Consider the following 72,089-nt stretch of genomic DNA (forward strand, 5'->3'; position numbering starts at 1 on the left):
CTAAGCAAATATTTTGTATCAATATTTACAGTAGACAGGAGCATAGAAGCTAAGGAACTTGGGAAATAAATAATGTGATCTTAAAATGAGTTCATCTTACAGAAGAGGAGGTGTTGGAGGTCTTACAGAAGAAAAATGGAAATAAATCCTGGAGACCTGGTTAGGTTTTCTCAGAACTTTGTGGGAAGCTAGGGAAGAGATTCGTGGACCCCTTGCTGAGATATTTGTATCATCGATAATCATAGATGAGATGCCAGACGACTGAAGAGTGACTAATGTGGCAGCATTATTGAAGAAAGTTGTATGGAAAAGCCAGGGAACCATAAACTGGTGAGCCTTTCACACCAGAGATGCTGCCAGACCTTCTGAACATTTCCAGCAGTTTCCGTTTTTGTTTCTGATACACAGCATCCACTGCTCTTTCAGTTTTTACTTAGTAGTCAGAGAGCATTACGTTTTGGATGGGAGGCCTGTTAGAACATAACAACATCCAAACATTAGAAATACGATCAGGAGTAGGCCATCTGACCCCATGAGTCTGCTCTGCCTTTCAATAACATCATGGATCATCTTTCAATGGACTAAGATTCCGCTTACCCACCCACTCACTATAACCCTCCATTCCTTTACTGTTAAAAAATCTATTTTCACCTTTAAAACATTCAACAGGTTGGCCTCAGCTGCTTCACTAGGCAGGGGATTCCACAGCTTCACAACTCTTTGGGTGAAGATGTTGATCCTCAACTCAGTCCTAAATCTGTTGCCCTTATTTTAATGTTATGCCCCGTCATTCTAATTTCACCCACCAGTGGAAATAGCATCCCTGCTTCTGTCTTATCTATCCCATTTATAATTTTACAACCCCCCTCCCACATTCTTCTGAATTCCAATGAGTATACTCCCAGTCTGCTCAATCTCTCCTCACAAGCCAACCCCCTCATTTCCAGAATCAACGTAATCAACCTCCTCAGCAAACCCCACCCCAGTGCCATCTCATGTAAGGCGATGAAAAGTGTACAGAATACTTCAGGCATGGTCACACCAACGCCCTATACAGCTGCAACAGAAAGTCCTAATTTTAAACTCTATCCACAGCCAATGAAGGACATTATTCCATTTGTCTTCCTAATTAGCTACTGTACCTGCAAACCATACTTTTTTGTTTCATGCACAAGAACAGCCAAGTCCCCCTGCACAACAGCGTTCTGTTTGTTATTATTCCTACCAAAATGGATGACCTCACGTTTACTAACATTGTACTCCATCTGCCAGACTCTTGCCCACTCACTTAACCTGTCTATATCCTCCTGCACACTTTCCTCTATCACTCATTTAAGTGCCTTCTGCGAACTACAACACACTACACTTGGATCTCTAAATCGAAGCAATCTACCTGAATTGTAAACAATTGCAGTGCCAACACTCATCCCTGAGACACACCACTCGCCACTGATTGCCAACCAGAAAAACGCCCATTTATCCCCACGTTTTGCATTCTGTTAGTTAACCAGTTTTCTGTCCATGCTAATGCATTGCCCGTAACATTGTGCATCTTTATCTTATGCAGCAGCCTTTTGTGTAGCACCTTGCTGAATGCCTTTTGGAAATCCAGATACACCACGTTCACCAGTTCCCCATTGTCTACCACGCTCATTATGACCTCAAAGAATTCCAGTTAATCAGTTAAACATGACCTGCCTTTCATGAACCCAAGCTTTATTAAATAAATGTGAGGTGCTGCATTTTTGTAAGGCAAACCAGGGCAAGACTTATGCAATTAATGGCTGGGCCTTGGGGAGTGTTGCTGAGCAAAGAAACCAAAGGGAGCAGATGCATCATTCCTTGAAAGTGGAGTTGCAGGTAGACAGGGTGGGGAAGAAGGTGTTTGGCATGCTTTCCTTCATTGGTCATAACATTAAGTGTAGGAGTCGAGATGTCATCTCTCAGCTGCACAGAACATTTGTGAGGCCACGTTTAGAATTATTACAGACAAATCTGGCTGACCATTTCTGTGAAGGATTTTGTGAAACTTGAGGGGATGTAGAAAAGATTTCCAAGAATGATGCTGGAACTGGAGTGTTTAAGGTATAAGGTGAAGCTGAATAGACTGGGGCTTTTCTTTTCCCTACAGTGAGAGGAAAGGAGGCTGAGGAGTGGCCTGAACAAGACCTATAAAACCATGCAGGGCATTGATATGGTGAATAGCCAAGGCCTTTTTCCTCAAGTGGGAGAGTCCAAAACTAGAGGACAGCAGATTATGGTGAGAGGAGAAACGTTTGAAAAGAACTTGAGGGGTAACCTTTTCACGTGTATGTATGGAAACAGCTGCCAGTGGTAGTGGGGGAGGTGGGTTCAATTACTGCATTTAAAAGGCACCTGGATGGGTGTATGAACAGGGAACATTTAGAGAAAGATAGGCCAAATGTCTGACAAATGGTACTCAGTCAGGTTGGGATATCTGGGCAGTGCAGTTGGACCGAAGGGTCTGTTTCTGTGCCTGATATCTGTATGACTATAATGTTTGGTAAAACTGAAAAGAAGCTGTATTTTTACCACAGCTGGAATACTGTGGACTGTTCTTGGGACTCATATCACAAAGAAAAGGTACACTGGACTGTGAGACAATCCACACGAGGTTGAGCCGACTGATCCTGAGGATGGAGGGACTGTCTTGAGAGTAGAGACTGAGTCGTTTGGGCCTATACTCATTAGAACATAGAAGATTCAGTGGTGACATTCTGAAACATCTATTATTTTCAGGAAACTTGATGGTGTAAATGCAGAAATGTTGTTTCCCCTTGTGGGAGAGTTTCGGGCCAGTGAGCAAACTCTCTGAATTAGAGGTCACAAATGTCAGGCAGAACAGAATTTTGTCTCCCAGAATGTAGTGAATCTGTGGAATTTGTTTCCATAGAACACTGTCGAGGCTGGGTCATTCAGTATTTTGAAGGCTGAAATGGGCAGGTTTTGATTTGGGAATTGAATCAATGCTTACAGTTAAACGCTGAAAAGTGGAGGTGAGGATTATCAGCTCAGCTATGATGTCATTGTTTGGAAGCTCAAACTCCATTGGCTGAACAGACTGCTTCTGGTTCCCTCTCATTGACTTTTGCTCGAAGTTAGTCTTTTCAGAATTATATAGGTCTCATCGAAATTACCCTCCATTTCATGTTTGAAGCCCAGCTGCTTCAATCCCTCCTCATCATGAAAAAAGACAGGGATCATCTTTCTCACTGTTTGATGGCATTGCATTCTGCCTCTAATGCAGTGACTACATTTATAGTCCTCCAGTTCTGTTGAATATTTGTCAAACACAACCACGGCTGTCACAGAAAAGGTTAAAGACAGATCAAAACTACATTTAAACTACCATATCAAGCACACTGTCGGCATGTGTTGCATGGAATACACACACATTGCATATTAAAGCTCTCTCAGTACTCATCCATTAAACACTGCAAGGGTTGTTCAGAGATGATTTGCTTATGTGTGTGCGTATGTCTGTGCCTGTAAATGATAGTCTACTTGTATAACAAAGTTTCGATGCATAGTGTTGTTCCCTTTTTATTCTGGTGTCAAGCATTTCAAAATCAGAAAGACAGTGGGTAGGAGTTCAAACCCCTTTACACGGCTACATCAAATGTTTTCCGTGATTGTACAGCTCATGTAATGTGCTGGGTAAATCTCCCTCTATATTGTGTTGTCCAATGCAATCATGTCAAATATATTTTGGTTTAGACACAGAGTAGAGCTGCATCCAGGATTCCCTAAAAACAAATCCTCCCAGAGTCGATACAGAATAAATTGACCTCTACAATATTAAACCTTCCATGAGATGTGCAGTGTAAGGTTAATTATAGACGAAATATGCATTACACTGAACCATTAAACATTCCTCAGACAAGAATAATAGTGCAGAGATACAATGAAAACACTAACACAGCAAAGTCTTGCAGCCTCAATACTCAGACAGATTTTTGAGAAAATCTTGCTGTCCTGACTCAAATCTCTCGAAAGAAATGGATGAATTTGGCTGAGAGGCAATGTTGGTGAGGTGTTGGCTTCATGTTATTGAGGAAAACATTGTCCGATTGTGGAGAGGCAAAACAAGGCATCAGAGATAAAGAAAAAAGGGGGAAGGCAGGAGGGGAAGAGAGAAAAAGAGACACAGAAATATTAGCTGTGCCAATGTATCTCTTAATTATAGTTTTTTGACTAAACATGACAATTGATACCTCTGTCATTCAACAATCATACAACTTATGTATTAAAAAGTCCGAACATCAATTAGTGTTGGAATCCATTGAGTTATTTGCATTTTTTTTCCACAATTTGTGTGATGTGCTTGTGGGGAAATATAAATGAGGGTTTTGTGGTTCTGTAATCTATTCTGAGAATTCTATTTCTGTGTTTATTTACATAAATGCTTAATTGGCTTCAAGGAAGTGATGTTGGCAGCAAAGCCAGGTGAATGAAGTGATTTGGTGGTAAGTTTCAAATCGAAACAAGTTTATTTTAAGAATGTTGACCATTTGCAGAAGTGAATAAAAATTTATGAAGCTGAATTGCAATAGATTTTATTTATTTCTGAAGGATAAATAATTTAAAACTTTTATTTAGGTTAACAATTCAGTGCTGAAAATTCTGCAAATTTAGAATATTCACCTGAAATACAGGAACTGCCGCAACAATTACATTTAATTGACATAGTTGTTACGAGGTTTCATTACACGTATTACTTAATGGTAAGGGTCAGCAATGAGTCCCTATCCCCAACTGCCCATTGAATAGCTTGCTAAAGCCACTTTGGAACACAGTCAAATACTTCCCAGTGGGTCTGGAATCTCATGTCGGCCAGACCATGTAAAGGTGACAGATACCTTGTCATTCGTGAACCAGCTGTTTTTGTATTTTTCCATTGACTTGGGTTACATGGTCATCATTTGCCTTCCTTTCTGATTCCAGGATTTCTTTAAATTCACATTTCACTCTGGGCAAACGATGATATTCCAAACCCTGGCCATCCAACATCAAACTGGAGTTCGAGAATACTGGTCCCATGATATCATCACTGTGATCCGAATGTTGGCAATGTACAGAAAGCACAGAAATGTAATAAATCTGACACTTTACATCATGAACAAATATTGGAGTGGAATACTGGCAAGAACTCTCTTGCTGTTCACAGCAACATCACAGGAGACTTTGCATCCACTCACCAATCTAAAATCTGTATCGGACTCTGTATGAAGAGCCTGACTGACCGCAGTTAGCATTTGTTGAATTCTTCACTGAATTATGAAAACGTTAGTCACATATCCCAAGAAGGTGGTCATCAGCTCCCTTTTTGAGGCCTGCCATCTTGTTCGGCTAATTATGGTTGATCTTTCTTAAGAAACTTAATTACAACCAAATGGCTTCTCAGTCGAGACTGTAGTGCTGGAAAAGTACAGCAGGTCAGGCAGTGTCCGAGGAGCAGGAGAATCGATGTTTTGGGCATAAGGCCTTCATTAAGATACCTGATGTAGTTGTTATGGCTGGAACATTGATTCTCCTGCTCCTTGGATGCTGCCTGACCTGCTGTGCTTTTCCAGCACTACACTCTCAACTCAGATCTCCAGCACCTGCAGTCCTCACTTTCTCCTGATGGGTTTCTTAGTCAGGTTCGGCACAGGAAAGGAACCATCGCCTTTTTGTTGAACAGGTAGGGAAGGCCAGGTAGGAAGGTCACACATCCTCCTCTGAAGGACAATACTGAACCATGTAACATGTTTCAAAACTTTGGTAGGTCTGTGATTCTCATTCGTTACTTCAGCAGTTTCGTTTCATACTCTTTCATTAATTGAAGCTACTATGGTAGAGATTGATTCTGGAACTTTACTCCAAACCTTTTGATTGCTTATTACATACTCATAATGCCTCCTTAACCACTTTCTCAAACTGTCATATTAGCTTCAATGATTGTTTTATTGACTCATGGAACACGGTGGTTGCTTTTAGTTGTCGGTAGGTGTCCTTCAGAAGATGGCAGAAAGCTGCCTTTCTGAAATAACATCTTCCAAAATGACCTGAGGAAGGGAATTCCAGATTTTGACCCAGTTACAGTGAAAGATCGATGATATATTTCCATGTCAGGATGCCGAGTAGTTTAGAGAGGAGCTTACAGTGGTGCTGTTCCCATGTATCTGCTGTTCTTATCCATCGAGATGCAAGTGGTAGTGGGAAGGTACTGTGTAAGGAAGTGGCTAAGTTACTGCAGTGCAGTATTTTAGACAGTGCATATGGCAGGTATGCCTGAAGAAGGGCTTATGCCCGAAACATCGATTCTCCTGCTCCTTGGATGCTGCCTGACCTCCTGTGCTTTTCTAGCAACACATTTTTCAGCATATGGCAGGTACTAAGCATCAGATTTGGAGGCAATGGACGCTTGTGGATGTGCTGCTGATCAAGTGGAATGCTTTGTCCTGGACAATGCCTGGCTTCTTGAGTGCAGTTGAAGGTGCTCCTGTCCAGTCAAAGGGCGAGCTGTGCTATTACCCTCCTGACTTCTGTCTCTTAGGCAGTTAATTGGCTTTGCAAGTCAGGAGGGTGAGTTACTCGCTGCAGTATCCCTAGCCTCTGGCCTGCTCTTACAACCATTGTATTTATATGGAGTGTCCAGCTCAATTTCTAATGAACAATAAAACCCAGGATGTCGATGGTGAGGGATTCCATGATGGTAACACTATTGAATGTCAAGGGGTTTTGGTTAGATTGTCTCTTATTGTCAATGGTCATTGTCTCGCAGGTTTGTGGTGTGAATGCTATTTGCCACTTGTCAGCTCAAGTCTGGAAATTGTCCAGATTTTGTTGCATTTGAATGTGGACTGAGCAGTCACAAAAAAAGTGCTAGATCAATGCAGATTTCACTTCTGACCTTCTGAGGGAGGGAAAGGCATTGCTGAAGCAGCTGAACATGATTGGGCCAAGGACACTTTCTTTAGGAACTCCAACAGAGATTTGCTTTGGCTGAGACGACTACCCTCTAACAAGCAGAGCCACCTTCCAATGTGTGAGGTCTGACTGCAGGCAGCAGGGAGGTTGTCACCTGATACCCATTGAATCCAGTTTTGCTAGGACTCCATAATATCACACTCTGTCAAATGTGACCTTAATGTGAAGGGCTGTCACTCTTCCCTCATTTCTGGAATTCAGTTCTTTGTCCATGTTTAAATCAACTAGGAGAAAGTGAGGACCGCAGATGCTGGAGATCAGAGCTTAAAAATGTGTTGCTGGAAAAGCGCAGCAGGTCAGGCAGCATCAAAGGAGCAGGAGAATCAACGTTTCGGGCATAAGCCCTTCTTCAGGAATCAGGCTTCAGAAGGGCTTATGCCCAAAACGTCAATTCAACTGCTCCTTTGATACTGCCTGACCTGCTGCACTTTTCCAGCAACACATTTTTAAGCCATGTTTAAATCAAGTCTGTAATTCAGTCATGAGCTGAGTAGGCCTTGCGTAAGCCACATTTAATGTCACCGAGCAGGTTATTACTGAGCTAGTGCTGCTTGATAGCACTGTTGAAAGCACCTTCCTACACCTAACTCATGTTTGAGCATGGACTGATGGAGCAGGAAGTGGTTTGACCTATTTTCTGTGCACAGGACATGCCTGGCCTATTTTCCACATTGTCCATGCCAGTGTGGTAGCTGTACTGGGAGTGCTTGGCTAGCACAAGTCGTCAGTATTATTGCCAGAATTTTGTCAGGCTCCATTGCATTTGCAGTAACCAGTGCCCCCCCGCCCAACAGTGTCTTGATTTCACATGGAGAGAAGCGAATTCCCTGCTGACAGGTATCTGTAAGATCTATGGAAGATGCCGAGATGGATCAGACAATTGGCACTTCTGGCTGACGATTGCTGTGAATGCTTCAGCCTTAACTTTTGCGCTGATGTGTTGTGCTCTCCAAAGCAGAACAAGGGGATATCTGTGGAGCTTATTCCTTCAATGAGTTGTTTAATTATCAACTTTAGTTCATGACTTGATGTGTCAGCACTGCAAGCTCAGACCCCAGTTTCCTGAATGAATGGTCTAGCCACAATATCTCCAGACTATAACTCCAACCCGCACTCCATGATGTGGATATGCACAACAGAAGATCACTTATCCTTTATATTTGTAGATTCCAACAATGCATCGTATATTCGCTTAATTTGTTAATCTTGAAAATGCTTTACTTCACAGACTTGAGGATATAATGTTCTGTTTTCAATTCTTCTCTCCAACAGGCAAGGTCATCGATGTCACACTAGCTTTCCTCCTCATTCATTGCAAAACCAAACGTTTTTCACCTCATCTTTGAACTTACTGATCAAAATTGCTACATTCTTGACTAGATCGTTGATATACGCTGCAAACAGCAAAGGATCCAGCACCAAGTCGTATAGTAAGCCACAAGATGTCTTCACAATGTCTACCTTTGACCTTTAGCTTCTGCCAACAAATAAACTTTCGATGCATTTGCCAAACTGCACCAGATCCCATGAACCCTTTGCATATTGAAGATGCAAGATCTGGTCAAAAACCTGATTGGAGTCAAGAAGCATCACATCCACTTTTTACACCCGATGGCACATCTCATTGCCTCTCCAGAAAACAGAATCAACCACTTCCCAGATGGTCTCACTTCCACCAAAGCCCTGCTGAATTTTATTGGCTAAACCTTACAATTCCAACTTTTAATGAATGCTGTCTCTTAGCTTTATTTATTAACTTCCCGCAAGCTTTCTACTTTTAAACATAGGTTTATGAGCGAAACTACATATTGTCATTTCGCTCCTTTCACCCGGTGATAACTCTTCTTATCTCTCTGACAGATAATTTACTCTAGCTGAAATAATCTTGTGTCTCTTCTGTTTCATTCTGGAAAATGGGAATGGAATTGAATACAATGTTGAGACCAACAGCAAACTGTCTGTTTGTTCTTGACACTGTCAGTGTGTTCACCCTCAGAGGTAGGAAGACTGTTTGTGCTGATAATACGGAAAGTAGCGCCTGATGTATCATTCTCAGCTGGCGCGCAACTTCCTGTTTCTATGTGCCAGCAGCAAGCCACACATCTCACTTCTGATCAGAAAATAAACCCAGGGGATACAATCTGGCAGAAACACCTGCCAATGTGGCCTATATCAGGACACAGAGTGTGAAGTGATCACATTGAAGTGACATTTGCAAATCGACCTTTCGATCTCTATTTCACGGTCTGATTCCAGGATGTCGTTGGACGAGTCTCTCGACTATCGAACAAGCTCATTCGATTCACTAATGTCTGGAACACATTGACATGCATCTTTTCATGTCTTTGATCGTGTACTACTTGTTACTCTCTCTTCAGATTTAATGTTCCCAGCTTTTGATTCTGTCTTCTGTATCCATCACCTTCCCAGCCGAATACATTCTGTTTGATCTATTTCCTAAATTTTGATCAACTAAACAAATAATACAGTTTAGTACAGACAGGTATGTTGGTGTGTCCGATTAACAGAATCAATATATGGAGAGATCACCTTGGCTGTATCTAAATCTGACCAACATTGAATTCAAATAAACCACAGCACTGTGTGGTTTCAAACTTTGCAAATCCTCTCTCTTTGATAGAGCTTGTTCTAATGGTTAATTCTTTTCTTGATTATTTCAGAAACTATAATTAAAAATCCCTATTTTTAACCAAGTTTCAAATATTATTAAAAGATGCAGCACTGGCATTTCCTACAGTGAGCTTTGTGGTGTTTAAATGTTCTGGTCAACATTTGCTTCAAGCAGAAGACTGAACCATTGGTTTCTCTGAGTTCCCAGCCATTGCCCTTGCAGTTCCATAATAACTGCAAGCTATTGATCAGCCCCAGAATGAACAGAATGTCCAGGCCCTGTACACATCCAAACGCCATGATGGAGGCCTCGAAGCCCTCCGTTTCTTCCTGTCACGCCAACCCAAGCAGTACATACTCAACCTCAACTACATCTCCTTTCAATCCTCCCACTTCCTCCAAACCAAAGGGGTAGCCATGGACCCCAGCTATGCCTGCCTCTTTGTCAGATATGTGGAACAGTCAATCTTCCACAGCTACATCGGTATCATTGCCCATCTTTACCACCGCTACATTGATGACTGTATCAACGCCACCTCATGCAACCACTAGGAGGTTGAACAGTTCATCTGCTTTACTAAAACCTTCCACCCTGACCTAAACTTTACAGGGACCATCTCGGAGACCTCCCTTCCTTTCCTAGATCTTTCCATCTCTATCTCCAGTGACCAACTAAACATTTACTACAAGCCCACTGACTCCCACAGCTACCTGGACTACACCTCCTCCCACCCGACCTCAGGTAAAAATGCCATCCTTCATTCTCAATTCCTCTGCCTCCACCGCATCTGCTCCCAGGAGGACCAGTTCCACCATAAAACATCCCAGATCCTTTATCAAAGACTGCAATTTCCCCTCCCACGTGGTCGATGATGCCCTTGAACCCCATCCCTCCAATCGCAACAGGGAGCCCTCCTGGTCCTCATCTTCCACCACACCAGCCTTGCATACATCATATCATCCTCTGCTGCTTCCACCACTGTAAACCGACCCCATCACTCGGGGTATATTTCCCTCTCTACACCTATCGGCATTCCGGAGACACCATTCCCTCCACGACTCCCTCGTCAGGTCCATGCCCCCCACCAGCCCACTCCCCACTCCTGTCACCTTCCCCTGTCACCACAGGAAGTGCAAAACCTGCGCCCACACCTCCCCCCTCACCTCCGACAAGGCCCCAAATGATCCTTCCACATCCCATAGAAACCTATCTATACTTCCACAAATGTCATCCAGTGTGTCTGTTCCATCAGGGAGACAGGACACGAACTTGCGGATCATTTCAGAGAACATCTCTGGGACACACGTACCAACCAACCCCACGGCCCCGTGGCTGAACACTTTAACTCCCCCTCCCACTCCACCAAGAACAGCCGGTCATATTCCTGTTCAATTCCAATGAATAAATACAAAATAACCGAGTCTGAATTTGGGATGATATTAATAGGATTTATTTCGATCTAAGCATGAACAGATTATTTTGACTTAACAGGTGGAGAGATTCACTTCCTGAAAAAGCAGCTCAAGTGATATAAGCTGGCACCAAACTGAGTTTGGTCAATACTGAGGCAAAACTACAGCATCCAGTCTTGAGTGAAATAAATAAAGAAACTATCTTAACCCCAGAAAAAGACAGAGTGCATTAAATATGAACAAAGACACAAGTATTTTAGGATATAATAGAAAAGTAATTTATAATATATTGAAATGCAAACAGAGATGTGAAGTCTCTACATTCTTCCTAGCTAAATTAATCATTTCAGAAATGCCTTTGTTAATTTTCATGTATCACTCGTCGGTCCATTCCACGAACCTTGCTAGGTCCTTGTTAAATTCTGAACCATCAGGCGATGGTTCACAGTGGTTGCGAGTTTCATGTTACAGCAAATTGTGATGTTGTCCACTGTATGCCAATGTCTTAGTTAAAAATTTAAAGCAATCACAGCTCCAAACATTTACAAAATATCACTATGGATCTTCCTTGAGTCCAAAATAAAAAGTCCCTTTGATCAATGATTTCTAAAATTTGTTCCCATATCTGTTGTGAAGGACGTTTTCAAATAACTTGAAGTGCAAATGGTTCACATCAGTCGGAATACTGTAACATTTCATGTGTTACCCCACACAAAAAAAATCAAGCAATTTTGTTGTCACGAGTTGTTCTAAGCAAGTCTAGGATGGACTGTTTTATCAAACAAAATAATTTCCAATGTTGTGAGGACTCGTCTATCTTCTGTGCAATGTTCTGAATTTTGTATCTGAATGCAGATGTAACTGGCTGCTCTGGGTAAAAGTACAGTTTGTGCCTTTCACATTGTTAATGTATATTACTGACTTTAGTTGAATAAAGTGATGGTGTCCCAGGCATCGTCTGGCACTATTAATTAGACCATTAATTCCCACATCGCTAGCCGGAGAGTCAGGTGGAGCTGGGATTGTTTTCAATTTTTGACCCAGACATTGGCGTATTTTCCCTATGATGGGGGATTTCAACAATAGGGAACATGTTTTTACAATGAGAGGAGAAACATTTTTAAAAAGATATCAGAGACAACTTTTTACACAGAGAATGGTTTGTATGTGGGATGATCTGGTGGTGGATACTTACAACCTATAGAAGACATTTGGATAAGGAAATGAATATCAAATGTTTGGAAGGATATGGGCCAAGTACACACAGGCGGGATTAGTTTAGTTTGGGATTATGACTGGCATGGACTGGTTGGACTGAAGTGTCTGTTTCCATGCTGTCTCACTCCATGACTCTATGACTATTTATCGATTTTTCTCAATATTAAACAGTGCTGTAGTGACCCTCGAATGAACTGTTGATATTTAAGTTGTGTCTGAGACTCTGCGAATATTTCCTTCAATGAGAGGAGTGACTAGTTCTCCAAGTTTCACAACTGAAAAATAAACTTTTCTCCAGTATTGTTGCTGAGTAGATGTGTTCCTACAGAGGCAGCGGTTATGGTTTGCAGTTTGCTTTCCACCAACTGGTCAACAGTGAGACAAAATATCTTTGATCCCCTGCAGAAACTCCACCTCCTCCCAGTAAATGAAACTGAAACTCAAGGACCTTTTCTGCAGTCAGCTTAATTGCTGCCAACTATTGTATCTGGCCGATTAAAGGGAAAATGAATCAACTAAAGTAAAATCCTACCAAACTATATTTTCCCATTTACTCACAATGGATACATTTCACTTGGCATTTCTTCTTTAAAAAGGAAAGTCACTGAATACAGCATTCACTGTATGACTATCAGAAACAGGACAGTGAATGCAGTGACATTCTGGTTAGTTCAGTCTGTTTATTGAGTATCTTTAAAGCTCCTGAATATGAAGTTAATGGATCCAAAATCCCACATTGCAGTAACATTTGTTATCATCTCAAAGTAAATTAACAAACTTGAATTGGTTCAAACTCACATCACTTGTTGCATCAGTCTCTGATTCATGTATCTCATTAAAACTGAGTGGGCCCCTTATACATGGTGAACACTGGTGTCGTGTAACAGCGAATTTCTGCTTATTTTTATGAGTTAACTGCCCCTGTCAGAGCTATCAGTGAGCAGAGAAATGTACTGTTTATAACCTACATTTGTGGTAATGATTATTGTAACACTCTCTAATTTAACCAAACACTTCTGATATACCCAGACAGTTACCTGCAATGGTTTAGATGTTGAGGAGATTGAAAAAAACGTATGGACTGTCCTGTTCTAATTCATTAGATGCTCTTTCAAAAGTTTACCTAGGCGTTATGTATCACTGCCAACTCACTTTTTATTTCTCAGGCACACAGCTTTCCTTTACTATGCATTTTAGGGTCGGAGCAATTTGAAAAAAAAGATGCAAGGAGAGACATTCTGCAATGTAAGGAGGTGCTTCTAATCTCCGGGTCCAAACTGTTTAGTGATACCCATTCATATTCCGAACATAATCACTTTAGATCTGCTCCATATTAGGTTGCCTAAATGGAATTTAGAAACGCAGATTAGAAATGGGATGTTATTTTGTAAAGTGAGAGAGACTTTGAGTGACAGCAAAAATAAAGTCACTCATTTTGTTGGTTAATAATATGATTGAAGTTCTTTTTAGCTTTATCTGCTTGTGGTGGAATGTAGAATTAAAGGGAGTTAACTTCTAATTGAATAGTCTGAATATAATCACTTTGGACACGCTCTGTATTCAGTTGCCTAAATTGAATTTTGAAATGTTTAGTATGAATTACATGTTATTTTGTAGTGGGACAGAGACTGGCAGTGTCCTGGGGAAATAAAAGCTCAATTGTTTTACTAGCTAGTAATACGTTTGAACTTTGATTTTAGTTTTATCTGCTTGTGAATGAATGTAGAAATAAAGGGAGCTAACTTTCGAATGAATTTATTTTAAAACAAAATACTTGCAACTATCATGTGAAATAGACCTGAAGGTACTCAATTTTACTTCCACCATTTAAAAAAAAACACTCCCAAAGAAGCTATTCAGCAAAATAAATATCCCAAGATGTGTATATATCCATGTTTAAGTGTAACCTGGTAAATACATGCGCCCATTTGTTGGGGCTGTGCAAGCTGAGACCAGGATCCAGTCTCAGTCTCCAGCAGGAAACCAACAGGCGGAAGCTGTAAGCCTGCCCTTTCCGATGGCCATATAAATCCTAGGCACTGGACCGTAATTCAACACTCCGGGATCGGCTTTGTTTAGAAAGATCTTGACACAACCGCTTCCCAGAAGTTATCAGAATGATTGTGTCGACAATTTTTTTCAGTTTATTACTGACTTTCTTATCATGTGAGTGTTTTTTGTTCAAGTCTGTCTTTGTTACTGTCTCAATGTTCGTCTACCTCAGGAATGTAAAAGACTCAGGCATCATTTCATCTGCATTAATGCTCATGGTTTATTTCTTGTCTTTTTTAAAGGTGTCCACTCGGAGATTGTTTTGACCCAGCCAGAGGCAGAGACTGGCCGTCCCGCAGGCAGCCTGGAACTGACCTGTAAAACCAGCGGGTTCGAGCTCAGCAGCGACTGGATGAGCTGGGTCCGCCAGGTTCCCGGCCAGGGTCTGGAGTGGCTGCTTGAGTACAAGAATCCATCCAGCAATACCTATGCACCAGCGATTAAGGGTCGATTTACTGCGTCCAAAGACACTTCAAACATTTTCTCGATGAACATGGGGAACCTGAAGATCGAAGACACCGCCATCTATTACTGTGCAAGATACGTATACTACAGTGGGTCACAGTGTTGTGCACAGTGACATCCTCATACAATAACCACTGACAAGGATTTATCTCAAATTGGTGATTTCTACCGTGGCAGGAGCGAGAAATAATGTGAGATGCAATTTAAACACAATCCAGTCGTGCTAGTTTGTACAAATGTATAATTTTTTTCTACCTTCTTCGTGTTGATTGTCAAGTTAAATGCAGACCAAACCTGGAAAAGTATTCCAAGCTTTCAAAATACAATGAATAGTAAAAGCTGAAATAATGCAGAGTCATTTTTGGAGGAGTCTGAATCACTGCTTTCTAGGAAGTGAAGAAATTATTTGCATTTTACAGTTTACATTCTGTCATAGTATTTGGCACAATGTGTCTCACAGTGTAAAACTACTATCTTGGCTACTGGGGCCAAGGGACCATGGTGACTGTGACTTCAGGTAAGAACTTTGAACATTCTTAATGACATTTTGAAAACTTTCTATTCATGTGACTAATTTCTGAATTAAATGAAGCTCAGATTCTGTGCTGAGTTTGGTTTGGTTCGGATTGATTTTTGTTCAGACTGATTATAGACTTCAGTTAAGGCTCAGCAAATAGTTAAAATGGTGATGATGGAGTCAGTTGCTCGGTGTAGCTCTTTTTTTTGACCAGATGGACATTCTGTGTGGCTGGGTTACTTGAAACACCTAATGTCTTTTAATCAATCAGCTATAAATAATGTTTAATGCCAGTGACACCCTGACTGTGAGTTTTATTATCAACAACAAACACTAAGAATTCAAAGATGTTCAAGATATTACCAAACATGACTAAAATATGCTAAAATATCATTATTCATTTCTTGAATATATGTTCTTCCCATGATTATATTATCTCATTTATTTTGTAAATTTTGTTGATGACAAGCAGGTTAGAAACTGTCATAAAAGTTTCTTGAGGTGCTATATTGCATTCTGTTGATTAGATTCTGAGTTTGTTTTACTTGATTCTGTTGAATTGAGTTGATTGGATTTTGGCTTTGTTTTAGTTGATTGGGTTGAACTGTGTTGATTGGATTCTGACTTTGTTTTTACTTGATTTTGTTGAATTGTGTTGATTGGTTTTTGGAATTGTTTTATTTGATTCTGTTGAATTGAATTGGTTGGATTCTGATTATGTTTCATTCAAATCTGTTGTTTTGAGTTGATTGGATTCTGATTTTATTTTCCTTGATTCTGTTGAATTGAGTTGATTAGATTCTTATTCAGTTTGTGAAATTGATCTGCGTTTTCATGCTTTCTGAATTGGTGTTTTCTTTCTGGTGAGGAGATTGACTCTCTGGAATACTTTTCATTACCAATATTTGTGGAGTTCTTTTGTTTTTCATGAATCATTTCTGCATTTGTTAAACTTATATGACACATTTTTCTCTGCTTGATTGAAAACATTACAGCTATTTGTAACGGTCTGAAAAACAACTTAAGGCAGAAACCCGGAAGTGTGAGAAATGAAAAAAAACGAGTTTTTAATGGATTGACTTTTTAAAAAACTCAGTTCTAATTGTAAACGAACTGAATTTTGTTTTGAGTAGCCTCATTCAAAATAAAATTTGGGACTAAAATCTGAAACTGCAGAATTGATCAGATTACATAATTGAAACTAACTTAAAATTATAATGTGGTAATATTTGTCCATTCAGTAATTTTGTTTTGACCATGAAGTGATTAATCAATATATGCCTTCAACCCCACTCTACTGTGCGCTGCACAAGATTGTCATGATCAGGAAGGGTGTGCAGGTTGGAAATAAATTGAACTATTGCCAGAAACGTTACAGCTTTAAGTGTTAAGTCCCCTCACCAACAAGGTTGCTGTTATGACCTGTTATTTCTATTCAATTTAGTCACTAGTTTGCTTGATTCTGAGCAGCTTTGTTAGACTTCAATTTGTTTTTTTTGTGAGGTTACATCATGTTCTTGGTTCTGTTGAAAATGTTTGCAGAGCTAGTTCTGCTGCAAACACACCGTGTTGTGATCTGGTGATCGTTGATATGTTGAGGAGGGACTGTGCTTGGGTAACATTAAATGTGTTATATTTGGGAAACCGTTTCTGGTTTCTACATTGTTTTTGCAATGTTAACACGGTTGGTGACAGTGAACTGCTCTTTCCTCATTCAATGCAATCAGCATGCGAGTTAAAATTTCATAAAGTCTATTATAAAGTGAAAGGCAAATCGCAAAGGTTTTAGAAATGAAGGGAAAACAGATACCTTCAGGCGCCATTTTTACTTAAAATAAATAATTAAGGATTAATCTAATCCATGCTTTACAATCCAAATTCAAAACTCAACTATCTAGTGAAATCACATGTCTGTCTTTAAACAGTTTACAAGTCATAGAGAAATATAAATAGAATTTCAAAAGTCTAATGTTCTAATAGTTCTTGCTGTTGAGCAAAAATGCCATGACTGTGCTATAATTGATCAAGAAACACCTTTCAATTCCGCTGTACACTATATACATATTTTTCTGGCTGGAAAAGATCATTGGCAAAGACCATTTGGAAATTCTGCTCAATTCTATGAAGAACAGATCAGTTTCACTGCTTTGATCAGTTTCACACATAACTTGAGTTAATTAATTGTTATGTCCCTGATTAAACTGGATTTGCAGGATAAAAATAAAACATTAACTGAATTATTTAACCTGCACAGTGCTTTAGGTGTTCCCAATCTGTGCATTTTAAATAAATAATTACATTTTACAACAAAATATCAACTGAAGAGTCATTCTTCAGGAAACAACTGCTATAGTGAATTATGTGACCAAGGCCAAATTTTGAATTAATTAAAGTAATCCACTCATGAACTCGCAGGGCAGCATGGTGGCTCAGTGATTGGCATTGCTGCCTCACAGCGCCAGGGTCCCAAATTTGATTCCACCCTCGGGTGACTGCCTGTGTGGAGTTTGCACATTCTCCCTGTGTCTGCGTGGGTTTCCTTCGGGCGCTCTGGTTTCCTACCACAGTCTAAAAGAAGTGCAGGTTAGGTGATTGTGCAATTGAGCACAGCCATAGTGTTCAGGGATGTGTATGTTAGGGTGCATTAGTCAGGGGCAAATATAAATTAGGGGGAATGGGTCTGGGTGGGCTACTTACTGAACAGAGGGTCAGTGTGGAATTGTTGGGCCAAATGGCCTGTTTCCATACTGTAGGAACTCTCCTCTTAAACCATGGGAGTACTTGCTGCAAACGCAGAGAATTCATTTTACATCGATGTGTTCAGAGTTCACAAATTTGCAGAAGACATGAACTAGAGGATAACAGAGCACATTGTTTATTCAGACACTGAAAATAGAGTAATATTTATTTTAATTAATATACTTGACCAATTTATTGCAATGTAGCGATCAGAAGGAATCTATTCACATTAGTTCAGTGTGGCAATCATTTAGATTAGATTTCCTGCAGTATGTATCGGGCCATTTGGCCCAACAAGTCCACACCGACCCTCTGAAGAGTAACCCACCCAGACCCATTCCCCTACCCTATATTTACCCCCGACTAATGCACCTAACACTATAGACAATATAGCATGACCAGTTCACCTGACATGCGCATCTTTGGATTGTGGGAGGAAATTTGTGTAAACTCCACATAGGCAGTCACCCGAGGCTGGAACCGAGCCTGGGTACCTGGATCTGTGAGGCAGCAGTGCCACATTTACTTAGACATCCGTTAAAGTGGGCAACTCCAGACAGAAGCATGTTTTCAATTCATACCTTTTTAAACATTTTAGTTCATGAAAAGCAGCTAACAAGAAAATAACCTTGCCCTAATTCCTTCAACAGAAATGCTTTCCACACTGGAATGCAAGTATTGTTTATGCAGTGCATGCAAAATCTCCACAGTTCAAGGAACATTTTAAGAATATGTAAAAATAATTTAGAGTATAACCCATTTCCTCCAGATCTGTGCTTTAATTGGTGATATTTCCCACCTCAGTAATTTTGTTAAATGCAATGACTTATTAAGTTTATTAATTCAGTGGTTATTTATGTTCATTGTGAACACATTCTCATTCACATTAATCCACTGGTTAGTTCTTCTGATGAATATTCACTTACAGTGAATATATTTGACGTGAGGAGTTGAGCAATGTATCCTCTAGGATTAAGTCTGTTGTACAGTTTGTTTCAGTGCTATCTCTGACTAACTTGTCAACGGTCCTGACCATTTGTAAATTGTCCAGTTCGGATACCTGAATCTCAGACAGTTCAATTTCATCTCGCGCTTCAAAACCACTTTTATCTGCCAGAAATACAATAGGTGCCTCAGAATTGAGAGCCCTGACTAAGTTGTTCCAATCAGAACGAACGTTTCAGGAACAAAAGGCAGATAGCAAGAGTTCTGAAATTGGTTGTTGGCAACAAGGGATATTTGATTGAGCGAGGCAGAGGGAAATATGCTGCATATTTTCTTTGTGCCTCAGTTATACAGGAGATGTTTCGTGGCACAATGTAGAATCAGAATTTTTTTTGCATCTTATTATTTGAAAACCTATTATCAGCTTTTAATGTCACTGGCAACAGTAATATTACACTTCAAAACATTTTAAACTTTCTCAAACGAAGTAGACCGTCTGGTGCAGCAACATTCACAGCGGAAAGAGGAAGGGAGTTCGAGGTTGGAATCCAGTGACAGTGAATTGATGGCAATGCAATTCCTAGTTTTATTGCTCTGTAGTTCCCATAGAGTTTGAACAATTTGGAGCTGCTGTCAAAGTATTCTTGGATAAATGTTGAAACGTTACTTTCATTGTACAAACATTCTGGAACAATCCCTAGTTGCGGGAAGGTGTTAATAACTAACATGGTTTATGTACTGTCAAAACAGGTGGGCTATGTTCTCCGTGATAGTGCCGAGCTCATTGTGTTCAGGTCTGTTGTGAGGTTGTAGTCGGGTCCCTGATTCTGTGCCAGGTGGCCTGTGTTCACTTACAACCTGTTAGAGAGGTATGTAACACCATCTCTTATCAGGTTACTTCAATGCAAGAAAGCAGATTGTGATGTTTGGGTGTTTGTTGGAATTCCACTCACAGAGGCCAGTGAAATCTCTTCAATCGCTGTCCTGACTTGTGTCTCTTAGATATTAAACAGAATTTTGGTGGTTAGCAGCTTTTTCCAGATCAATATTTGTTCACAAGCTTTTGGGCATCGCTAGATGGGGTTAATGGAGTAAGTGCTCAAAGAAATCCCAGCTTTTGACTTGCTGTTCTAACAATATCATTTATAACTAATCCCGAATGAATCATTTTCGAAGCATATTTGATGAGATTTTGCTTAGGCTGTTTTACTTTATATTAAACCAGTGCTGTAGCTGAATTTGATTGTTCAGTACGGTGAGGGTTCTGCTGAATCCAACACTTGCAGCAGATGGTGATAGCTTTTCAGTTGGTCTTCAATTGCTATCTCAGACCATCCAGTATCTCTGCTAAGAATCCTTTTTCCAACAGGAGTCAAGCCAACGTAATCACTGTTTATCTCAACGGGTGTGAGCTCTTGTGCCAAAAACATGAAAACAATTTGGTGAAGAGGGGGTCTTTGGATGGGAAAGGTTAACCTTGCCGTCTCTCCACAGGAGCTGCTAGACCTGCTGAGTTTCTTCAGAAGTTTCTGTCTTTATTTTGGTTTTCTAGCATTTAAAGTTTGTTGTTTCATTGAAAAACGTTCTGTTCGATTAAACACGTTCTTCAGAGAAAAGATGCATTTGAACAAATTGCGAATGTTCAGAGATATTAAATATCAGAGATATTATTGAATTTGAGCGCCCTGATCTCGAGCTGTAGTTTCACAAGAAACTATTATGAAGTAACAATCCACTGCAGAGTGCAGTGGCTGCTGTAATTGGGTGGAAGTTATTTTGATCACTCAAATAGAGAATGTCAATGATCCCATTCCAAATAATCAACAGAAGTTTTTTTTTAAAACACGTTTAAGTTTGTTGAAATATTTTAATAACAAGTATTCACGGCCAGTGCTAGCTTAATGAATGACACAATGACAGGAAGGTAGGAACAAGAGGAGGGCACTCAGCCCCTCGAGATGTTCCACCACTTACTTAGATCATGGTGCATCTGTGAGCTCAATCCCCAGGTCTCCCTTTGGCTAAAACTCTTTAACACCTTTGTTTAACAAGCAAAAACTATCCCAGATTTACTGATTCGACTGCCCATAACAAAGGGAGGCACCATTTCTGAAAGAAATTCCTGTGAGTACAGTGACACAATGAGGTTGGAATTAATTGCTCATGAAAGTAAACTTTAAATCTCTGACAATTTCCAATTGAAACATCCCAATCATCATATTTCATTAATTTAACACTATACTTCCCTGGAATAAAGAAATATAATGTGTGATTGCCTTGCTAAAAATGAGGAGGAAGTGAGGACTGCAGATGCTGGAGATCAGAGCTGAAAATGTGTTGCTGGAAAAGTGCAGCAAGTCAGGCAGCATCCAAGGAGCAGGAGAATCGACGTTTCGGGCATAAGTCCTTCTTCAGGAAGGGCTCCTTGGATGCTGCCTGCTCCTTGGATGCTGCCTGACCTGCTGCGCTTTTCCAGCAACACATTTTCAGCTGTTGCTAAAAAATGAGGGAAGCTTCATTCCTATTATATGATTAAGAAATAGCTCTGTTCATTCAGTGAAAACACAGTCAAATCACACAAAAGGAAACCATGATTTGGAGATGCCGGTGTTGGACTGGGGTGTACAAAGTTAAAAATCACACAACACCAGGTTATTATCCAACAGGTTTAATTGGAAGCACACTAGCTTTTGGAGCGACGCTCCTTTATCAGCATCGCTCCGAAAGCTAGTTTGTTTCCAATTAAACCTGTTGGACTACAACCTAGTGTTGTGTGATTTTTAAAAAAGGAAATGATGTCATCTTGTGTAGACACACAAGTGCCTCAAATCATTTTCAATTCTTCCAGTGGTTGTTTCAATCTCTAGACAGGTGTGGAAGTGTCAGACTTTTTATATTGCCTTGAGAAACCAGTTGTCATCAGTCTATTTGAATTGCTGAAGTTTGTGTGGTATTAGCACATTCACAGCACTGTTAGGAAGTGAGTCCCATGGCTGTGATTGAGGAAGAGGAAACAGGCAGGGAAATAGTTGAGAGTCAAGTTGAAGTCTGATTTGGAGGAAAGCTTTACATGCATGTGTGCCCTTATCCTCAAGGATCACAATTTTGGAACATGCTGCCGAAGGGACATGTCAGCATGCAAAATGGAAGCTGAAGAAGGCATCTCGGCCTCTCTAGAAGGCTATTCCATTCATGGGATCATCATTAATCTTGCTGCTCACCAGTCTTCCCAACACTCGATAACATTGAACCTGATTGTTTACTGTTCAACAAAAGAATGGTGAATTCTTTTGGAATTCTCCACCACAGAAATTCATAGATTCAAGACTCATCGATTCTTGAAAGCGTTGTCTCAAGTACCTAGTGTGTTGAAGGTGTTTGGCGCATGTACCTTCATTGGTCAGAGCACTGAGTGCAGGAGTTAGGGCTTCATGTTGTAACTGTCCAAAACATTGGAATGAACTGCCAGAGGAAGCGGTAAGTGCAGAGATAGGTCCCACATTGAGAAGACATTTGAACAGCTACAGGAACTGGATAGGTCTGGATGGATATGGGCCAAAGGCAGGCAAGTGGAATGAGTTTAATTTGGGAACTCTGGTCAGCATGGATGGGCTGGACCAAGGGAACTGTTTCGGTGCTGTACGACTTTATGTCTCACTGACTTTATGGTGGATAGGCTCAAAGTTGGAAGGTGGTGAGCAAGTGAGGGGCTAGATTGGGCATGTGGGAGAGTTTGGGCTGGTAGGCTGGCTGCTGGGTAAGCTTGCGTGCACTCTGAGTGGCAAAAGGTGGCATCAAGGTAAATGGTAATGGTCACAGGATAATTTGGTCGAATTGTGCTTGGTAGGTGAGGGGTAGTTTGAGCTGAAATGCAGGAGGTCTGTCTTTGTCAGGTTGGTTTATGGAGAGGTGGGCAGGATGCCAGGCTGGTTAGTGTAGAGGTGGGCAGAGTGCCAGGATGTTTCGGGGATGGAAGGTCACTGGAATGAAGTGACAGGTGGACGTGTTGTCAAAATGCAAAGCTCGGAGTCTGGCAAAATGGTAGGTTGTAAAGCACAGATGCCAAAGGAGCTAGGATGCAATGTGCACAGGTTGTCTTGGGTAAGATGAGAGGTCAGTGATCAAGGGTTGAGGTCATGTTTTGGGTAGTGGGCTTTTGTCAGAGGTTGTGAAAATGATGGTGCCAGGTCCAGTCAGGGCCAGATTCGCCATGGACCAGGTACAGGGCGGCAGGAGTGTAAATGACTGAAAGGAATTGAGATCATATGTCCATCTGGAATATAGAATATAGAACATTACTGTGCAGTACAGGCCCTTCAGTCCTCAATGTTGCGCTGACCTGTGGAACCAATCTGAAGCCTATCTATCCTACACTATTCCATTTTCATCCATATGTTTATCCAATGATCTTTTAAATGCCCTTAAAGTTGGCGAGTGTACTATTGTTGCAGGCAGTGTGTTCCATGGCCCTACTACTCTCTGAGTAAAGAAACAACCTCTGACATCTGTCATCTATGTCCTCTCCTGCTAGCCATCACTATTCAAGGAAAAAAACTTTCACTGTCCACCCTCTGTTTATCTTTTATGTCTCAATTAAGTCACCTCTCAACCTTCTTCTCTCAAACAAAAACAGCCTCAAGATCCTCATCCTTTCCTCATTAAACCTTCCCGCCATACCAAACAACATCCTGGGAAACCTCCTCTGAACTCTTCCCAAGCTTCCACATTCTCTCTATGATGTGGTGACCAGAACAGTACACAATACTCCAAGTGCAGCCACACCAGAGTTTTGTACAGCTGCAACCTAACCTCATGGTTCTGAAACTCAGTCCCTCTATCGATGAAAGCCAGCACAAAGTATGCCTTCTTAACAACTCTATCAAACTGGCTGGCAACTTTTAGGGATCTGTGTACATGGGCACCGAGATCTCTCTGCTCAGCTACACTACCAATATGGATTGCCTTGGATGTGTTTTGTGTGATAGGGCTTGTGTGTTCTGGGCATGAATGGGTGTATAGCAGGGTGGGGTTTGTCAATGTGAGTGGAAATTTAGGTCTAGGTAGAGTAAGTGCAGTGGTTAGTCTGAGAGATGAGGTTTGGTGGTGAACTGCGTATCAGTTTGATAGTTATTAAAGTTAAAGATTACTTGTTCATTTCTCAAATCATATTTACGTAAATACTCAGCTGTAACACTCCAAAGTCTCTGAACCTTAATGGTCCTCCATTTTTCAGAGGCCTCCAGAATTCAGATCATTGTAAATGAGATGTTTCAACTTCCAGCCAATTGGCCTGAGTTCAGCCGTGACAGCCATCCTCCCCGTCCCAGTGCTCAGCTCCTGCCTGTGCTGCTGCTGCTGCTGCAGTGACCTTCCTCCCAGAGAGAACATTCTGTCTTGCATTGATAAGTGAGGAAGGCTCACTGGACCTGATTTCCAAGTATGGGGATGGCAAACACGAGGGGACACAACTTTAAAGTGAGGGGAGATAGGTATAAGACAGATGGCAGAGGTAGTTTCTTTACTGATTGTGTAGTAAGGGTGTGGAATGCTTTGCCTGCAACGGTCGTAGATTTGCCAAGTTTAAATACATTAAAGTTGTCATTGGACAGGCATATGGATGTGCATGGAATAGTATAGGTGGAATGGGCTTCATATTCGTATGTCTGAGCAGCACAACATCGAGGGCCGAAGGGCCTGCACTGCACTGTGATGTTCTATGTTCTATGATTCACTCTGATTTCTCTCCGGGGGTACTGCCAGCTGTTGGGTATTTCCAGCAGCAGGGTACCTAGTGGGGCGGCACGCTGGTTCCGTGGTTAGCGCTGCTGCCTCACAGTGCTAGGGACTCGGGTTCCATTCCAGCCTCGGGTGACTGTCTGTGTGGAGTTGACACTTTCTCCCCATATCTGTGTGCATTTTCGCCCACAGTCCAAAGATGTACAAGCTGGGCGAATTGCAAATGTTGTGTTCAGTGATTGGGAGGTTAGGTGCATTAGTCAGGGTTAACTATAGCATAATAGGGTAGAGGAATGGATCTGGATGCGTTTCTTTTCAGAGGGTGGGTGTGGACTTGTTGGGCCAAATGGCCTGTTTGCACACACTGTAGAATTTCGATGAATCTGCATTTCCTTGGTTTGTATTTTGTGAAATTTCTCTGCTCTTCACAGCAATCCAATGAAAGTGTCAGTTGGTGAGATCTTCAAACAGTTACTGGGGTGGGATCAGGATGTTCTTCTTCCTAAATGATATGGCAATGGTCAAGGTCGAGGGCATGTTTCTAAAGAGGGAACCAATGATCATGATCAGCAACTGGTAGGAAACAAAAATAAACTCCAGTTATGCTGTAGACTTCAGCGGGAGCATACTGGCAAACGGTTACAGCTGAGGATACATTTGAGTAACTGATAAGGTCAAATTAACAGAAACTAACATGCTCAATTGGTCATTCTATTGTAGAGACACCATCTTCTCCCACGCTTTATGGCCTGGTCTCCTCCTGTGAGGAGCACAGCACCAGTTCGACAATCTTTGGTTGTTTGGTGATGGACTATTCTCCTGACGTCACCAAGGTAACCTGGAAGAAAGGCGGGGAGCTAATCACGGATGGATTGAAGACTTACCCATCCGTGAGAAACAAGAAGGGAACCTACACCCTGAGCAGCCAGTTAACCCTGCCCGGGTCAGCGGTAGATTGCCCCAGCAAAATCTACTGTGAGGTTGAACACAGCGGGTCTCACAAGAGCACAGAAATGCCATGTCCAGGTACGTATTGTGGGAACTGAGATAAACAGAGCATCTGGGATTAATATGAATAAGGCATTATTTATAATCATTTTCACAGAATCACCTTATACAGCACAGGAAAAAGGCCCTTTGATCCATCCAGTTTACGCCTATCAATAACAGCCACCTAACTATTCCAGTCCCATGTGCCAGCACATGATCCATTGCCTTGTGTGACTTGCCCTTGCAAGGATGCATCTCAATACTTCATACTTATTATGAGGGGCTCAGTTTCGACATGACTTATAGGTGCTGAGCTCCAGGCTAACACCACCCTCTGTTTGATTTTGTTTTCCCCTAAGATCCACTTGGAACCTCCTGGCCTTACCTTCACCCTGTGCCCCTGAGGCATTGATCTCTCCATCAAGGGGAAAGGTTTCATCCAGTTTACCCAGTCTATGCCTAAAATAATTCTAGACATCATGATAATCTTCTCCCTAATACTCCTCTGCTCCAAGGAAAACTCCTGTCTATCTCATCTAGTTTCATAACTAAAACCCTCCAACCCAGGCAAGATCCTGGCAAATCTAATCAATACTGCCTTCAGTGTAATCACATTCCTTCGATAACATGCACACAACGCTTCAGTATGGCCTAACCAGTGTTCTATCAAGTTCCAGTATCATCTGCCGATTCTTCATTGTCAATGTCTAGGCTAATAAAAGCAAATATCCTCCCACCTTCTTCGTCTCTTTATCCAGACGACACAGTACTATAGGGGATTGGTGGGTACATGCACCAAAGATCCTCAGGCCTTTCCAGGGTTCCACCATTCAAAATGTCATACCTCACAGATTCTTCTGCCGAATTCCATCACCTTACATTTATCCAGAATAATTTCCATTTGCAACTTCTCTTCACATACAACCAACCCTTTTATATCCTCCTGCAATCTAAAGCCATAATGCTCATGACTTACCAACATGACAGTTTTCATTTCATCTGTGAATTCACTGGTTAATCCTCCTAAATTTGAGTCTCAATCATTGGTATGTAAGAGAAATAACATGGAAATCAACACCAATCCCTACAGAACACCAGGAGACATAGATTTCCAGTCACGCAGACACCCGATGACTATTATCCCCTGCTCCCATCACTCAGCCAGTTCTCGATCCAATCTGTCAAATTAACTCGGATCCCAGTGGCTCTGATTATTGCTATCATCTGGACATCGAGTTATCTCTCTGAAAACTACTATCAAATTGTTACACATGACTTTCTCTCAATAAAACCGCGCTGAAAGTTGTTGATTTATCTTCCAAATGAAGACTAATTTCACTTTTCAATAGTTTCCCTACCACTGTGACTAGCTTAACAGATCTGTGTTTTCATTATTTATCCCTTCCTTTGTCCTGCGTAACAGTGCAACGTTGGCTGATCTACACTCACTTGGCACAACTGCTGTGGCCAGACAGTAATTCTAAATTATTGTCAGCGACCCAACTATTTCATCCTTTTCTTCGCTCAACCGCTTGGTATACTTTTCATCTGCCCTGGAAATATAACAACTTTTCATTCAGCAAGACAACACAGAACATCACGTCATGTGTCCTAATTTCTGAAAGTACATCACAACCCCCCTCCATGATTTCTGTCCCCACATTGTCCGTCTTACTAGTGAACACTGACACAACACATTTGTTTTGACCACAACCTAATCCTCCGACTCCACTCCAATAACAACACTTAATGGGCATTACTGTTTCCCGAATAATTCTTTTATTATGAATGAGCCTGTAACTTTTAAAAATATTTTCCTTTATTTTGACTGCTATTATTTTCTCATGCTCCCCTTTGCTCTTCTAATTCCTTTGTCTTTCAAACTCCCCCTTGCATGTTCTGTGCTCCACACTAATTTCTATTGTTTTGAGATTTCAGTATAGACCGGAAGCCTCCCTTGTTTCTCTTTATCTCACCCTCCATGCCCTTTGGTATCCAGAGCCCGCTACATTCTTGGTCCCATTCAGTGGCTTCCTGGGAAATGTCCTCCCTGTGATTTTCCTATCTCTTTCTTAAATGTGTCACACTGCTCTGACTCAGATTTACCAATAAGTGTCAGCTTCCAGTCCACTCTGGTTAAGTCATTACCTGATCTTACTAAAATTGTCCTTCCCCTTTTCAGAACTTTGGGCCAATTTCTATTCCTTTGCAGTACAATCTGAAATCCAACTGATTTACGATCACTGTCTGCAAAGTGCACCACCATTGATGTTTTACCCACTGGGTCGACTTCATTTCCAAAAGTTAAGTTCAGGTTCACCCCTTTCTTGCAAGGTCTGGATTAAAATTCTCTGTATTAACACATACTTTGTTTAAATATTCTCCTGGGGGCATTTTCAGAATTGTGCTCCCTCTAAACTTTTGACACAATGAATATCCAAGCCTATGCTGAGGAAGTTAAAAACCTCTTTTCTCATTCCCCTATTTAATTAACATTTCTCTGAAATTTGCCCATGTATTTGCACTTGGTCTTTTGAACCTATAGTAAGGTCTATCGTGCTCTCCCAGTAGTTATGTTTGCTGTATTTTGGTTTTGAAGTACTGTCCATTTGCCTTTGTTCGAGGAGGTATCCATGATTTCATTTCTCTTTACAGCCTAAAATACTCTTGTCAGAATTGCGACAGAAGCAACATTCTGTGCCGCAAACCCCCGCCTCCATCCTTTTCCATCTTTCCCTGTCTCGCCTGAAGGCACTAAATCCTGGAATATTGAATAGCCACTCCTGCCCGGCTCTCAATATGTCTCCGTGATAGCAACCGCATCATTTCCTCATTTATGCCGGTAATTCATCTGCTTTGTTCATTAGACTCTGTCATGAAAATGAATACCATCCAAAGTTGCTATCTCCCTTCTGATGTTACCGGCCTATAGTTTCTATGCCTCCTTGACCCCCTTGCTGTGTCCTATAATTTTAGCCTTTCACATTGTCCTGCTGATCTTTCTGTGTGGATACCAGCTTCTCCAGCACTCTGCACAATTATGATTCTTGTATCCATTAACCACAAGAAACCTTGATATATGAGAACTGATTGTATTTGTTATGAAATTCATCAGATAATTTATGCGATGTGTTTCCTAAAGGTAGAGGTCCTCTCCCACCAACCCTTCTCCTAACTGTGAGCTCCAGTGAAGAAATCGCAAGCAGCAAGTTTGCAACTGTCGTTTGTTCAATCATCGATTTCCATCCAAAGTCAATCTCCGTGAGTTGGTTGAAAAATGGCCGACTCTTGGATTCTGGCTTCTTCACGTCTCCCGTGTGTGAGGCGAACGGGAACTTCTCGGTGACGAGTCGGCTGATGGTCCCTTATGGTGAATGGTACAACAGTGCAGTCTATATCTGCCAGGTCACTCATGAAGAGAACGTTCAAAGTAAAAACATCACCGCACTCCAGGGTAAGAGACACATACTGAGAGAGCTACAAATCACTCTGAACTCTGATGTGAATCAAACTAATTTATCAGGCGTAGTAAACAGCAAGGTACAGCTTCTCGTTTCCCAGCATGTCACGTATCTCATTTCAGTTTGAGTGTTACATTAGCATTGCTCATAATTCAACATTTTGGCAAGTCAGAAAAGCATGTTTCCTCTCTGTTGAAGATAGATATATAGACAGTGAGCTTTGTTAAATAGTTTGTTGCCTGACCATGCTGGGAGAGGCATTCAGAGTGCTGAATCCTTGCCTGGTAGTGGCTTCAAGGATAAGTTTGGGGGTGGAGGGGGGATATTGGAGAGATATCTAATTGAAACATAAAAAATACTGAGAGACTGAGGTCGAGTGAACGGGGAATAGATGTTTTGACTGGTAGGCGAGACTAGGACCCAAGGGCACAGTCTCAGGGTCAAAGGGGCACCGTTTAGAACTGAGATGGGGAGGAATTTCTTCAGCCAGAGGGTGATGAATCTGTGGAACTTGTTGCTGCAGAGGGCTGTGGAGACAGGCCATTGTGTATATTCAAGCCAGAGATAGTTCGGCTCTTGTTTAGTGTGGGGAGAAGACAGTAGAATGGCTTTAGCCCGAAACGTCGGTTTTCCTGCTCGTCAGATGCTGCCTGACCTGCTTTTCCAGCATCATTCTGATCTAAACTCTGGATTGGCCGAACAGCCTTATTCTGATCCTCTATCTTATGATGATGTGGTCTCAAAATGACGTGGTTAAAATATGCAGTGACCCTTACTTGAAAATAAATCAAAATGCGTTCAATGCTTCATTCCCTGCTCAGGAATGACCTGTTGGCCTTGGACATTGTACGACATTGATTTTTATCTGGTACTGAGCTCTTTAACTGCATTTATGGGATCAGACCACAGACCAAGTGGGTATCACATTTGATGAACTGGGATAAACGTGATCTCACTGAGCTTATTTAAGATGCTCTCTGTAAGTAGTGGATGAGGCAGGAGAATAAATTCTGGTAAGAATGCTACAATAGGGATGAATGAACGAGGAACTCGAGACAGGCTGATTTAGCCTGGTTTGGGGTGGCGATGTTTACACAGTGGGTAGTGGATGTCTATAAAATTAGTGTACATTTCCATCACGTTTGTAGATTAATTTAAGATGCTTTTGTTTGTTTTTTTTCTCCCCTGCTCTATGAAGAAATTTTAAAAATGCAGCTTGGTAAATAAAGTGAAAGTACAGACCAGTCATGAACGAACTGAATGGAGGGAAAGACTTAAGGAGATGGGTGTCCTTCTCGATATCCAATGCTGTACTCAGTGTCTTGTTTTCAGATCTACTCCAAACTCAGCCCACGAGGAACAATGACATAAATTAGAGAATGACATCACACCAATAACGCAAAGTATTTTTGATCACGTTAAATATAATGAACAGAATTTCCATGGATATTCACCGCTCCTGTAACACTTTAGAACTCTGCAAAGAGAATAATTATTATTTATTATAATTTGTCCAAAATTTGGGATGTGATTTGGCAGTCAGCGTGACCAGCAGCACTTGCACCTAAGGGTTATGAACATGGAATTGAACTCATTATATTCAGATTACTCTTGTCACAAGTATCTATAGATGGTCTTAAGTGAGAGACAAACTCTGAAAGAAAGGTAATTCCATGGGTTACATAATGGTATCTTCGATGATTTTACTTTTTTCACAGGTGGCACTTGTTACAAAGCCAGTGTTCTTTAGGAATAATGACACAGGGTATGTCATAGGTAATCACAAATGCTTTCACAAATCAAAATACATCAACAATAGTAAGCATCGTTTCAGCAATGGTTGGAGTTGCCATTTTGAAGGTGGTGTCTTCACCCTGTGAAGAAGTAATCTGAAGATTGGGTGTTTGTATCATAAAAGGGCATTTTTCATTGACTTTGATTTTTGTTTCATAGAAGATACCGAGTGCCACCCTAACACCGTTAAAATCCTCCCACCGCCAGTAGAACAAGTCTTACTGGAGGCGACGGTGACGTTAACCTGTGTTGTGTCCAATCTTCCTTCTGGAGTCAACGTGACCTGGAAACAAGAAAAGAAGCCTCTGAAATCAGAGATTGCTGACCAGCCTGGACAGAATCCCGACAGCGTGATCAGCAAATTAGACATTTCTACTGAAGCCTGGCTGAGTGGCGTTACTTTTGAATGTGTGGTGTACCATCAGAATCTACCGACTCCGCTGAGAGACTCCATCCACAAGGAGAAAGGTGAGCGGTGAGATTAAAACACAAAGCATCCCATGTGTAATCCAGATCCAGTTACATCAATGGCAGGCTTTGATTGGTAATGAACAAACACCGTTGGGAGCATTAATGATGCATCTGAAGGCAGGATAACAAAGTAGCTGATTAAGAAAAAGATGGACCAAAGGATATTGTATTCTGATTAAATCAGATAAGGTGGGAAGAAACCTGGGTTGTGATGTCACCATCAGCAATGACAGTTGGACAGAATGCCCTTGTTGTGGGTTGGAAACATGGAGGCAACTTTCACATTAAACTTTACTTTTTTTACTGAACAGAATGTGTACCATACTGCTCCTTTAGAAAATGAAAGTGAATAAATCCCAAATTTAAAATGACGTATTTTAATATTGAGTGAAATTGTGATATTGGTTCAGGATGTTTTTGATTGATTTATATTTGTCTCAAATATTCTGCAGTGATTAATCCGCTGGAGCCATCAGTGTCGGTCCTCCTGCCACCAACAGAAGAAATCTCCGCTCAGAAGTTTCTCTCCCTCACCTGTTTAGTGAGAGGTTTCTCCCCCCGAGAGATCTTCGTCAAGTGGACAAGCAATGACAAGCCGGTGAATCCCAGTAACTACAAGAACACCGAGGTGATGGCGGAGAGTGACAACACCTCCTTCTTCATCTACAGCCTGTTATCCATTACAGCGGAGGAGTGGGCCAGCGGTGCTTCTTACTCCTGTGTGGTGGGACATGAAGCGATTCCATTGAAGATCATCAACAGAACAGTCGATAAATCCAGCGGTAAACCGAGTTTCGTAAACATTTCACTTGCACTGATGGACACTGTTAATTCATGTCAATAAAAATCTCAAAGTTGCATTTAATAATTCAACAGAAGTAATAAAGTTTCTTTTCCCTCCAGTTGTGAGTTAAATACTGAATTAGTTGTTTCTCACTCTGACTTACATTCCATCTCTGTAGTTAAAGTGGGTTATTAACAGGTCTAGGACAAGTGTCTTGTGCAGTTAATGTTCTCTGCTCAAATACACCCTGGGTCAGAGACAGAGTAAAGGTCACTCATTGCAGGATTCCGCCAAGTACCTTATCCATCCTAAATCCCTCTGTGACAAAATCTGACAATGTCCATTTTATGTCCAGGGTAGAGCACGAGTTTTGAACTTGGTGTTCTTGATTCCCCTGATTGGACATTCTTATAAAATTCATGTCAGTTTTAAACTGCCACATTGCACCAATTGGAAATGTAAATTTAATACACTTTAAAATTAAATTTGATTGGAACATACCAATCGTAAAGAGTGCAGAACAGTTTGAATGTAACCGTTGTTTCTGGGGAACTGCCAGGGATCTTGCGCCAGCGCATGAGTTGACAGAATGTATCTTCACTTTCACACCAAAGGGAATCGACAGATAAGTTGTCGTGGAGCAGAGGGGAGGGGAACGATGAATGGTCTGTCCTCTTGCTCCCTGTACAGAGTTTTCATGGTAGATGTCCTCTGTAATGTAACCCCGTTACTAACAGGAACAGTCAGCTTCTTGCTTACTGTCCAAAGATTGAACATTTCCATGCAAAATAATACCTTTGAAACATGTTGGACACGCTTGGCTCTGTTAACAAATGATTAACATCGATTCCCATAATCCAAAACTGGTGTTTGCATCGTCCCAGTTTGAATTCCATAGTTTTGTCTCAGTTTTCTGGAGCACATGGGATCAATTAGAACATAGAACATAGAAAAATACAGCGCAGTACAGGCCCTTCGGCCCTTGATGTTGCGCCGACCAAAGTCTACCTAACCTACACTAGCCCAATAACCTCCATATGCTTATCCAATGCCCGCTTAAATGACCATAAAGAGGGAGAGTTCACCACTGCTACTGGCAGGGCATTCCATGAACTCACAACCCGCTGAGTAAAGAATCTACCCCTAACATCTGTCCTATACCTACCACCCCTTAATTTAAAACTGTGTCCCCTAGTGACAGCTGACTCCATTAACAGAAAAAGGTTCTCAGTGTCGACCCTATCTAAACCCCTAATCATCTTGTACACCTCTATCAAATCTCCCCTAAACCTTCTTTTCTCCAATGAGAACAACCTCAAGTGCCTCAGCCTTTCCTCATCCGATCTTCCTACCATGCCAGGCAACATCCTGGTAAACCTCCTCTGCACTCGTTCCAGTGCCTCCACATCCTTCCTATAGTATGGCGACCAAAACTGCACACAATACTCCAGATGAGGCCGCACCAGAGTCTTATACAACTGCAACATGACCTCAGGACTCTGGAACTCAATTCCTCTACCAATAAAGCCCAGTACACCATATGCCTTCTTCACAGCACTATTTACCTGGGTGGCAACTTTCAGAGATCTGGACACCAAGATCCCTCTGCTCATCCACACTACCAAGTAGCCTACCATTAGCCCAGTAATCCATCTTCTTGTTACTCCTACCAAAGTGAATGACTTCACACTTAGCTACATTGAACTCCATTTGCCACCTTTCTGCCCAGCTCTGCAACTTATCTATATCCCGCTGTAACCTGCCACATCTTCTTCGCTGTCCACAACTCCACCGACTTTCATGTCATCCGCAAACTTGCTCACCCAGCTTTCAAGCCCCTCCTCTAGATCATTTATAAAGATGACAAACAGCAATGGTCCCAAAACAGATCCTTGTGGAACACCGCTAGTAACTGCACTCCAAGATGAACCTATTCCATCAACTACTACCCTCTGTCTCCTTCCAGCCAGCCAATTCCTAATCCAAACCTCTAATGCACCCTCAATGCCATACCTCCGTAGTTTTTGCATTAGCCTACTATGGGATACTTTATCGAACGCCTTGCTAAAATCCATATACACCACATCTACTGCTTTACCCTCGTCCACCTCCTTAGTCACCTTCTCAAAGAACTCAATAAGGTTTGTGAGGCACGACCTGCCCTTCACAAAACCATGCTGACTATCCTTGATCACATTATTTCTATCCAGATGTTCATAAATCCTGTCCCTTACAATTCTCTCTAAGACTTTGCCCACAACAGAAGTGAGACTCACTGGCCTATAGTTACTCGGGCTATCCCTACTCCCCTTCTTGAACAAGGGGACCACATTCGCTATCCTCCAGTCTTCTGGCACTATTCCCGTAGACAATGACAACATAAAAATCAAGGCCAATGGCTCTGCTATCTCCTCCCTAGCTTCCCAGAGGATACTAGGATAAATGCCATCAGGCCCAGGGGACTTATCTATTTTCATCCTTTCCAGTATTCCCCAGACCTCTTCCCTACATACCTCAAGGCCATCCATTCTAATCACTTGTGACTCAGTATTCACATCAGCAACAGTGTCCCGTTTCTGAGTGAATACTGACGAAAAGTATTGATTTAGTGTCTCTCCAATCTCCTCCGCCTCCACGCACAACTTCCCACTACTATCCTTGACTGGACCGATACCTACCCTAGTCATCCTTTTATTCCTGACATACCTATAGAAAGCCTTTGAGTTTTCCCTAATCCTACCAACTAAGGACTTTTCATGTCCCCTTCTCGCTGCTCTTAGCTCTCTCTTTAGATCCTTCCTGGCTACCTTATAACTCTCAATCGCCCCAACTGAACCTTCACGCCTCATCTTTACGTAGGCCGCCCTCTTCCCTTTCACAAGGGATTCCAATTCCTTATTAAACCACGGCTCCCTCACAAGACCCTTTACTCCCTGCCTGACTGGTACATATTTATCATGGACACCCAATAGCTGTTCCTTGAACAATCTCCACATATCATTTGTGTTCTTCTCTTGAAGCCTATTTTTCCAATCCACGCATCCTAAGTCATGCCTCACCGCATCATAATTTCCCTGCCCCCAGCTATAACTCTTGCCCTGCAGTGCACACTTATCCCTCTCCATCACTAAAGTAAAAGTCACCGAGTTGTGGTCACTGTCCCCGAAGTGCTCACCTACGTCCAAGTCTAACACCTGGCCTGGTTCATTACCTAGAACCAAATCCAGTATGGCCTCACCTCTTGTTGGCCTGTCTACATATTGTGTCAGGAAACCCTCCTGCACACATTGGACAAACACCGACCCATCTAACGAACTCGAGCTATAGCTTTCCCAGTCAATATCTGGGATGTGAAAGTCCCCCATAACAACCACCCTGCTACTTTCACTCTTCTCCTGAATCATCCTCGCAATACTTTCCACTACTGTTATTCGAATACCTGATATCATTTTGTTTCACATACAGAACACAAGTAGACATTTTTTAATAAACATATTCAGAAATGTTATCTCTGGGGCAGTGGGGATTTGATCAGAGACAGAAATTCTATCACTGCAACAGAAGAGTTGCTCATAAAACGCTTATCTCTCCACGACGATGGGAAATGTTTCCTACAACACCAAGGTCAAATCTAATTATGGGCAATCCATTAAAATTAGAACAATAAATTAGAATAATAAAAATTGCAGTCTGGTATAAGAACAGATACAGAGAGATGATTGCAAATACACACGTAATGACACATATATGGGCTCTCACCTAAAGACACATATTTATGTGCACACTCAAATGTGCATATAGATAAGATGTCACACACGCATACTCGCACAGAGCCACACATGCAAGTGGTACTTGAACACTCACCTAAGCTCATACAAAAACTCACATACACAGAAAGAAAATTATTTGCACAAATGATCAGGGGTACTCACACATAACCATGAGAAATATAGACACACGGTAACACACAAATGGGCATGAATACATATACATTCATACAGCACAATGTGTACAGACATACACGCATGAACACACAGATACAAATTCCAAAAAATGTCCTCCCACATGTCAACTCAAACAGGCACGTAAGTGCACAGAGATAAATATTAATATCATTATTTCCCCATTTTCAGAATCACAAACATACGATGACAGAGGCAGCTTAATTAGTTATTTTTAAACCACATTGATCAGCATGTATACAATGTCACACGTACACACAAATTCAGAGTCTCACATGCAGACACACAAGTGAATAGATCAACCAATAGAGGGGCGTTTATGAAATAAGGATAATGGGCACAAGCATCAGCAAGCATCCACACACAGTAAAACAAACAAGCTTCTCAGGAGATGGTTTGGGAATGATTGCCACACAAGCAAACATCATCATATAAATATAAACATCCATCAAAACATAACATTGCATGCTAACATTTATTAAGCATAAACATTAAGGACCTGAAACAGACACATAAGCACACATTTTAGATAGCACTCATGAAAAGTGAACACTCACAAAGACATTACAAGATAAGCATAGGCAGCGACAAAATGGCATATTAGCATGATGATGCTTACACAATGTGAAAAGACCAAAATTTTGGTGCCCAAACACATGAGCACACCAGCAGTAAAGGAACAGGAATTGGTTTATTCATGCACAGACTCCAACATGGGCAAGAGTGAAGTAAGAGACTCTCATAACCACATACACAACCATTAAAGGGAAACCAAACACACCAAGCAGTAGGTCAAATAAATTAAGGGACACATGTACAAAAACTTATTCCTAAATATACAGATCCTACAAACAAAAATATGAAGCAATGTCCTGACTGTGATGTCACTTATATTCACAATTTGCCAAGCAATTGGTCACCAATACATAAAGGTGAGAATCACATTTGAACTAAAGTCTGGTTGAAGATTTGTAGCTCGGGTGTCCGTTGTTGTGGTTCTGTTCGCTGAGCTGGAAGTTTTTGCTGCAAACGTTTCGTTCCCTGGCTAGGGAATATCATCAGTGCTATTGGAGCCTCCTGTGAAGCGCTGCTTTGATGTTTCTTCCGGTATTTATAGTGGTTTGTTCTTGCCGCTTCCGGGTGTCAGTTTCAGCTGTAGTAGTTTGTATGTGGGGTCCAGGTCGATGTGTCTGTTGATGGATGTTCTTGCCGTTTCCGGGTGTCAGTTTCAGCTGTAGTGGTTTGTATATGGGGTCCAGGTCTATGTGTCTGTTAATGGAGTTTGTGGATGAATGCCATGCCTCTAGGAATTCCCTGGCTGTTCTCTGTCTGGCTTGTCCTATGATGGTAGTGTTTTCCCAGTCAAATTCATGTTCCTGGTTGTCTGAGTGTATGGCTACTAGGGATAGCTGGTCGTGTCGTTTTGTGGCTAGCTGATGTTCATGGATGCGGATTGTTAGCTGTCTTCCTGTTTGTCCTATATAGTGTTTTGTGCAGTCCTTGCATGGTATTTTGTAAACTACGTTAGTTTGGCTCGTGCTGGCTATTGGGTCCTTTGTTCTAGTGAGTTGTTGTCTGAGTGTGGAAGTTGGCTTGTGTGCTGTTATGAGTCCTAAGGGTCGCAGTAGTCTGGCTGTCAGTTCTGAGACGCTCCTGACGTATGGTAGTGTGGCTAGTCCTTTTGGTTGTGGCGTGTCCTCGCTCCGTGGTCTATCTCTTAGGCATCTGGTGATAAAGTTGCGTGGGTATCCGTTTTTGGCGAATACCTTGTATAGGTGTTCCTCTTCCTCTTTTCGCAGTTCTGGTGTACTGCAGTGTGTTGTGGCTCTTTTGAATAGTGTCCTGATGCAGCTTCGTTTGTGTGTGTTGGGGTGGTTGCTTTCATAGTTTAGGACTTGGTCTGTGTGTGTTGGTTTCCTGTGTACCCTTGTGGTGAATTCTCCGTTGGGTGTTCTCTCTACTAACACGTCTAGGAATGGGAGTTGGCTATCCTTTTCCTCTTCTCTCGTGAATCGTATTCCTGTGAGTGTGGCGTTGATGATTCGGTGTGTTTTTTCTATTTCTGTGTTTTTGATGATTACAAAGGTGTCATCGACGTATCTGATCCAGAGTTTGGGTTGGATTTGTGGTAGGGCTGTATGTTCTAACCTTTGCATAACTGCCTCTGCTATGAGTCCCGAGATTGGTGATCCCATGGGTGGTCCGTTGATTTGTTCGTATATCTGATTGTTGAATGTAAAGTGTGTGGGGAGGCACAGGTCTAGTAGTTTAAGTATGCCATCCTTGTTGATAGGTTCGGCCTCCTGTGTTCTGTTATGTATGTCCAGTAGGTTGGCTATTGTTTCTCTGGCTAGGGTTTTGTCAATTGATGTGAACAGTGCCGTCACGTCGAATGATACCATGGTTTCTTCTTTGTCTATGTGTGTATTCCTGATGATGTCCAAGAATTCCTGTGTTGATTGTATGGAGTGTTTGGATCCACTGACTAGGTGTTTCAGTTTTTGTTGTAGTTCTTTGGCCAGTTTGTATGCTGGTGTCCCTGGTAGTGATACTATGGGTCTGAGTGGGATGTCTGGTTTGTGTACTTTGGGTAGTCCATAGAATCTGGGGGTGTTGTTGCTTTCAGGTTTCATTCTTTGCTGGTCCGCTTTGGTTATCTGTCCATTTTTTTGTAGATTCCTTACTGTGTTGATTATTCTATTGGTGAGTTGTGGTGTGGGGTCGGAATCCTTCATTCGGAACCCTTCACCTACCAAATGAAGGATTCCAACCCCACTCCACAACTCACCAATAGAATAATCACACACTAAGGAATCTACAAAAAAATGGACAGATAACCAAAGCGGACCAGCAAAGAATGAAACCTGAAAGCAACAACACCCCCAGATTCTACGGACTACCCAAAGTACACAAACCAGACATCCCACTCAGACCCATAGTATCACTACCAGGGACACCAGCATACAAACTGGCCAAAGAACTACAACAGAAACTGAAACAACTAGTCAGCGGATCCAAACACTCCATAAATCAACACAGGAATTCTTGGACATCATCAGGAATACACACATAGACAAAGAAGAAACCATGGTATCATTCGACGTGACGGCACTGTTCACATAAATTGTCAAAACCCTAGCCAGAGAAACAATAGCCAACCTACTGGACATACATAACAGAACACAGGAGGCCGAACCTATCAACAAGGACGGCATACTTAAACTACTAGACCTGTGCCTCCCCACACACTTTACATTCAACAATCAGATATACGAACAAATCAACGGAACACCCATGGGATCACCAATCTCGGGACTCATAGCAGAGGCAGTTATGCAAAGGTTAGAACATACAGCCCTACCACAAATCCAACCCAAACTCTGGGTCAGATACGTCGATGACACCTTTGTAATCATCAAAAACACAGAAATAGAAAAAACACACCGAATCATCAACGCCACACTCACAGGAATACGATTCACGAGAGAAGAGGAAAAGGATAGCCAACTCCCATTCCTAGACGTGATAGTAGAGAGAACACCCAACGGAGAATTCACCACAAGGGTATACAGGAAACCAACACACACAGACCAAGTGCTAAACTATGAAAGCAACCACCCCAACACACACAAACGAAGCTGCATCAGGACACTATTCAAAAGAGCCACAACACACTGCAGTACACCAGAACTGCGAAAAGAGGAAGAGGAACACCTATACAAGGTATTCGCCAAAAACGGATACCCACGCAACTTTATCACCAGATGCCTAAGAGATAGACCACGGAACGAGGACATGCCACAACCAAAAGGACTAGCCACACTACCATACGTCAGGAGCGTCTCAGAACTGACAGCCAGACTACTGCGACCCTTAGGACTCATAACAGCACACAAGCCAACTTCCACACTCAGACAACAACTCACTAGAACAAAGGACCCAATAGCCAGCACGAGCCAAACTAACGTAGTTTACAAAATACCATGCAAGGACTGCACAAAACACTATATAGGACAAACAGGAAGACAGCTAACAATCCGCATCCATGAACATCAGCTAGCCACAAAACGACACGACCAGCTATCCCTAGTAGCCATACACTCAGACAACCAGGAACATGAATTTGACTGGGAAAACACTACCATCATAGGACAAGCCAGACAGAGAACAGCCAGGGAATTCCTAGAGGCATGGCATTCATCCACAAACTCCATTAACAGACACATAGACCTGGACCCCATATACAAACCACTACAGCTGAAACTGACACCCGGAAATGGCAAGAACATCCATCAACAGACACATCGACCTGGACCCCACATACAAACTACTACAGCTGAAACTGACACCCGGAAGCGGCAAGAACAAACCACTATAAATACCGGAAGAAACATCAAAGCAGCGCTTCACAGGAGGCTCCAATAGCACTGATGATGTTCCCTAGCCAGGGAACGAAACGTTTGCAGCAAAAACTTCCAGCTCGGCGAACAGAACCACAACAATATTTGAACTTTTATTCAGTGATGGCCACAATTTTCAACTAAAGTGCTGTCACAGCCTATATTTAAAATATAATGATATAATTAAAATAATCATTCGTAATAAGTATTCCTCAAATAATAACATCCTTAAATAATAGATTAAAAGAAAAATAATTTAAAACGTTCTGACATGGACAATGACGAAAGAACATGTGCAGTTCGTATTTGTAATTTCTTGCTGAGAGTCAATAATGCACTGATGGATACAGATAAGAGTCACACTTGAGAAATACCTGACTGCTTTATGAAGATGTAATGGTCTCTAATTACATGACTTGGATGCACATAGATCAATCTGGATCAATAAACGATCTAAATGCGTTCTCTCGGCTTTATATTCATAGATTCAATAAATCGCACTTGGATTGAAGACTATGACAATGATAACAGCAACATCTGGACAACTGCTTCCATGTTCATCACCTTGTTCTTCCTGAGTATTTTCTACAGCGCTGCCGTCACTCTGGTGAAGGTGAGAATAATCACATCTTTCTCACGCCAAGCAGCCCAATCTGTTTTGTGAAATCTCTAAGTGTGCTATTGAATAAACATTAAATCTGAAAGTCCCTGATCATAAATATCTGCGTCATTGCTTTATCTCTCTTTTCCAGGTTAAGTGAATGAATTGTGGACCCCTTTGATTTTCCTGATCTGCTTAGCAAGGTCTCTGAATTCCCAATCTACAATCTGTCCTGTTGCTGACTCTCACAGTGAGATCTCTTCAGGTTATCAGTGTGTAACTGAGACAATTATTGATGGATTTTCGCTTTTACTTTGATATCTTTGAGATAGTTGTGGTTGGAAGAAATTGTAGCCTCCCTGTTGTTTGAAGCCCATTTGTTTTGTTTTTATTTGTTCCTTACTCAGAATGGTTGCCTACCCTTTCTGATGAGCCTTTGTATTCCCTTTCTTGTGACTGTTACTGATGTACAGAAAATTCCCACCTCACAGCGCATGTGTTCTCGTCTCAATGTGGCAACCAGCCATTATATTCACTTCTGTTAGCTTTTACATCAACTTTTTGGATAAAAATGCTTTCTGAAATGGTTAATAAATCTCGAATGAATATGCACTAACCTTGCGTTTGCTTCATTCTTTCTTCAAGGCCAGTCAGTAATCATACATTTTCCCACATCCTACTCCTTTCCCAGCCAAATACTTTCACTTGTTCTGTTTGGTTGTGTTTCATCCAGTCATTTAGTTTAATGTTGCGCTGCCATGCCGCCCACTAATGTAAATACATCTTTCACACAATATGCCTGATGGAACACTCCAGAGGCAGAATGATTAGAGAACATTTCCTCTTATGCACCAAAGGTCACGGCCTCGGGTCATGTAATGATAGAAATTAGGAGCTTTGCTCCACCAGAAGCCTATAAAAGGCAGGCAAAGGAGTTTGAACGTTTACTCTACACCGTCTAAACTACATGTACTCCCAATGTCCGGACAGCCTGGGTTAGTAATGCATAAATCACCACCTAAAACACCCAACGAAACATTCATCAGCCAAAAATGTCAACGTTCAGTCAGGTAGTCAGACAACAACACGTGCACAATCCAAGGGCGGATTCTCAGAACTGGAGATTTTCTCACACATAAATCTCATGGAGCACAATTCCTGGGATCTATTTGACACACCACACCTGTCAAATCCCAGGGAATGAGACTGGGATCTATCTGATACAGGGATATTACTGAACAGCAACCCTCAAAAATAATAAATCAGAGGTCGATGTTGATCAGACAAGGCAGAGCTCATGAGTCCCTGAAATAATCAGCCATTGGGATCTATATGATGCAAGATGGAATTGAGAGCCAATCATAGCAACTGTTCACAGAGTCTGGGAACTATCAGCAGAGGAGAACATTCTCAATTTCTCAGAGTTGGTGAGGTGCATCATCCCGGGAATAGTGTTGTGAATCAGTCACGCACCCAATCTCATAACTTCGCATTTTGTCAAAAATGTGGCACCTGAAACTAGATGCAATATTCCAGGTGAGACAAGAGATTGTTTGATTTCAGATTAACATAATTGCTTTGTGTTTGTTCTCTACGGTGTTATTGATGAAGTAGGGTTTAGTTGCTCTTCTGTCCACGTGTCATGGTCCATTCCCTGATTTGTGCACACACACACAGAGGATCATCTGCTCCTTCACCCCCTTTGGGTTTACCCCCTTACTATTGTATGTTCCCCTGAGTTCATCACAAAACAAAGAAGCACGTCACCCCTCCCTGAGACGGAGATCTATCTGACACACCGATATTAATGAATAACAATCCTCAAAAATGATCAATCACAGGTTGATTTTGATCAGGGAAGGTAGAGATCAGAAGTTCTGGAAACCCTGCTGCTTTCCATGTCCTTTCCCACAACCCCTCTGTCAAACATGATGCTCTTAGCTGTTTTTCCAATATCCTAACATTTTACCTTAAATTGCTGTTAATATTTTTCTGTAATTTTGCATGATGGACCAAAGCACAGGTTGAAACAACAAGGACTCCAAACACTGAACTCTGAGAACGTACACAGTAAGGCAGCCTACATTCTGTAACAGCAAACACCCGTTAACAAATGGTTGGCAAGTACAAAACAGCGGGTGAGACTAACTTGAACTCATCAAAATAAAAGGAAAGTACTCTTGGGTTACAGCGGTGTAGGCAAGAGCTGGGCAGACAGAGTGGAGTTCGTTTTTTAAAATTCTTGTTTATATCCAGAATTTTCCTTCCACACAACGTAACCTTTTATTTCCCATCACCCAAGTCCCCCATAGTCTCTTTATTTTCTGCTACTAACCATCACCAGTAAATTGAATAATTTATGTTCAAAGCCCCTCCCACCATCAAAGGTACGGCAGAAGTAGGAAGAGCTAGAAGGAGATTGGAGCCATTTTTTCTTGTGGTGATACATTACTGCTGTTCTAACACAAGGTATTTCTGAGGGATGGTCCAGTGAGGCTATGTGGATGTAACTCATAAATAAGAAGGGCATGATTACTTTGATGCAATTGTAATAGTCCCCCCAGTAGTCAGAGTGAAATTGAGTAATGAATATGTGGAGAGATCTTATTTATATGTAAGAATAATAGGATTGCAATAATCGCAAATTTTACCTTCCAAACATAAAGTGAGACAGTCATGATCTTAAGAGCTTGGTGAGGAATTTGGTAAGTGCTAAAGTCAATTTTCTTCATTAATATGCAGATGTAACTCTCACAGAAGGAGCAAACCTGACCTACTCTTGTGATATAAGGCAGGACAAGTGACTGAATGGTTAGTAGGGGAGCTTTTTGGGGCCCGGGTCATAATTCGATTAGTTTAAAACATCCATGGAAGGGATTGGCATTATATATAAGTTAAAGTTCTTAATTGAACTAGGGCAAATTTTGATAGTATGAGACAAAAACTTTCAAGAGTTGATTGGAGTAGACTGTTTGCAGCTCAAGGGACGGCCGGCAAGAGTGAAGCTTTCAGAAGTGAGATAACGAGAGTACGGAGGCGTGATGTTCCTGTTAGTGTGAAGATAAGACTGGTAAGAGGAGGGAACACTGGAGGAATAAAGATATTGAGGCTCTGGTTCAGATTAAGAATTAATCATATATTAGATATCAATAAGTGAGATTCAGTGAATCTCGAAGAGTAAAAGAGGGGCAGGGACATTCTAAAGAGGGAAATGAGGAGGGCAAGAAAGGAAAATGAGGTAGCCTTGGGAGATAATGTTAAAGATAATCCAAAGAGATTCGTCTCGAACATTAAGAGCAAAGGGGTAGATCACAGAGTCATAGAGATGTACAACTTGGAAACAGATCTTTCAGTCTCACTTGCCCATGCTGACCAGCTATCCTAAACTAATCTAGTCCCATTTGCCAGTACTTGGCCCATATCCCTCTTCTAAAACCTTCCTGTTCTTATACACACTCAGATGCCTTTTAAATGTTGAAATTGCAGCAGCCTCCACCACTTCCTCTGGCAGTTCGTTCCATACACACCACCCTCTGCATGAAAAAGTTACTCCTTAGGTACTTTCAACTTTTTCCCCTCTCACTCTAAACCTATACTCACGAGTGTAGGTTTAGATGAGACTCCACCCATCTCAGGGAAAAAACCTTGCCTATTCACTGTATCCATGCCTCTGATGATTTTATAAGCCTTTATAAAGTCACCCCTCAGCCTCCAACGCTCCAGAGAAATCAACCCCAGCCTATTCAGCCTCTCCCTATATAACTCTACATGGCTGTGAATATGTATAAGCCTAGAGGATTGGCTTCATAAATCATGTTGCATTTAATATAAATGTTGTTTTTTTAATTATCATTTAGTTTAAAATGGAGGATGGGTGCCTTTTCAATTTATGGTGTGTATGGAAAGACCTGGAAAATAAACTGCAACAAAAAAATGGACAAAAAGTTATTGTACTACGGATCATCTCACCATATCATTCGTGTAAAAAATAATTCCCTGTTTTGACCGTGAAGTTAATAGAGTCTATTAATTAGTCCTGTGTTTGTAATAATTTTCATCTATCTGTCATTCTACATTTAGTTGTTGTAGTTAATGTGTGGATTACTACACCTCTCTAAAACTTCAAAACAAAATAAAGTAAAACTGCAAATTAAATATTGCATCTAATTACGACAAAAAAAAATAGCAATTCAATGACATGAAATTGGAAAGGAATGTTGAAATGTAGCCAATTCTGAGGACTACAAGCGGTTGCAAGAGATCATTAATTAATTTACGGTATGTTCAAATAATTAGCAAATGAAGATCCACACAGATAAACGTAAGGTATTACATCTTGGTAGGAATAATGTGCAAGGAGAAAGTGAGGTCTGCAGATGCTGGAGATCAGAGCTGAAAATGTGTTGCTGGAAAAGCGCAGCAGGTCAGGCAGCATCCAAGGAACAGGAAATTCGACGTTTCGGGCATAAGCCCTTCATCAGGAATGAGGAAAGTGTGTCCAGCAGGCTAAAATAAAAGGTAGGGAGGAGGGACTTGGGGGAGGGGTGATGGAGATGTGATAGGTGGAAGGATGTCAAGATGAGGGTGATAAGCCGGAGTGGGGTGGGGGCGGAGAGGTTAGGAAGAAGATTGCAGGTTAGGAAGGCGGTGCTGAGTTCGAGGGATTCGACTGAGACAAAGTGGGGGGAGGGGAAATGGGGAAACTGGAGAAATCTGAGTTCATCCCTTGTGGTTGGAGGGTTCCCAGGTGGAAAATGAGGTGCTCTTCCTCCAATCGTCGTGTTATTATGGTCTGGCGATGGAGGAATCCAAGGACCTGCATGTCCTTGGTGGAGTGGGAGGGGGAGTTAAAGTGTTGAGCCACGGGGTGGTTGGGTTGGTTGGTCCGGTGTCCCAGAGGTGTTCTCTGAAACGTTCCGCAAGTAGGCGGCCTGTCTCCCCAATATAGAGGAGGCCACATCGGGTGCAGCGGATGCAATAGATGATGTGTGTGGAGGTGCAGGTGAATTCATGGCGGATATGGAAGGATCCCTTGGGATCTTGGAATAATGTGCAGGTCACTTATTCAAAGATGCACGTCTAAGTGAGGGAGACAAACAAAGGGATTTCAGACAATTACATCAGTCACTAACAATTTCACCACATGTTCCAAAGGGCATAAAAATGCAAACAAAGTACTAAGTTTTATCTCTAAAGGGATAGATTTGAAAGTAGGGTCACTATAAAAATTTGGTTGACTATAATTAAGAGTATTGTTTGCAGTTTGAGTTGACATATTATAGAATGTGTGAGACAGAGTGAAGAGATGATTTATGAGAATGCTCCACAAGTTTCTGGCTGTGTATATCAAGGAAGAATTGTTGTGCTGTTCACTTCTCTCTTGAAAAGAAGGCTGACAGTTCGAAAATTAAGAAAAGTTTTGAAAAGAGAAGGTACAAAGAAAACATTTCACTGTGGGATAGAATATAACTCGAGGCTGTCAATATAAGACGGTACCTCAAGAAGTCCAAAAGGGAATTCAGAGGAAACCTCTTCACTGAAAGAATGATGAGAATGGGGAATATGTGACCAGACGGAATAGTTGAAATCAATAGTTTAGATGTATTTCAAGGAAACTAGGCGAGCACTAGGAAGGGATGGGAATAGAGAATTGCAACGGGCGATTTAGATGAGGAAAGATGTGAAACACCTTGAGTAGAACATAAGCACTGGCATGAACTGATTGTGCCAAATGGTCTGTTTTTCCTCTGTAATCCTACGTAGAAAATCACCATTGCATGAAACAAAAAGTGCATTATGAACATTTAGAAGAGTTATAAAGTTTCTCACAAAAAGTCTCAAGTATCCAGCATTGAATGTAAATGATTTTATCACATGGCCACACTTCGCGATTTGCTTGATAGCACTGAAACAGCAGTAATCACAGTACTCTTACTAGGAGTATGAGTAACCTATTGTCCTTGCACCAATTGGGGGATCTTAATGACTTATTAACGGCCTCAGTAGGAGCTGCCAACCTGGCCCTGGGAATGTTGTGAACACTCTAGCCCTCACGGCTTCTTTCACTCACTTACTCTGATTTCCAGTTCCCATAATGATCACCACCATGGACAGGGGACTGTTCCAGTGTGCAGATGGGATACCCTGTTGTGATCCACAAGGTACTTCATTAGGAGGGACATCCTCCAGGTGTGTCACTAGGATGCAGGGGGAGGTCTCCCACACAATGGAGGACCTTACTGCTAATAAACTGCCAGCATTGGCGGGAACACACTCTACATTGACCACGTGAGTGGTCATCCTTTCCCGAATTTGGGATCAATAACGTACTAGGGAGGTGGAAACTCCTTCCTTCCCTTATCATCTTCCCCCCTATTATCCACCTAATGACCTTGCAGCCTGTCCCTAGAGGGCTGATAGAACCCAGTCCCATTCCAATATTCAAGAACATGAAGAGCTGGCAACCTGGTCAAAATTGACAAAGCTTAACACAAACAGTCTTGGCCTGACCGTCAAATTCTAAAGTGTAACTTGAGATGAGTTCAATAAAAATGGCAGAAGTACAGAAACAACCACTTCCATCTGTCAGAAACACATTTCTATGAATGGGAACGGATGGTCCGCTATTTGGAATGGAGCAGTGCATTTGAAAAGTTAATGAGGAGCAGCAATGTTACGTGATGGGCGTGTGCACAGTCTGAAGCTGTTTGCTGATTCAGTTTTGCTAAAGGTTTGGCAGATACATTCCAATGAAAATCAATTAAATCTGCCAAAGTGGATATTAATACTCACATTTATGAGATGCTTTAACATAGAACATAGAAAAATACAACACAGAACAGGCCCTTTGGCCCATGACAGTGTGCCGAGGTCTAATCCTAATGTAAAATATAATAACCTACACACCCCTCAACTCACTGCTAAACATGTGCATGTCCAGCAGTCACTTAAATGTCCCTAATGACTCTGCTTCCACCACCACCGCTGGCAATGTATTCCATGCATTCACAACACTCTGCATAAAGAACCTACTCTAATATCTCCTCTATACCTTTCTCCTAATATCTTAAAACTATGACCCCCTCGTACCAGTCAATCCTGCCCTGGGGAAAATTCTCTAGCTATTGACTTTATCTATTCCTCTCATTATTTTGTATACCTCAATCAGGTCTCCTCTCTTCTTCCTTCTCCAGAGAGAAAAGTCTGAGCTTATTCAACCTTTCTTTATAAGGCAAGCCCTCCAGTTCAGGCAGCATCCTGGCAAACCTTCTTTGCACCCTCTCCAAAGCCTCTATCTATTTCTTATAGCAGGGTGACCAGAACTGGACACAATATTCCAGGTGTGGTCTCACCAGGGACTTGTAGAGCTGTAGCAAAACCTCGCTGCTCTCAAACTCGATTCCACTGTAAATGAAAGCCTAAACACCATATGCTTTCTTAACAACCCTATCCACTTGGGTGGCAACTTTGAGGGATCTATGTACTTGCACACCCAGATCTCTCTGTTCTTCCACACTGCCAAGAATCCTGCCTTTAACCCTATATTCAGCATTCGAGTTTGACCTTCCAACCTGGAAAAGGATGCACCGAATGCCAAACAGGAGAAGGTTGTTGGCATGTATCAGAAGAGTTAGGACCAATGACATGAAACTGGCTTTTAAGCAAGCTTTCAAAGTGAGAATGAGTACCAGAGGGCATGTAAGGAAGTTTATCAGTAAAGTACAGCTAATTCAGGGGACTTGACCATACTCATGGACAAAAGCAATCAGAGACCCAAAGAACAGAGTGTGTATATAAGGGGTACAAGAGACAGCGTGGATCAAGGCCTTGAAGAATTTAAAGATAGACATAAGTTTAAACTCAATACATTCGATGATAATGAGCCAGTTAAGATCTCAGTCCTTTCTCTATAAGCACAAGTTTAAGTTGACCAGTCTTGTCCAGGCCAGCATTAAATGGGATGTTTATTTGCACTGTGCACATCTCCTGATTTCACAAGATATCTCAGTTTTGTAAATGCAATAGAATGCATTATCCACCGTTTCAGCAATTTCTTTAATAGAAGTTGACAGAAATAAACAACTTTCCAAAGCTGTCTTTCAACAGCCAGACTGATACAATATTCAAAAAGGATCTGCATGTACAAAGTGGGCTTGTCAGGGGGTTTAATCATTTCACATTCGAAATCTAGATTCCATTTTAATTATATCAGCTGGATGTTGGATGCTCCATCAACAAAAGGTTCCCATATTCAAACGGTTGTTTGCAAATATAGAAATTGGATATTGCTATAAAATAGGACATGCTTTTTTTTTGTCTTGCATACACCAGGATAGCTGCAAGGATTTTGATATTAAGGGAAACAACATTTTACACTGAACAAGAAAAAAATTCTGATGCTTTGGAAAGTGCACAATAATTGATCAAGATGTCCCCAATGGAAATGGACTGGTCAGATGGTGACAGACAGTTAACAGCTAAACTTTGTTAAGTTTGCAATGGGCAGGTTGCCTGAGTGGTCAAGGCATTGCCCTGCCAAATGAGTCCGAGAATGGCCATCACCAATTTAGTCAAATCACAACAAGCATTGGCAGTTAACTGCCAATCATCACCTGGTCCATTCTCCATGCCTTTACCAATCAGCACTCATTACCCAGACAGATTAAATGCTTTCTCCCTTACCATTGGTATTCTTGAGAGTGTCCTGATAAGTACAATACTAAAGACTTAAATTTAAAAAAACCACTTTATTTTCATCAATACTCAAATGTCCATGTTGTACCAGCTGGCAGAGGTGAAACTTCACTATAATGTATCAGGCCGACAATGAACTGGTAAAGTTCTGCACTGGTCTCAGAGGGAAACCAGCAACAATGTCCTTGTGGAGACATTACTTTACCTTTGATCCTATACAGCAACAATTTCAAAGCCATTGAGAGACAGAAATAAATAGAAACAAACTACATGCACATACACACAGCACACTGTTATGTAAAGTAATAGAGAGAAATGCTGCACGAACAGGAAAATTAATTGTTATTCTGAATAGTGAATATGGCACCAAAAACACCCTTGTGATAATGACAGTTGGAAAATCTAGCCCACATTGGTTTGCAGCAGATGAAGAGTTGCTCATTCTGTTCTGGGCCCCACTCAGTTCCTACACCAGTATGTGACCATAGATTCAGATTGTTTTTAAAGGCAGATATCAATATGAAGTTGCACAGTGGCAGGAGTACGGCTATCCTATGGACAGCACTAAAGAGATCTCACACACATTGGCTCTTTAATAAAGAAATGGGGCAAACCTCAGAGATAGGGAACTGTAAATAAAGGAACCACTAACAAGATTTCATCCAATTCGATAGTAACTGATACCTGATCACCAAATTCAGCTGCCACTTGAAAGGATGCAAGAAGCCCCAAAAGGAGATACTCCACATTTCACTTGATTCTGTGTCACATTATCGCAAGAGAGCTTTGTAGTTGCCTTTTAGCAGACATTATTTTTATCCATAAACCACATCGGTTTGACAGAGAAGCATTGGTTCCAATCATAGATCAGAACTGAATAGTGCAGAACCACATCATAACTCATCTCGAGAAGCTGTGTCAATGGGTGCTTCGGTTTGCAGTGCCTCTGTGTTCTGAGCTTCGGCCCCAATCTCTCTCTGTTCCCTAGTTTTTCTGATAAGTTGCGGTTCCAGTCAGTTTGTATTTCATCATTGTCCCAGATTATACAGGTTTCAGTATCAGTGAGTTCACCAGGATAGCCCGTTGGGTAAATCAGCAGTGGCTCCACTGAAAAGGCTTTTAAATCCTGAGGCTCATAGAACAGCTTTTAGTTATCCCTATTAATTGACCTATTAACAATTAACAACATTATATTTGATCTGCTTTATTTCCCATTACTGACTGCAATGAAGTTACTTCATGGGATACAGAAACTCACCAATGTGAGTAAAAACCTCTTAAACTTTGGGCAAAATCCAGGCTATTGACTAAAGAGAATAAACTCCATACAATAATGCAACAAAGGAAAGCAAATTGAAGTCAAATGATGCACAAGTTTGATGAAGAGCAAAACCCCCTCTACCCCAGCAGGAAGGCAAGTAGAAAAGTTGTGCATTTATGTAACATCTTAATGCAATCTCAGAGTATCCTAAACATCTCTTTCCAGATCTCTGAAACAAGTGCAGAACCCCTGGGGCCACTGTCAACTACATGCTATCAAACCCAGGGAATCATAGACGGAAATATCAGCATGTGCCCATGTAACAGTTTAAAATGTGTGTTTAATACCTTCGCTCGAGTAACTCGCAAAATTGTTTCGCAGTATGAACAATAAATGGGAATAGGTCACTTGGCCCTTTGAGCCAGGTCCACTATTCAATAAGATCCTGACTGACCCGATTTTAATAAGCTTATAAAACATTCAGCTGACAATATCCCACTTTAGCTTCTCTTATTCTATCATTTTAGTATATTCTACTACATATCTATTCTAATCTGGAGAATAATTCTCCTGCTGTTAATCACTGATCCACACTGTACTGCTCTCCTCATGCACTGTTCTTTTCCTCAGCCTATCCTTTAGACAAGATAAAATACATTGGAACAGACTCCACCGTTTGCTGGTACTTGACACAATGAGAACGATTGAAATATTTCAGTACACTCCTTTGGTGGAAAATATAATTTGTTTTAATCATTTAAAACTGGTTCAATTTATTTTATATTTGCATTGAATGGTATATTAGTTTAATCCAGATGTTAGTACAAAGTGAAATATTACAGCACTGAGCTTTGTCTCTTCTCATTTGATGGAAGTTGGGAAGGAGTGTTTTCTTACAGCAGAGAGTGAAACATGAACAACCAAGTTGAGTAATAATACATGCAGGTTCTGACAAAGCCAATTTTCAATCAGAGATGTTCTATATAACAACTGAAGTACTTTTGACCATGGAGTCACATGTCAGAAATGTGATATCTCATTGGTGTACCATGAGAAAAGCAGGAAGGAGATGATGACCAGATCATCATTCAGCGATAAGTATTGGCTGGGACACCAGGTATAATTCCTCACTTTCATTCAAAATAATAAAGGTCCCTTTAGAGGGCAGAGTGGCTTTGGTTTAATGCCTCATATACATCTGATGTATAGGATTATCTCAGGACTGCACTGCTGTGGCAGCATCAATTAGTCTATTCTAAACCCAATGGTAGATCTTGAACCCTCCAACTCAAAGATCAGCACAATAGTCAGTGACACCTGAGCAATACCCAATACTCTGACAGGCGGCTTATTATTTACATCCCCAGGGATTAATGAAGCAATTCAGGGAAATTGCATTGATTCTGTATGAGATACAAAACAGGCCTCAAAGGGGATAATGATAGTCTCCCTAGCCCTAGATCAGTAGGCTTAAGTTCCTAGATTAGACTTAGTAGATTTAAATTCCTGTCCTACCTATTCCAGAGGCGTGTCATACATCGCTGAACATTTTAATGTTAAAAAAGGAAAGCTTCTTCAACCAATGGGCTGTTGTCATTTGGAACGCGCTAATTAGGAATCAGCACTTTGGGTCACCTTTGCTGATTCCCTGTGTGTTATATGGGAGTCAGTAATTTCTATCAGTGTCCACCGTTACAGCTACAAAAAGTCCTCTAATATCTCTCCTCAATGGGTCATTCTTCCCTTTTGAATATGGGCAGTGAGCACTCAGTCCTATCTCTTCCTTAGCAACAAATGGCTGCCATGCTTCCAGCCTGCTGTCAGCAAGAGGTTAACTTGCACTGTCAAAGTGTGGCAATACTGAGAATAACCCTCCCCATTATGACCCAGGCTAAGATCACAAGATGCAGCACAAGTCAGTGGTTATGTCCAGAATTAGATAACCAGGAAGGATGTTCTCCACGGCTGGGGAGCCCAGAACCAGGGCTCACGGTCTATGGATACTGGCTCGGGCATGTTGGACTGAGATGAGGAAACCTTTCTTCACCCTGACAGTGGTGACTCTTTGGAATTCACTGTCATAGAAATTGATTGAGCCCAAAACGTAATAGTTTCTTTTTCGGACTAAAGGGATCAAAGCTTTCAGAAAGAAAGGTGGAACAGGGTGCTGAGTTGGACAATCAGCCATTGTCATTTTGAACAGCAGCGCATGCTTAAGGGGCTGAATGGCTCACTGTTCCACCCATTTTTGTGACCATTCTGTGGCTTGAAGAGATGTGTTGTGTTCAAAAGCTATTTTGATAGGGAAAAAAAAAGAGAATGTGTTACTGTTTACAACAGAGTGATGAAACAATTTCAGATGATTGTGAATTGGTCTCCTCAAATTACATTGATCAATGAGGAAGTTCTGGAAAATTGGGATAAACCGCTGAGTTACCAGCCAGTTGAAAATCGAAGTGACTTGAAAGACTTAGTATAATCACATGGGGAGTATTGTAGAAATAACCTGGGAATTACTAATCTCACTACACATAATATTGATTGAGGAAATAATGTTCCAATCAAACAACATCCTACAGAGTTAACCTTTGGAGGTTAGCACAGATTCAGAAAGAGACTGAACACATGCTGAAAGACAATATAATCAAAATCAGTCGTATGAATAGAGCTCATCAGTGGTACCACAGCCAGGTAATATCCAATGATTATGTGTGGACCTATGCAAAATCCATGCAGTTACTAAATCTGATACATGTCCTAAATCAAGTTTGGAAGATCATATTGAGAAGATGGGACAAGCAACTTATATTTCTCAATACGACTTACTCAAAGGATGCTGGCAGCTACTTGTATTCAAAAAAGGTGAAGACAATTTCAGCCTTCGTGACACCAAAATGCGCTGTACCAGTTTACAGTCATGTCATGTGGTATGAAGAATGTGCCAGCTACATTTCAAAGACTAAGCAATGAAGCAATTTCTTCATTACCCAATTGCGTGGGTAAATAAATCATTGATGACCTGATTTTTAGTCACACATGGAAGAAAAATTTGCAGAATTTCTCAAAGTTATTCATTCGACTTTGGGAGGCAGGCTTGGTGATAAACCTGGCTGACAGCGAATTCAAGGAAACACAAATCACTCTCCTGGGCCATGTTATTGAACATGGCCAGATGGCCCCATCGACAAAAACAGCAGTACGACTCCAAAACAATCTTGATTATCCAAATGAGATGGGTGGGGATAACTAATTGTTCGGATAACTGATTGTTCAGATAATGCATTGCTCAGATAACTGATCTGATTGCAAACAAAGGACCTTGAGATCTTGTTTGGATAATCTGAAATTTGGATAATTGACGTTCGGATAACAGGGGTTGTTCTGCATTTGGTAGTACTACGAGTGGGTTTTATCAGAAAGTTGTACGGAATCTTAAAAGTGTGGCTGCTTCACTCACTGAATTACTGTAGAAATACAAAAAGTTTCAATGGATGGAAAACTGTCAGAAGGCATTTGTCAGCCTGAAAGTTGTGTTAATTACTGCCCCAATATTAATAACCCAAAGCTATTCAAGGTAGTTATCGATGTAAGTGATCAAAGTGTCGGTGCTGTACTCTTACAAGAAAACAACAAGAAGATAAAAAGACATCAATTTTTTCTCAGGAAGCTAAACATTCATCAACAGGAATATTTGACAGTTGAGAAAGAGACCTTGAGTTTGGTATTGGCGTTACAACATTTGCCAGTAATGTATCTGAGACAACCATACATATTGATCATAATCCATTAAAGTTTTTTGGGGAAATTTAAGGACAAACATTGTAGACTGGTTTTCGGGGCATGTCTTCATGAGAAAGTCTCTACATTATTTTACAGGACATTCTGAATCTCCAGCAATTTCTCTCATGTTGTTCGATTCCACATTAAAAATACAATTTAGCCACATGACAAATCAAACTTACTTTTTCGTCACTGCTTTCATTTCTGTCGAATTGAGATTATCATTTTTTTTTGAATGCTCAGTCTGTTAAAGTGCAATTGCTCAATAACCACAAAATGAAAAGCAAACTAAAATGGTGTCTGGGTCTATAATTTATTGTCAGACATTTAAAAAAACCCAGCAGTCTCACAATGCTGCATTTCAAGCCTTGATCAGCTCATTTAAAGAAACCAGGTCAGACTCCAATCAGCCATGATGGTGATGAATGGCAGAGCAGGCTCGAAGGATTGCATGGCCTCCTCCTGCTCCAATTTTCCACGTTTCTAAACCGGCTTCAATACCCAAGAAAACTGAAGATGCAGAATTATAAGCCTTCAGCAGATGATTTAGGTAAATAGGTTACACATTCAAGTTTTTAGTCAGCATATAAAGTTAGTCCATTTGATCGCCCAGTATTGTTGCTTGAGGCTGAGGTTACAGTTCATTAGAAGCTTTCCCACCACTAAGATGAATCTGGTTGTGGGATTTATCTAGATAATTTTGAATAAAAGTATTTTAAATGTTGTGATTCTCCTGTCTCTGATTCCATGCCTCTATTTGAACAGGATTAGATTGTTGTGGATATTACCACTGCAGCTTCAATGTTACTTTTCTCTGTATCCTTAGGTGTCTCCAATTCAGTTGTTATCAGTTGCCAACACTCACTGACAATCAGCCTTTCTAATTGAAGCAGAAATTGCTGGAGAAGCCCAATAGGTCACAGGACTCCAAAACATTAACTCTGCTTTCCTGCCACAGATGCTGCCAGACCTGCTGAGATTCTCCAGCATTTCATTATTGTTTCAGATTTCCAGCATCTGCAATTTTGTTTTATTTTAGCCTTTCTAAAATTCTGTCAAACTTCATCTCATCCAAGTCTCAACTACATTTTTTTCACCATGAACTGGACACCAACTTCCTCTTCATAATTCCTCAGCAAGGCCCCTGCCCCTGTGAAGTTTAAAAAGGGCATTTATGATAATTGGCCCCACTCATTCTTTTGCTACCCTTTCACGGTTTATGACTAAGGATGACTTTTGGATTCCCTTTTAAAGTTAGCTGCCTTAGTCTTTATTTCCCCTCTGAACTGTCTATATTTCGCACGGTTCTCACTGGGGTTAAAAATAAAACATATCCTTTGCAACATCATGCAGGGGATTAGAGTATTATTTTTGCCAACATTTCCTGCTTATGGAAATGTTAAGCTGTACTGTACAGCTGTAGCTGAACATTGCCCAGATTTGTGCTTTAATGCCCTTTCTTAAATGCCCTCTTGCCCCATTGAAATCAGCCCTCCTCCAACTCAGAATTATTCTGGTTTGTTCCTTGTTCATTTTATACACAAGCTAAAATCTTTTGATACAACGATCGATGCTTTCTTAAATGACCCCAGTCTAATATTTAATGCATTTTATACATATTGTGTGTATGCACACAGATTCTGAAGTTGGCAGTGCAAATTGAAGATATTATTAGGATTCTGAACATTATAAATAGGACCATTGCATGCAAAATAAGGAAATTATGACAAATGGTTCCAAACAGCCCAGCCTTTCCCTTATGTCTAGTATTTATACAGCAAGCTTCAGGAAGGGATTTGAGAAGGTGCACAAAAGGTACACAAAAATGGTACCAGAGATGAGCAACTGGACAACTATGTGGATAGTTTGGAGAAGCTCGGGCTGCTCTTTATGGAGAACAGAGGATGAAGAAGACATTTTACACGTGTTCAAAATCATGAGGAATTTCAATAGAGTAGCGTAAAAGGGTAGGAGAATGCATTTGGATTGGTTACTGTTTGGATGGTTGGTGTGGACTTGTTGGGCCAAGTGGCCTGTCTCCATTCTGTATGGATTCTATTTAAAAAAGGCTTGAGAAGAAAAGGACACTGATTTAAAATCATCAGCAAAATAAAACAACGGTTACAAGGAATCCTTTCTTTAAAACCAGCATAGTTCGGAAACTGGAATGTGCTGCCTGATAGTTTAGTGGTGGAGGCAGCTTCAACTGAGGTCTTCAAAAGGAATCTACAATTTTCATAAGGAGAGATTTTGCAGTATCAAATGGTAAAAGGGCTTGGGAGTGAACATAGGCAAGTTCCTCTTTGAAAGCTGATCAAATCATTGCCTCCGAGTTGTTACCATTGATTGTTGTATAACATTGCACAAACTACCAGCTCACCAGTTATTTCCTAATGGTTTGTCATATTCTGATATAATTACTAACTTAGTCATGCATGCAACTAAGCTTACTTTGCAATTACTTCACTTTATCCAGGAGAACCTGCATTCCCATTTTCCTCACTGTTTGCACTGACAATGTTTCCAGAACTGCAATTCATCAAAGAGCACAAATTAAGTCATTTAACATCAGTAAACTTATTCAGAACTAAGTCCAAATCAATTTAACAAAAAAAAAATCGCAGACTTGAGATTCAATATTCCAAGTTTGGTCGACTAGTTTTCTTCAGTTAGTCAATGACTGCAATTTTAATAAATTGCATTATTTTGCCATAGTGATAATAAAAGAACAGAGATATCCATGCAAAGTCAGAATCAGGTGGAACAGACCTTTAGCTGATAGTTGCTCTGTTCAAAAATAGAGATTATAGACAGGAAAAGTCCTTTCAGTGTAAGTCTAATGAGTTGCTGCAGTTCATTCTGTAGAGTGTAAGTGCTAGGTAGCCCAACATCGTAGCTCAGTGATGGTGAAGGGAGTGGAAATTAGGTACGTTAGTTCTTTTGCCAGTCAACCAAACTGCTCTCTCTTTGATCATATTGAGCTTCTTGACTATTGTTGCAATTAAACAAATCACCAGGTGAGCAGTGAGGATTCCAATGCTCTTGATTTTAGCTTTGTAATGGTGAAGTTAATGAGGGGGTAATGACAAAGCAGTATACCTTGTATCTCAGTCTTGGAATCTTGCTAATGTAACTAGTTATTGCTGCATTCACCACCCATCCCCCTGGAGTGTATTGATAATGCTGTCCTATGATCTAAAAAATGTTGCTGGGACTTTATTTGTTTTCAAAATGCATCGTGAACCATCTTGTTCGTGTTGGTATGCGGTTCTTTAGACTTCCACAGGATGACTATAGTACTCCACAATGAGGGAATGCAGGGGTTGGGGTATGGAAGAGACAGAACAGAGTGAAATGAAGAGAAAACCGTTTATTTTGTAAGTCACCATTGTTTATAGACATTTCTGGGTTATGCAATACCTTCATACTGAAAGTCAAGCAAAATTCAAACGACCATTGAAAAACTTTGGATGTTTTATGTTGATTCAAGATTGGTCTCTCAAAATAAGCCTAGCATTTCTGAACCAGTCAAGCAGTTGTTTTCTGTGATTGTTCTCATCTGTGTTTGTGTTCACCACGCTGCCATGGGATGCCTTCGTGAGGCAATCCTGACATAATCTTACAACAACTGCCAGCACTTCCCTTTCTCATTATTGGACCCCTACCATAGCAGATTTAATCTGATATTAGACCAAACAAACTTGCCAATGTGTTCCCTTTCTGACAAATTTAGGTTTCCACCTAATTCACAGTGTGAGCTGTCAACATTTTCACAGCTGCAACTGGTCATAAAGTACCAGTTAAATCATTTTAAATATGTGTATGATCACGAAGTTAATGTTTGGCACTGCTTATCAACATGGAGAGTTTTGGCTGTGAGGGCAGGAGCTGGTGGGTGGAAAATAAAGAGGTCAAATAAAGACTTGTCTGCACTGGGACAGAGGGGAAACATCACAAATGCAAGGATTCAAGTTTAACTTCCTTATCCCGGAAAAAAGAAACTCAAGGTCTTTCTACACTATTGCTAATTTAACCCTTACAAGCACAATTTGTAACTCAATGTTTGATTCAGAGTCCGAATACAGTAATTTCGCATTATTCAAATTCATTGAAGGTTCATGTCATATTAGTCAGTATTGGCTGTTTTGTTGAAAAGAGAATTTTATTCCTTTTCCTTTCCTGTTCTTTCATCCGTTCGGAGTTTATGAAAGATTTGACCATAATAAGCCCAGGAGTAATTACAGGACTCTGACCCAGAGCAGTGAAATGATCTCAGTATTTAGGCTTCTATTAGTTGATGACATCAGTGAAACAGTATGGATGTGATGCTGCCGGTATTGGATTCACCATGAAAGTACTTTATAAGCTTGATTCAAACAAATAACTATTACTAGGGAAAGTGCCTGACTCTGTGGATACACATGACCTCTGGCCAAATTAAATTATAAAAAGTGCGAAGCATACCATGGAGACACTGTATGGGAGATAAATCAAGGTGAGGAGACCAGGAGCCGGTCCCAATCCATCGCCATATTTCTTCAAATATGTAGCCATATTTCATCAAATGTCACCAAACTTTGGAGACCATGGCAATGATTTTGGAGGTAGTGTGGAATGGGGTGTGGGGGAGTGAAGATGAGCAGGAAAGAGAAATAAAGCCAAGCGGTGAGGTGGGGTGAAGGAGAGGAACCCAATTCTTCAGTATTTTCACTATAGCTCCAATGGCCAGAAACAGAACCCCAATATTGGTAAGCAAGCAATTTCCCACCTTAGCATTTCGGGTGATGGTACTACTGTTTAAGAAAACTCTGCCACTTAATATTAAATTCCTTGGGAGGCAGTCTCGCAGCCTCTTGAATGTAGCTGCTGGTGTTTGAACTGGCATTTGTCGCATCGCACAAAACATTTGAAGGAATCAATGGTTCTCCAACATTCCCTTTCACATTGTTGTATTCCAAATGAAGCATAATTAAACCACATCAAAATCAGATCAAATCAAACTTGTTTCTCATGTCTGGCAAACTTTGATTCCCATCCTCCTGACAATCTGGTCTGTCAAAATGTCCCCAGCCACAAGTCATTGTGAAGCACAAATTAAACAAAGGACTTACATCTATAAATGACTTGCAAACATTTGAAATTAAACCCTGAAGATCAAAGGCTCTATTGAGCTGATACAGCATTTTTTAAAAAAAGAGGAATCACTGTTATTACGAGGAATAATGCAAATATTGGGCGGGTCTGTAGTCTGGAATGGTGGTGTTTGCTCTAGCACTGGGAGATGTTGTCAAGAGGAAGTTCCTCCAGAAATCTTACAGAAATTCCTGCTCTTCAGAAATTCCTTTTCACATGACATTCTGTTAAAAAAGGCCACTCTCAAAAGCTATGACTGCAATATATGTTGGCCTTTTTTCAACTTTCACAGAGGTTTGCAGGACACCTTGGTCTGTACTTTTTGAGGAGATGGGGGTGAGGGGAGGTGGCCGATGTAATAGTATTGGGAAGCAGAGACTTAGATAGTCAATGTGTTGTCAATATGTTTAGCCTCATTGCACAGTCCAGTGCTTGGAAGTCAACAACTGAAGGCCTGAACATTGAAGGGCTGGAAATGATTATTGAAAGACTTTGTGGTAATGCCTGTCCAATTATTCACTGGCTTTTAATTGGGAGGTGGTAGAATTTGGAAAATGACAGGGAGGGAGTCTGGCACCTTCTCATTGCTAAGCCATGCTGACATAAACCAGTTCTCTTTGACATCTTGACTCTCCATGATCTCTCAGGCCTGCCTCCCTCATTTCCCTGATTGTGCCCACCTTTGCAGCCTCAGCAATGATCAGTATGAATAGTAGGGCTCAGAAATGTGTTGATCTGTCCTCCCTCTCACTGGAGTAGCAGCTCTTGAAACTAAGCTGCACCGTCAACTGATGAGTAACCCTGGCAAGAATCTCTTCATTTTAGATTAGAATGGTGCTGGAAAAGCACAGCAGGTCAGGCAGCATCTGAGGAGCAGGAAAATCGCCGTTTCGGGGAAAAGCCCTTCATCAATGAAGAATCTCTTCATTGGTCATTGCTGGCAATATACCATCCTTAGCAAATGCCAAAACTTCCAGGTTTCAGTCCCAGCATCAGGTCTGCAGCATTCACTGCAAGCTTCCACCTAAAATGTCTTTTTACACGACTAACAATAGAGCAAAGATTATATGCCAGTCAATAATTTCTTTAATGTAAAATAACAAACTGTGGAAGTTGACAATCTGAAAGATATACAGAAGTTGCTGGAGAAACTCAACATATTTTGCATATATTCTGTCCAACCTGTGGACAGAAAGCAGAGTTCACCTTGTGTCAAGTGACGCTTCTTCAGAGTGGTCTGAAGTTCTGAACAGGAGTCATTCAACTAAAAACATTAACTCTGCTTTCACTCCACAGACACAGCCAGACCTGCTGGCTGTTAGTAGACAGTCACACATTGTAAACAGCTTACTTTTCAATGACCTTCTTAGTTTCTGGAGAAACAGAATCCCCAGCTCCCTTGCACTTTCAGCAGTTGTTGTTTTCGGAGCTGCAAATGGTCATCAAGTGCCATTAAGTCAATTTAAGCAAACATTTATGTTAAGAATAAAAGCATTTTTAGAAACTTAGAACATAGAAAAGAACATAGAACAATACAGCACAGAACAGGCCCTTCGGCCCACGATGTTGTGCCGAACATTTGTCCTAGCTTAAGCACGTATCCGTGTACCTATCCAATTGTCGCTTAAAGGTCACCAATGATTCTGACTCTGCCACTCACACAGGCAGTGCATTCCATGCCCCCACCATTCTCTGGGTAACGAACCTATCTCTGACATCCCCCCTATACCTTCCACCCTTCACCTTAAATTTATGCCCCTTTGTAACACTCTGTTGTACCTGGGGAAAAGGTCTCTGGCTGTCTACTTTATCTATTCCCCTGATCATCTTATAAACCTCTATCAAGTCACCCTCATCCTTCGCCGTTCCAATGAGAAAAGGCCTAGCACTCTCAACCTATCCTCGTACGACTTATTCTCCATTCCAGGCAACATCCTGGTAAATCTCCTCTGCACTCTCTCCAAAGCTTCCACATCTTTCCTAAAGTGAGGCGACCAGAACTGCACACAGTACTCCTTACCAAGGTCCTGTAGAGCTGCAACATCACCTCACGACTCTTGAATTCAATCCCTCTGCTAATGAACGCTAATACGCCATAGGCCTTCTTACAAGCTCTATCCACCTGAGTGGCAACTTTCAAAGAGCTATGAACATAGACCCCAAGATCCCTCTGCTCCTAAACCTTAATAAGAACCATACCGATAACCATGTATTCAGCCTTCTTATTTGTCCTTCCAAAATGGACAACCTCACACTTGACAAGGTTGAATTCCATCTGCCACTCCTCAGCCCAGCTCTGCATCATATCTAAGTCCCTTTGCAGCTGACAACAGCCCTCCTCACTATCCACAACTCCTCCTATCTTCGTATCGTCTGCAAATTTACTGACCCACTCTTCGACTCCCTCTTCCAAGTAATTAATAAAAATTACAAACGGCAGAGGACCCAGAACTGATTCCTGCGGAACTCCACTCGTAACTGGGCTCCAGGCTGAATATTTACAATCTATCACCACTCTCTGACTTCGACCGGTTAGCCAGTTTTCTATCCAACTGGCCAAATTTCCCACTCTCCCATGCCTCCTGACTTTCCACAAAAGCCTACCATGGGGAACCTTATCAAATGCCTTATTAAAATCCATGCACACTACATCCACTGCTCTACCCTCATCCACATGCTTGGTTACCTCCTCAAAGAATTCAATAAGACTTGTAAGGCAAGACCTACCCCTCACAAATCCGTGCTGGCTGTCCCTAATCAAGCAGTGTCTTTCCAGATACTCATAAGTCCTATCCCTCAGTACCCTTTCCATTACTTTGCCTATCACCGAAGTAAGACTAACTGGCCTGTAATTCCCGGGGTTATCCCTGTTCCCTTTTTTGAACAGGGGCACAACACTCGCCACTCTCCAGTCCCCTGGTACCACCCCCATTGACAGCAAAGACAAAAAGATCAATGCCAACGGCTCTGCAATTTCCTCTCTTGCTTCCCACATAATCCTAGGATATATCCTGTCAGGCCCGGGGGACTTGTCTATCCTCAAGTTTTTCAAAATGCCCAACACATCTTCCTTCCTAACAAACATCTCCCCCAGCTCACCAGTCCGTTTCATACTCTCCTCTTCAACAACACGGTCCCTCTCATTTGTAAATACTGAAGAAAAGTACTCATTCAAGACCTCTCTTATCTCTCCGACTCAATACACAGTCTCCCACTACTGTCCTTGATTGGACCTATCCTCGTTCTCGTCATTCTCATGTTTCTCACATACGCATAAAAGGCCTTGGGGTTATCCTTGATCCTACCCGCCAAAGATTTCTCATGCCCTCTCTTAGCTCTCCTAATACCTTTCTTCAGCTTCCTCCTGGCTATCCTGTATCCCTCCAACACTCATCTGAACCTTGTTTCCTCAACCTTATGTAAGTCTCCTTCTTCCTTACAAGACATTCAACCTCCCTCATCAACCAAGGTTTCCTCACACGACCATCTCTTTCCTGCCTGACAGGTACATACATATCAAGGACACATCGTATCTGTTCCTTGAAAAAGGTCCACATTTCAATGACATCCTTCCCTGAGAGCCTGTGCTCCCAACTCATGCTCCTCAGATCCTGTCTCTGCAGCTTCGTATTTACCCTTCCCCCAACTGTAAAACCTACCCTGTTGCACGCACCTATCTCTCTCCATAACCAAGGTGAAAGTCACAGAATTGTGGTCACCATCACCAAAATGCTCACCCACTAACAAGCCCATCACTGTCCCAGTTCGTTACCGAGTACCAAATCCAATATAGCCTCTCCTCTGTTTGGACAATCTACATACTGAGTTAGAAACGCTTCCTGGACACACTGCACAAACACCGGCCCGTCCAATCTACTTGATCTAAAGAACTTCCAATCAATATTTGGGAAGTTGAAATCACCCATGACTACTACTCTGCACCTTTCCAAAATCTGTTTCCTAATCTGTCTGCTGCTATTGGGGGGCCTATAGTAAACACCCAACAAGGTGACTGCTCCTTTCCTGTTTCTGACTTCAGTCCATACTCCCTCCAAAGGCAGATCCCCCTTGAACTGCCTTTCTGCAGCCATTATACTATTTCTAATTAGCAACGCCACACCCCCTCCTTTTTTACCACACTCACTAATCTAACTGAAACATCTGTAACCAGGAACCTCCAACAACCATTCCTGTCCCTCTTCTATCCACATTTCTGTGATGGCCACAACATCGTAGTCCCAAGTACAGATCCACGCCTTAAGTTCACCCACCTTATTTCTGATACTCCTTAGGTGAAGTATACACACTTGAACCCATCTCTGTGTCCGCAAGTATTCGCTGTCAGTACTACCTTCTCCACAGCCTCCCTACATTCTTGGACATCCTGAAAAACAGCTAACCTACTTGCTGGACTACAAGTCCGGATCCCATCCCCCTGCCAAATTAGTTTAAACCCCCTCTGAAGAGTGCAAGCAAACCTACCTCCCAGGATATTGGTGCCCTTCTGGTTCAGGTGCAACCCGTCCTGCTTGTACAGGTCCCACCTTCCCCAGAATGTAGTCCAATTATCCAAATACCTGAAGCCCTCCCTCTTACACCATCCTTGCAGCCACGTGTTCAACTGCACCCTATTCCTTGCCTCACTGTCACATGGCACTGGCAAAAACCCAGAGATGACGACTCTGTCTGTCCTAACTTTTAGTTTCCAGCCTAACTCCCTGAGCTCCTGAATGACCTCCCCATCCCTCTTCCTACCTATGTCGTTGGTGCCAATGTGCACCACGACTGCTGGCTGCACACCCTCCCCCTTAAGGATTCTGAAGACACGGTCCGAGAAGTCTCGGACCTTGGCACCCGGGAGGCAACAAACCATCCGAGAGTCTCACCCATGCCCACAGAACCGCCTGTCTGTCCCTCTAACTATAGTGTCTCCTATAACTAGCGCTCTCCTCCTCTCCCCCTTTCCCTTCTGAGCCTCAGAACCAGACCTCGTGCCAGAGACCTGGTCACTGCAGCTTACCCCTGCTAGGCCGTCCTCCCCAACAGTATCCAAAGCGGTATACTTACTGTTGAGAGGAATGACCACAGGGGATCCCTGCATTGCCTGCTTCCTCCCCTTCCCACCTCTAACTGTTACCCAACTACCTCTGTATTTAATCTTGAAAACAGCAGTCTCTATGCATAATATAGTGAAGAGCTGTTCCTGTGTCAATTTCAGAGAACAGAAAGCACAGCAGTCCCTGTGTATAATATAGAGAAAAGATGTCACTGTGTATAATATAGAGAAGAGCAGATGCTGTGTCTAATATAAAGAGCATGAATCCCTGTGTTTAATAAAGATAACAGCCATTCTTGTGTACAATATAGAGAACACCAGTGTCTGTGTACAATAAAGAGAACAGCAGTTCCTGTGTACAATATTGAGAACAGAGTCACTGTGTATAATTTCAAGAACAGCTATCCCTGTGTGTAATATAGAGAGCAGTGGTCCCTGTGTCTATTTTAGAGAACAGCAGGCCCTGTGTATAACATAGAGAACAGCATTCCCTTTTGTATATTTTAGAGGACAGCAGTGCCTGTACATTATATAAAGAATACCGGTCCCTGAGTGCAATATAAACAACAGCAATTTCTATCTATAACCTAGAGAACAGCAGTCCCTCTGTATAACACAAAGAACAGAAGTCCCTGTGTATAATACAAGAAGAGCAGTCCCTGTGTATAATATAGAGAAAAGCATCTCTGTGTATAAAGTCGAGAACAACAGTCTCTGTGTTTAATGACAACAGCAGTATGTGTGTATAATATATAGAGAACTGCAGTCCCTGTCTCAATTTTAGAGAACATCAGTACCTGAGCATAATTTAATGATGCTGTGTCTAATATAAAGTACATGACACCCTGTGTTTAATGAAGAGATCAGTCATCCCTGTGTAAAATATAGAGAACACCAGTGTCTGTGCATAATATAGAGAACAACAGTCTCTGTGTACAATATAGAGAATTGAGTGGCTGTGTATAATATAGAGAACAGCTTTCTCTGAGCGAAATGTAGAGAACAGCAGTGCCTGTGCACAATACAAAGAACATGACTCCCTGTGTTTAATGAAGAGAACAGCTGTCCCTATGTATAATATAGAGAACAGAGGTGTCTGTGGTTAATATAGAGAACAACAGTCCCTATATACAATATGGAGAGTAGGAGGCACTGTGTATAATATAGAGAACAATTATCCCTGTGTGCAATATAGAGAACAGCATCACTGTGTCTATTTTAGAGAACACCAGTGTCTGTGCATAATATAGAGAACAGCAGTTCCTGTGTACAATATTAAGAACATTAGTCACTGTGTATAATGTAGAGAACAGCTATTCCTGTGTATAATATAGAGAGCAGCAGTCCCTGTGCTAAGACAGCGAACAGCAGTCCCTGTGTACCTTATGGAGAACACCAATCTCTATGTATAATATAGAGAGTAGCAGTCCCTCTGTCTATTTTAGAGAACAGTAGTGCCTGTGCATTATATAAAGAACAGCAGTCCCTGTGTGCAATATAGACAACAACAGTTCATATGTGCAATATAGAGAACAGCAATCCCTGTGTATGATATAGACAACAGCTATCCCTCTGTGCAATACAGAGAACAGCAGACCCTGTGTATAATATCGGGAAACGCAGTCTCTGTGTATAATGTTGAGAACAGCAGTCCCTGTATTTACTCATGAGAACAGCAGTCTCTGTGTATAACATAGAGAACAGCTGTTCCTGTGTCAATTTCAGAGAACAGAATTGTCCGTGTGTAACACAAAGAACAGCAGTCCCTGTGTACAATACAGAGAAAAGTTGTCACTGTGTATAATATAGAGAAGAGCAGATGCTGTGTCTAATATAAAGAGCATGAATCCCTGTGTTTAATAAAGATAACAGCCATTCTTGTGTACTATATAGAGAACACCAGTGTCTGTGTACAATAAAGAGAACAGCAGTTCCTGTGCACAATATTGAGAACAGAGTCACTGTGTATAATTTCAAGAACAGCTATCCCTGTGTGTAATATAGACAGCAGTGGCCCCTGTGTCTATTTTAGAGAACAGCAGGCCCTGTGTACAATATAGACAACAGCATTCCCTTTTGTATATTTTAGAGGACAGCAGTGCCTGTGCATTACATAAAGAATACCGGTCCCTGAGTGCAATATAGACAACAGCAATTTCTATCTATAATGTAGAGAACAGCAGTCCCTCTATATAATACAGAAAACAGCAGTCCCTCTGTATAATATAAAGAACAGAAGTCCCTGTGTATAATACAAGAAGAGCAGTCCCTGTGTATAATATAGAGAAAAGCAGTCTCTGTGTATAAAGTTGAGAACAATAGTCCCTGTGTTTAATGAGAACAGCAGTATGTGTGTATAATACATAGAGAACTGCAGTCCCCATCTCAATTTTAGAGAACATCTGTGCCTGAGCATAATATAATGAACAGCAGTCCCTGTGTATAATAAAGAGAACAGCAGTGCCTGTGCACAATACAAAGAACATGACTTAATGAAGAGAACAGCTGTCCCTATGTATAATATAGAGAACATAAGTGTCTGTGGTTAATAGAGAGGACAACAGTCCCTGTGCACAATATAGAGAGTAGGAGTCACTGTGTATAATATAGAGAACAGCTATCCCTGTGTATAATATAGAGAGCAGCAGTCCCTGTGCTCAGACAGCGAACAGCAGTCCCTGTGTACCTTATGGAGAACACCAATCTCTGTGTATAATAAAGAGAATAGCAGTCCCTCTGTCTATTTTAGAGAACAGCAGTGTCTGTGTATAGTATAGAGATCAGCATTCCCTGTGTAAAATAGAGAACTGCAGTACCTGTGCACAATATAAAGAACAGCAGTCCCTGTGTAAAATATAGAGAACTACAGTACCTGTGCACAATATAAAGAACAGTGGTCCCTGTGTAAATTATGGAGAACAGAAGTCACTGCGTATAATATAGAGAAAAGCATTCTGTCCGTATAATGTCAAGAACAGCATTCCCTGTGTATAATATAGAGAACAGCAGATGCTGTGTCTAATATAAAGTATATGAATCCCTGTGTTTAATAAAGAGAACAGCTGTCCCTGTGTATAATATAGAAAACAGCAGCCCCTGTGTACAATATAGAGAACATGAGTCACTGTGTATAATATAGAAAACAGCTATCCCTGCGTCTATTTTAGAGAACAGCAGGCCCTGTGTACAATATAGAGAATAGCAGTCCCTCTGTCTATTTTAGAGAACAGCAATACCTGTGTCTTATATAAAGAACAGCAGTCCCTGTGTGCAATATCGACAACAGCAGTTCAATATATAATATAGAGAACAGCAGTCCCTGAGTATAATACAGAAAACAGCGGTCCCTGTGTATAATATAGAGAAAAGCAGTCCCTGTGTAGAATATAGGGAACAGCAGTCACTGTGTATAATAAAGAGAACGGCTATCCCTGTATGTAATATAGAGAGCAGCAGTCCCTGTGTATAATATAGACAACAACAGTCCATGTGTCTATTTTAGAGAAAAGCAGGCCCTGTATATAATATAAAGAACAGCATTCCCTCTGTCTATTTTAGAGAACAGCAGTGCCTGTGAATTTTATAAAGAACTTTAGTGCCTGTGTGCAATATTGACAACAGCAGGTCATATGTATAATATAGAAAACAGCAGTGCCTCTGTATAATATGGAAAACAGCAGTCCCTTTGAATAATATAAAGAACAGCAGTCCCTCAGTATATTACAGAGAACAGCAGTCTCTGCGTTTAATAAAGTGAACAACAGTCCTCTGTAAAATATAGAGAACAGCATTTTTGTGATTATTTTCAAGAACAGCACTGCATGTGTGTAATGTAGAGAACAACAATCTCTGTGTCTCATATTTAGAACGGCAGGCTCTGTGTTGAATATAGGGAACAACAGTCACTGTGTATAATATAGAGAATAGATGTACCTGTGCATAATAATAACAGCAGTCGCTGTGTCTAATATAGGGAACAGCAATCCCTGTTTGTAATGTATAAAATATCAGTTCCTGTATACAATGTGGAGAACAGTAGTCCTTGTGTATATTGTCGAGAACAGCAGTCCCTGTGAATAACATAGAGAACAGCAGTCGTTCTGTTCACTATAGACAACAGCAGAAACTGCATGCAATATTGAGTACAGCAGACCCTGAGTTCATGAAAGAGAACAGCAGTCCCTGTGTACAGAACAGAGAACAGCTGTACCAATGTCTATTCCACAGAATAGCAGTCCCTATGTATAATGTAGAGAATAGCAGTAAATACAGAAATCAGCAGTCCCTGTGTATGACATACACAGCAGTCCCTATGCCTATTTTAGAGAATACCAGTGGCTGTGTATAATATAGAGAACAGCAGTCACTGTGTTTAATATAGAGAAGAGTAGTCCCTGTGTGTGATAGAGAGAATGGCAGTCTCTGTGTTTATTTTCCAGAGGAGCAGTCCTGTGTAGAATGGAGAGGACAGCAGTCGCTGTGATGTTATAGAGCACATCAGTCCATATGTACAATATGGAGAACATTAGTCCCTGTGTATAATGGAGAGAACAGCAGTTCCTGTGTGCAATGTCGAGAACAGCAATCCCTGCGTGCAATAGAAAGGACAGCAGTGCTTGTGTATAATATACAGTATAGCAGTCCCTGTGTCTAATACAGAGAACAACAGTCCCATTGTATAATAGAGAGGAAAGCAGTCCCTCTGCATAATATAGAGAACATGAATCCCTGCGTTTAATAAAGAGAACAGCCGTCCCTGTGTTCAATAAAGAGAACAGCAGTGCTTGTGAATAATATAAAGAACAGCAGTCAATGGGAATAATATGTAGAATAGCTGTCCCTGTGCATAATAGAGGGAACAGCAAACCCTGTGAATAATGTGGAAAATAGCAGGCCCTGTTTATAATGTTGAGAACAGAAGTCCATGTGTATATTGTGGAGAACAGCAGATCCTGTGTCTCGTGTAGAGAACACAAGTTGATGCGTATAATGTAGAGAACAGCTGTCCCTGATGTTATGGTAGAGAACATTAGTCCCTGTGAAAAATGTTGAGAACAGCAGCCCTGCATACATCATAGGGAAGAGCAGTCCCTGTGTACAGTGTTGAGAACAGCCATCCCGACATATAATATAGAGAACAGCAGTCCCTGTGTTTAATAAAGAGAACAGCAATCCCTGTGTATAATATAGAGAACAGCAGTCGCTGTGTATAGTACAGAGAACACTTGTCCTTGTGTATGTTATAGAGAGCAGCTGGCCGTGTATATAATATGGAGAACATGAGTCAGTCCCTGCGTATAATACAGAGAACAGCATTCCCTGTGTCTATTTTAGAGAACAGCAGTGCCTGTAAATAATATAAAGAACAGCATTCACTGTGTATAATATAGAAAACAGTGAACCCTGTGAATAATGTAGAAAACAGCAGACCCTGTTTATAATGTGGAGAACAATAGTCCCTGTGTATATTGTGGAGAACAGCAGATCCTGTGTCTATTTCAGAGAACACAAGTCGATGTATAATGTAGAGAACAGTTGTCCCTGAGTGTATGTAGAGAACACTAGTCCATGTGTAAAGTGTAGAGACCAGAAGTACTGAGAACATTGTAGCGAAGATCAGTCCATGTGTAGAGTGTAGAGAACAGCCATCCCTACCTATAATATAGAGAAAAGCAGTCCCAGTGTTTAATAAAGAGAACAGCAGTCCCTATGCATAATATAGAGAACAGGAGTCATGTGTATAATATAGAGAAAACTTGTCCCAGTGTATAGTATACAGAGCAGGAGTCCGGCTGTGTAATATAGAGAACAGCTTTACCTGCGTATAATACGGAAAACAGCAGTCCTTGTGTCATTTATACAGAACAATAGTGCCGTGTATAAGAGAGAACAGCAGCCCCTGTGTACAATATAGGGAACAGTAGTTCCTCTGTACAATATTGAAAACAGCAGTCCCTGAGTATAAAGAAAGTAAACAGCACTCTTTGTGTATAATATAGAGAACAGCAGAACCTTAGTACAATATGGAGATCAGCTATCCCTGTGTATAATATAAAGAACAGCAGTCATTGTATATAGTATAGAGGACAGCTATCCCTAAGTTCAATATAGAGAACTGCTATCCCTGTATTCAATACAGAGAACAGCAGTCCCTGTGTATAATATAGAGAACATGAGTCACTGTGTACAATGTAGAGAACAACAGTCCCTGTGTCTATTTTAGAGAACATCAGTGCCTGTGCATAACATAGAGATCTGCAGATGCTGTGTACAATATGGAGAACAGATACCCCTGTGTATAATATAGAGAACAGCAGTCCTCGTGTCCATTTTAGAGAACATCAGTGCCTGTGTATAATATAGAGAACAGCATTCCCTGTGTACAATATGGAGAACACCAGTCCCTGTGTGTACTTTAGAGAACATCAGTGCCTGTGCACAATATGGAGAACAGCAGTCCCTGTGTATAATACAGAGATCAGAAGATGCTGTGTCTAATATAAAGAACATCAATCCCTGTGTTTAATACGGAGAACATCTGTCCCTGAGTATAATGGAGAGAAAACCAGTGTCTTTGTATAATATAGAAATCAGCAATCACTGTGTACAATATAGAGAAAAGAGTCACTGTGTACAATATAGAGAACAACTATCCCTGTGTATAATATAGAGAACAACTATCCCTGTGTACAATATAGAGAACCAGAATCACTGTGTATAATATAGAGAACAGCTATCCCTGTGTATAATATAGAAAACAGCTATCCCTGTGTATAATATAGAGAACAGCAGTCCCTGTGTATAATATAGAAAACAAGAGCTCCTCTGTCAAGTTTAGAGAACAGCAGGCTCTGTGAATAATATAGAGAACAGAAGTCCCTGTGTACACTATAGAGAACATGAGTCATTGTGTATAATATCGAGAACAGCTATCCCTGTGAGTAATATAGAGAGCAGCAGTCTACGTGTATAATATAGAGTACTACAGTCCCT

At 41.3% G+C, this 72,089-nt stretch overlaps 1 pseudogene; it reads left to right on the forward strand.

Moving 5' to 3' along the window:
• Positions 1–14,372: 14,372 nt before the first annotated feature.
• On the forward strand, positions 14,373–32,302 carry LOC132822632 (Ig heavy chain C region-like; annotated as a pseudogene).
• Positions 32,303–72,089: the final 39,787 nt, after the last annotated feature.

The sequence above is a fragment of the Hemiscyllium ocellatum genome, chromosome 15 (genome assembly GCF_020745735.1).
Source record: "Hemiscyllium ocellatum isolate sHemOce1 chromosome 15, sHemOce1.pat.X.cur, whole genome shotgun sequence".
Taxonomy (NCBI): Eukaryota; Metazoa; Chordata; class Chondrichthyes; order Orectolobiformes; family Hemiscylliidae; genus Hemiscyllium; species Hemiscyllium ocellatum.